We start from the raw sequence: 71,821 nt of genomic DNA, 5'->3' as shown, positions 1-71,821 counted from the left end.
GGGTGTGTCTCGGGGTTGGGGAAGTAGACCAGTGTGGGTTCACTATAATTTACACCAGGAATCTAGTTTCAGCCTTGGCCTCTATGAGCCGTAGAGATTTTGGCACATTACGAAGCCCTAACTCTATCAGCGTCAGGCACTGCACTGTACAGTGAGTCTCATGAGCCCTGTCTTGTGGGACCGCCATGATATACGTGATGTATGGAAAGCATCGGTCACTGAGCCTGATCTGTATTGAGATTTTAGAGAATGCAAATTATTACTGATTATCTCTGAACTCAGATGTTATCATCAATCCAGCCAGAATTTTTTCTTACATCTAAGTCATGCTATAAAATATGTCGTGTTTTAGAAAAAAGAAACCTCCTCATGAAACAAAATGCTGCTTAGAAATGAAACAAGTTAATATGGTAATATGCTACCTCCACCCCTGCTTTACTCTTCTTTTCACTTTTTCCTTTTAATAATTAGAGAGTACTGCACCTTCTTCTGCAATGATTGCTTCTCCTACAACTTATAATTGCATGGGTAGGGGCCAGATCTTCTCTGCCTAAACATCCCCAGTGCAAGCATGAAGTTTTCCAAAGAGCTGACGCTCAAGTAATGATTATACAAAATAAAAGCCATGAACCAAGAAGCCGGATTCACAATGATTTATATTCTCAAACATTCTTGAAAAACATAAGCAAATCCAGGTATATAGCTTTCAAATTACAAAAAAGACTAAATGAAGTAAGGCAAACATGAAGTGACCAATTTTAACAGTGGCCCACGTCTTCCTCATGCCTTGGTCTAGAGAGGGACACTTTGTGTACAAATCTTAGGAGTAACAGATAATGCCTCATACATATAGATAATAGATATAGTTAATAACATTTTAATAATTATGTAAGGTTCAGATAAGTACTAAGTACTAGACTTCAGAGGTTGAAGTCTTTTAAGGTGTGGAACAATTGAAATCAATATAGTATATGGTAAAATAAATTAAAAATTGGCCAATTTTATACTATCTATGTACCTATATATGTTATCTTTGTATCTATCATTCTATCAACCTATTTATATATCTATTTATCTACCTACCTATGTACTGCCTGTTGCTAACAACTGTTTTAGTGTGAAGATTTTTCACATCTCAAAAGATGACCTTATACTAAAGCTAAGTTATCTTGTATTGGATCTCAAAAATTTTTGAAGTATTTCCAATACATATATCAAATATAAGACTCTTATTAGCTACCTGATGAAAAGCAATAAATGAGCAATCCATGTTATCCTTAAACTAAGTAAATATTCTTACTAAAAGTTAACTACTAATTGAAAATGAAAAAAAAAAAAAAAACAACCCACAAAAACAAGACAAGATATTTCGCATATCAGAAAACTGCTTAACAGGCCTTTTCAACCCAAAAGTGAAGACTCCAGCTCGAGGTCACTCAGGGTGCGGGACGCAGCTAGATGCGGTACTGGAGCTCCCACTGGCCTCGGAAGGAGGGCCAGCCATGGATGTGGATGCAGCTTGGGCTCTGGTATGAGCTCTCTCTTGCTCCTCTTGCAAAGCCTCTTCATATAGGAGTGGAAAGTCAGTGATGATAGAATCATTGAACTTGGCCAAAAACTCCAGGACTTTCATCTTGGTGATCTCAGCTTCTGCTCTTGGCCCCCAGAAGAACTCATAACATGGAGGATCACTGTAGGGCACTTGAAGGTACAGTAGATATTCTTCCTGCACCAAATCTTGCATGATAAGCTTCCTGGGCTCCCCAAAGACGAAGTGATACTCTCCCTCATAGACGCCCATAACATTCAGGAATTCCCAGATCTCTGCCTCAGAGGCGCAGTTGCCATTCAAGAAGATCAAACCCAGCAGAGGCATCAGAATACCTTTTATAGGAAATCTCCAGAACTTGTTAAGACTGCCAGCGCCTGGAGGTTCAACAAGGGTGTAGAAGTTACCGTTGGGCTTGTCTTCTTTCAATTCTAGGCCATAGATCAGATCCATATGCCTAATGGCTCTCTTGAGGATCTCAGGAAAGTCCTTCTTGTACCATTTGCGGACTACCTTCAGCATCTCTGCCTTTCTAATGGGCTTCTTCAGTTGATACTGACCTAGCACGTACTCCACCAGCAGAGTTGCCTTCTCGGTTAGAAGATCTGGGGCAGAGCTCTCAGTGGATGTTGAGGCCCGGGGGGCATTTTTACTTTTAAGAACACGGCCTTTGGCTTTTCCTAATCTTTTGAATGAAGCACCTGCAGTGGCACCAGTGGTGTCTGGAGCACTTGGAGACACCTGCAGAGAGACAGCACCAGTGGAGCTCAAGGAGGCTTCCCCCAAAACAGAAGAGGAAGAGCAAGCAGCCTCTTCTTCCTCTCCTGCAGCGGCCTCAACACTGTCAGGTACTTGGGCCTCAGCTTTGTTCTGGCGGCGTTTCTCACGAGCACGGAGCTTACTCTTCTGACCACGAGGCATGATGACTGTTGTTCAGGACAGCAGACAGAGCTGTGGGTGAACAGACAGGGTATTTGGCCACCTGGTAGATGGAGAATGAGATGATATTAGCACCTTCAACAGGTAGATTCCACATTGGCTTTACTGAAGGCAGGCTCTGTCTACAGGGTATCTTGAGGACATTACCCTAGAAACCCACTAGCCCCCTCTTTTCCTGGACATTCTGTCCCCTAAGAACCACGTAGAGGAAACACATGACCTTAAGAGTGAGCTGTGCTCCATCCTACTATCTCTATCCAAACTTACTCAGATGACAGCAGGTGATGTACTGTGGGTCCCTTTGTTCTGGCATGTGGGATACTTTCGGTTCATCCGCAGTATTATCCTGTCAACTCTGGGCATACTTGGGCACCCTCATTTCTTTTTTTCTGATGTTGACACCTTAATGCTCCCTGGGATTCTGGAGATAGACGTGGACGGGAGCCTCAGTCCACTTCTTTATCAGGTGAAATCCTGTGCTTAGAGCAGTGGTTGGGAACCTGTGGCTCTTTTGATGGCTGCATCTGGCTCACAGACAAATCATTAATAAAAAAATAATGTTAAAAATATAAAACATTCTCATGTATTAGAATCCATTCAGTTCCTACTGCTCATGTTCATGGTTGCTGGTGGCTGCAGCCAATCACAGCTGTCCTCCGGGACAACACCAAATTTTGTTGGATAATGCGTAATGTACAGGGGTCGTTGTATGGCTCTCACGGAATTACATTTTAAAATATGTGGCATTCATGGCTCTCTCTGCCAAAAAGGTTCCCAACCCCTGGCTTAGAGGTTAGTGGGGTCCTTTGTGTCGTGAATTTGTTTGGATCCTCAGTTTTTAGTCACACCTTAGATTCTTATAAGGCCACTTCCCTTTGACTGGGGCTGGACCCTCAGGCTAATTGTTAGTCAAATAAGTTTGTAAATATGATATATGTTTGCTCCTTATAGTTTGCATTGCGTGTGGGAAACAGGCTGTAAGCTTGCAAGGTCCTTATAGCCTAAGGCTTAGTTTTAAGACTAAGCCTTTCCCACCCTTTTAATACTAAAATCTTTTCAATGTCCTTCTAATACTAAGATCTTCTCAAAACTCTGTTTTTCCCACATCCTTGACTGTTGCTTGATGTGGGGTGGTGCACTCTTATGAGGAATCCCATTTATGCCTCAGATAAGTGGCTTTGTATCAGAGACTTCCTTATTTGTATATTCTCTTAAAGGTTTTAATGTATACACTATAAGATAAGGCAGACTGGGTGCTCTTTCTCTCTAAGATCCTGCCATTAGTATTGCAGAAGAGAGGCAGCCAAGATGGTGGAGTGCTGAGAGAAGCTAGTTTGTGCAGAGTTAATGCAGAGGGAAGAAGTTGGGGAACAGAGGTGTATGAAGCTGGTGTGGTCTTTGATTCCAGGAATACACGGATGAGTCAGTGGCTTTGGGAGCCCTGAATGGAAAGGAAAGTGTTTTCCCACTGTGTGTATTTTTCGAGCAGTGTGTGAGCTAGGTTAAAGGTAATGGCCCACCAGTTCTTGGCTCTGCTGTTTCGTTACCGTCGATCCGAATCAAATGTGAACCTGCACAGGCCAGGCAGCTGTGGTGGTGGCTGTGGCTACCGGCTTTACACTAATGATTTTACCTCTCTTAGTTCTGATATAAAGTGAGGGGGGCAAAAAGAAACAAGTATAGTGACTGAAAATGATCTGACTTGGATATTGGAACAAAACTCATTTAACAGTTCAAATACAATAGAGATGTTAAACTGAAACCTATGAATTCTTAAGGATGAATACCACCCCATTAAATTTAATTCCTAACTAAGAAAAAGAACTGTGGTGGGGTGCTCAACCTGACAGGTCCTCCCTGAGATTTCTCAAGTGATGGTATATGGTTGAAATGGATGATTTAATCCCTCATTTATTCAAGGTTGGTTGGTTCTTTTGAGTATGCCTTCAGGTTTGTAAATTGGGCTGATAAGAGAGTAATCCTTTCCAGTAAAAGCCAAGCTCCCTGAAAACCAATAAGAGGAAATGAATTTGACCTTATCTGACCAAACATGGTCTCCAAGAGTGAAGCCTGTTGTAAGCATGTTTAGGTCCTAAGGTAGTTGGTTTCACAAAGCAAGTGAATTCAGGATATAATTAGACTCACGCTGATGTCATGATTTCTCCCTGTGTTCATCTAGGATTGCTCCTTTCAGTCTTCGGTTTTCACTTCGGTGTTATGCCTCAGGGAGATGTGTTAAATACTCCTGCCTTACATCAGTGTTTGAGGAAGATAGGCAGGATTCGTTATGGCCCCACTGGTAATGTGTGGCCAATACACACAGTCCTCAAGGGACTCTTTGAAACCTGGCATAAACATGAGATCCTCTTTCTGCTGAGTTGAGTTTGCCCCTTCGACATGATGTGTCACATCCCTAAGACAGCCTGAGAAGTACTGAGTACGACTCTTTATTATTATTATTACATGAGAGGAAGAGAGATAGTGAGACTAACTGCTGCATTCGCCCTTACCAGGATCCTCCCGGCAAACTTGTATGTGCTATTTTTAGCACCTGAGACTGACAGCTGCAACCCAGCTATCCTCAGTGCCTGGTACACTGCAACCAATCAAACCATTGACTGCGGAGAGGAGGGGGGAGAGAAGGTGGAGGGGGGAAGCAGATGGTCGCGTTTACTGCGTGCCCTAACTGGGAGTCGAACCTGCGACATTCATAAGCCCTGCGATGCTCTATCCACTGAGCCGCGGCCAGAGCTGAGTACAAATCTTCATGGCGATATGCCCAAGTCTGCAAGGTGTGCAAACAGGGCTGGGACTTTACATGGCCCCCTGCACTCTGGGAGGGGTCCTCCCTCCTCTCACAGTGTCACAACCCAAATCCTGCTGTGGACTGTGTCCCTTTTTGTGAATTGGGCTTCCTCCACTAAACCAAGGCCCTTAACTCTCTAAGACCACCGCAGAGGAAATGAGGGGTCACTTCAACCTGACTCCTGAGCCCCGTGCCACATCTGCTGAGCTTGCGAGTGGTCGGTGGCTGTAGCCCTCAACTCCGTAGTTACCTCGAGAGCGGATGTTCCTTCGCTTTTTTTTGTTTCCCTTGCCCGGCGCCTCCTGCAGCCGACTGCAGTAGTGGCTCCCATGTGCCCCCTTCTATGGATGAAGGTCTGCTCTTAGTACCCAGGGCCCTCGTCCTCAACCCACTTCAGACCTGGATGTCCACCTACAAACCCGGACCTACCGCCATATTGCCAGGCCTGCCCGCTAACACATTCCAGGCCGAATTCAGTGTGGCCGCCCCAGTGTGGCTGGGGCCTCTGAGAGCCAGGGGCCTGGGAAAAAGTGGGGGCGCACCTTCGTCATGTGTGGGTGTGGTTTCTGCAGATATCTCAGGCGGAGGCTTACCTAGACTCCAAGCACGTCCTGCTAATCCGTAGCACCCGGCAACCAGACAGCCGTCAAATGCAAGTTCGTGGAAAAAGATCCTGGGCTCTTAACGGAAGTCAGTGGGTCCTTTCCTGCGGGGCTGTCCAAGGTGCCTGAGGGCTGAGAACCTGGTACCAAGTTTTAAAGGACTGTAATGGCTGGAGGCAGGGGTCCTTTCCCACAGGTCTGTCCAGGGTACCTGAGGGCTGAAATTCCAGGGCGCACACTGCTTGTAGTCGATGGATCTTTTCAGGCAGGGCTGTCCAGGGTGCTTAGTGCGGCCCTCCAAAGGACCCCAATGGCTGAATTTAGGGGTCCTTTCTGATAGGGCAGTCCAGGGTGCCTGATGGCTGAGAGCAGAGGATGGGCTCTGTGGCACCAGTTGTGTTAGGATTCGGTGGTTCCTCTCTGGCTGCTCTCTCTAGCGTGCCTGAGAGCTGAGAGTTGAGGTCTGGGGACAGTGTTCGAGGAACCCCATTTGTTGGGATTCTTTAAGTCCTTTCCGGCAGGGCTGTCCATAGTGCCTGAGGGCTGAGAGCAGGGCGGGGCTCTGAGGGACCCCGTTTGTTAAGAGTCAATGGGCCCAAGGTCCTCATTTAGGGTTGTCATTCTTGTGTCTTCAGAGGCTGGACGCATCCCTCCAGTTCCCCGAGTTGTCCAGCTGCAATCAACGTACTCACATAGCCGAGTGCCATTGGGCAGTCAGGACGCGCTGCTAGGGATGCATGCTATGTGTCTTACAGGCCTGCCCAGAAGGCCAGTTGTAAAGCTATTATCTCCTGGCACCATCATTAGCTGCCTGGCCCGTGCAGGTTCGCATTTGATTCGGACAGGCGGTAATGAAACAACGGAACCAAGAACTGATGGGCCATTAGCTTTAATCCTAGCTCACACCCAGCGGGCAAGAAATACACACAATGGGAAAACACTTCCTTTCCATTCAGGGCTCCCAAAGCCACTGACTTATCCGAGTTTCCTAGAATCAAAGGTTTCTAGCTCACCAGCCTTATTCACCTCTGGTCCCCATCTCCTTCTCTCTGCACAAAATGGCTTGTCCTTCAGCACGCCACCATCTTGGCTGCTTCGCCTCTCCTCCATGTGGCCTTTCTCTGCTCTCCTCCAGCATGGGCTCCTCTGCCTAATTTTATATTGTAGAAATCAAAACACTTTTTTTTTTTGTATTTTTCTGAAGCTGGAAACGGGGAGGCAGTCAGACAGACTCCCGCATGCACCCAACTGGGATCCACCTGGCACGCCACCAGGGGGCGATGCTCCACACATCCGGGGCGTCGCTCTGTCGCAACTAGAGCCACTCTAGCGCCTGGGGCAGAGGCCAAGGAGCCATCCCCAGTGCCCGGGCCATCTTTTGCTCCAATGGAGCCTCAGCTGCCAGAGGGGAAGAGAGAGACAGAGAGGAAGGAGAGGGGGAGGGGTGGAGAAGCAGATGGGCGCTTCTCCTATGTGCCCTGGCCAGGAATCAAACCCGGGACTCCTGCACCCCAGGTCGATGCTCTACCACTGAGCCAACCGGCCAGGGCCGAAATCAAAACATTTAATTTAATATACAAACAAGGAAGTCTCTGATACAAAGTTACTTATCTGAGGCATAATAGGATTCCTCATAAGAGTGCACTACCCCACATCAGTGGTCCCCAGCCCCTGGGCCGTGGACCGGTACCGGTCCGTGGGCCATTTGGTACCGGCCCGCAGAGAAAGAATAAATAACTTACATTATTTCCGTTTTATTTATATTTAAGTCTGAACGATGTTTTATTTTTTTTAAATGACCAGATTAGGCCCTGGCTGGTTGACTTAGCGGTAGAGCGTCGGCCTGGCGTGCGGGGGACCCGGGTTCGATTCCCGGCCAGGGCACACAGGAGAAGCACCCATTTGCTTCTCCACACCCCCCTCCTTCCTCTCTGTCTCTCTCTTCCCCTCCCGCAGCCAGGGCTCCATTGGAGCAGAGATGGCCCGGGCGCTGGGGATGGCTCCTTGGCCTCTGCCCCAGGCGCTAGAGTGGCTCTGGTCTCGGCAGAGCGGCGCCCCGGAGGGGCAGAGCATCGCCCCCTGGTGGGCAGAGTGTCGCCCCTGGTGGGCGTGCCGGGTGAATCCCGGTCGGGCACATGCGGGAGTCTGTCTGACTGTCTCTCCCCGTTTCCAGCTTCAGAAAAATACAAAAAAAAAAAAAAATGACCAGATTTCCTCTGCTACATTCGTCTAAGACTCCCTCTTGCCGCTTGTCTCAGTCACATGATACATTTATCCATCCCACCCGAAAGGCCCGTCTGTGAAAATATTTTCTGACATTAAACCGGTCTGTGGCCCAAAACAGTTTGGGGACCACTGCCCTACATCATGCAACAGTCAAAGGTGTGGGGAAAAGCTTAGTCTTAAAACTAAGCCTTAGGTTATAATGACCCTGCCTGCTTACAGCCTGTCCTCCACACCCAATGCAAACTATAAGCGAGCAAACATTTATATATTTACAAACTTATTTGACCAACACCGGGATTCTGTGAGGCCCCCACTCTTTGTGAGAGTTGGGTTCAATCTTATGGTGCAAGGCCCTTTCCTCCCCGAACCACACAGGTGGAATACATGGACTCCAAAGTGGCAGCTATTCTGGGTCTCCCAGAGCTAAGAAGAGAACTAGACTCTATGTGGCACCCTCTGTTGTATGGGGGGGGGGGTTCCTCATAACACTCAGGATCTTCATGTGGGTGATCCTTTGTTAAAGACCCAGTCCCTCTCTCTGCAAAGGGAGACCACTCACATTACCCAGAAGCCCTCTCCTCACTAAGATTTCCCAGGCTCAAACCAACCTGACAACTCTGCCTGAGGCTTTCCAGGGATGATAGCAGAAGAAATTTTTTTTTTTTATGCTGTGGGCACTACCCTTAGTCCTCAGCAGGGTCCTGTCATTGACAGATGCCCAATCCAGTAACTCCACTGTTGGGCAGATAAAATGTATTATGCTCACTTTGTTAAAAATGGCGCTGCCCACGTGAGGCCGTTGCCCAGGTGATATTAATGTGTGTCTCTGTGGGCAGGTAGAATCCTTGTAGCCTGGGGCTTGGTTTTGGGATTAAGCCTTTCCCACCCGTTTTGATGTGGGGCGGTACAATCCAATCATGCCTCAGAGAAGTGTCTTTGTATTAGAGACTTCCCTATTTTGTATATTGGATTAAAGGTTTGGAATCTACACTATAAAGTGGGGGCAGAATGAGAGCTTGGTTCCTGAGATTATCATTAGAGCAGAGAGCAGAAAGAGGCCATGTGGCCAGGAGAAGCAGCCAAGATGGCGGAGTACTGAGTGAGATGCCAGTATGTGCAGAGTTTGTATCTGGGATAAGGAAGGAGATGGGGAACTGAGGAGAATAAGTCTGGTGAGTTAGAAACCTTTGATTCTAGGAAACTCAGATAAGTCAGTGGCTTTGTGAGCACTGAATGTGAGTGGGTTTTGGAGCCCAGTGTGTGTTTTTACTTGCCCGCCGGGTGCAAGCTAGGATTAAAGATGATGGCCCACCAGTGTTTGGCTCCGTTGTTTCTTTACCAACTGTCCAAATTCAATGCGAACCTGCATGGGCCGGGCAGCTGTGATAGTTTCCCTGGCCGTGGCTCCTGGCTTTACATCCACTCTCTGCTTTCCTCACATTGCTCACCTTATGTAAAGGTCCCGCTTTCCTAAGTATTCCAAGTTGGATGTCAAGGTGATTCTCATATGGCCATGGTCCTTCAAGGCCTCTGAGAACAGACAACACAGATGAGACTGTAAAGCCAGTTGCCGCGGCCAGCATCACAGCAGCCTGGCCCATGCAGGTTTGCATTAGATTTGGATAGTCGGTAAAGAAACAATGGAGCCAAGAACTGCTGGGCCATCATCTTTAATCCTAGCTTGCACCCGGCGGGCAAGTCAAAACACACACTGGGATCCAGAACCCACTCATTCAGTGCTCACAAAGGTACTGACTTATCCAAGTTTCCTAGAATCAAAGGTTTCTAGCTCACCAGACTTATTCACCTCTGTTCCCCATCTCCTTCCTTCTTACTGGCACAAGCTCTCCACCATCTGGCTTCTCACTCAGCACTCCACCATCTTGGCTGCTTCTCCTGGCCTCCTCCACATGGTCTTTCTCTGCTCTCCTCTCTGCACTCTCCTCTAATGCTAATCTCAGGAACCCAGAGAGCAAGCTCCAGTTCTGCCTCACTTTATAGTGCAGAAATCAAAACCTTTAATCCAATATACAAAATAGCGAAGTCTCTGATACAAAGTCCACCCCACATCAAAAAGGGTGGGAAAGGCTTAGTCCTAAAACCAAGCCCCAGGCTACAAGAATCCTGCCTGCCCACAGCCTTCTCCCAACACACATTAATATCACCTGGGTGATGGGCTTCCAGGTGGGCAGCACCATCTTTAACAAAGTGAGCATAATATGTTTTATCTGCCCAACAATTTACCCCTATGCTCACTTTACTACCCACAATCCACATCACCGGCATCCTTGTGCAAGGAAATTAGTCACATTACACAAATTATAACAATATGACAAATCATACAGTTTCAACAATTACAAAGATACACTTCACCAGTCTCTGAGCACTTTGCCAAAAGTGCAAAATGTCCTCGGCCTTCTTTCTGGCCATGGGAAAAGCTTCCTGGGACAGGGGAAGGGCCTCCAACAAGCCACCCCCACCCCCATCAGGGTATTTTACATTGTCCAAAATCCATAATCCGTAAGTCCATCCAACAAAGGAACCAGTGCCCACTCTGGTTGTAGTCCAGGAAATCAGTCCACGCACATGGGGCGTCAGCCACTGTTGGGCAGATAAAATATATTATGCTCACTTTGTTAAAGATGACGCTACCCACATGGAAACCTGTCGCCCAGGTGATATTAATGTGTGTTGGGGGCGGGCTGTGGGCAGGCAGGATCCTTGTAGCCTGGGGCTTGGTTTTAGGACTAAGCCTTTCCCACCCTATTTGATGTGGGGTGGTGCAATCCTATCATGCCTCAGATAAGTGACTTTGTATTAGAGACTTCCCTATTTTGTATATTGGATTAAAGGTTTTGATTTCTACACTATAAAATGGGGGCAGAACGGGAGCTTGCTCTCTGGGTTCCTGAGATTAGTGTTAGAGGAGAGAGCAGAGAGCGGAGAAAGGCCACGTGGAGGAGGCCAGGAGAAGCAGCCAAGATGGCAGGGTGCTGAAGGAAAAGCCAGTTTGTGCAGAGTTTGTGCAGGGAGAAGAAAGGAGATGGGGAACAGAGGTGAATAAGACTGGTGAGCTAGAAACCTTTGATTCGAGGAAACTCGGATAAGTCAGTAGCTTTGTGAGCACTGAATGAGTGGGTTCTGGATCCCAGTGTGTGTTTTGACTTGCCCGCCGGGTGCAAGCTAGGATTAAAGGTGATGGCCCACCAGTGTTTGGCTATGTTGTTTCTTTACCGACTGTCCGAATCCAATGCGAACCTGTACGGGCCAGGTGGCTGTGATGGTGGCTCCAGCCACTGGCCTTAAGCCACCCCCCTCATTCCTGCAGTCCTGGCAGGTCTTACACTGTCCCAAAGAGGAGCATGTGGCAATGGTAGTCAGCATTTCCGTCTCTGCTCTGGAGAGCATGATGGCACTCACCCCTATGTCCAAAATTGCAGACCTACCAGGGCCGTAGGAGGTGCTCCTTCCAGCTGGGCTCTCACCTTCTGGAGACTGTGGATCGCAACTGAAGCCCAATTCTCCTCATCCTCCAAAGAGGAACTGAAAACACCAGCTCCCGTTGCTGGTCTCAAGCCCTGGGCTGCTGCAGCCTTCTGCTCCGCAGACCTTGCAGTTCTGGACCCGGCCTCAACCTCAGCCTCAGCCTCAGCCCTGGCCTCCTGCCGCTGCTGGCTCTCCACAACATTCAGGGCATGCTGCAACTCATGAACCTGTGATTCCTTCTCTCTGCTCCATTTCCAGGCGAATCCTGCAAACCTGGTCGGCCTTGTCCTCCTGTGCTTCCTCCAGCTCCAGGGTCAGCATCTCTTTCTCCCACATTTCCTCCAGCTCCTTCTACTTCTTAGTTTGCAGGTCCCAGGCAGCCTCTTCCACAGAGCTCTTAGTTCCCTCACACATGGATGTAAAAGTCAGCCAGCCTACGGCCCCCGAAAAGACAGCCATAGGGAATTATAACAGCAGCCAGTCCTCTATTCTGCCACTCAAAGGTGGTAGTGGCTCCATACTCACCTGTATTGAATCCTGCCACAGACTGTGCCAAATGTAAAGCCAGGAGCCGCTATCATGGCCATTCACATGCAGGTGCACATTGGATTTGGACAGTCGGAAAAGAAACAATGGAGCCAAAAACTGGGGGGCCATCATCTTTAATCCTAGCTTGCACCCGGCGGGCAAGTCAAAACACACACTGGGATCCAGAACCCACTCATTCAGTGCTCACAAAGCTACTGACTTATCCGAGTTTCCTAGAATCAAAGGTTTCTAGCTCACCAGACTTATTCACCTCTATTCCCCATCTCCTTCCTTCTCCCTGCACAAACTCTGCACAAACTGGCTTCTCACTCAGCACTTCACCATCTTGGCTGCTTCTCCTGGCCTCCTCCACATGGTCTTTCTCTGCTCTCATCTCTGCTCTCTCTTCTAATGCTAATCTCAGGAACCAAGAGAGCAAGCTCTGGGTCTGCCCCACTTTATAGTGCAGAAATCAAAACTTTTAATCCAATACACAAAATAGGGAAGTCTCTGATACAAAGTGCACTTCACATCAAAAAGAGTGGGAAAGGCTTAGTCCTAAAACCAAGCCCCAGGCTACAAGGATCCTGCCTGCCCACAACCTGCCCCCAACACACATTAATATCACCTGGGCGACGGGCTTCCAGGGGGGCAGCGCCATCTTTAACAAAGTGAGCATAATATATTTTCTCTGCTCAACAGTGACTCTCTAGGACTTTTCCGTTCTTACTAGGTCCTAGAACAATTCTTTACAGTCTTCACCACATTTTTAGAGCCTCGGACTCCTTTTACTGAACTGGGGTCACCCTCCTTAGGTTTTGTTTGACTCCTATATTTTGGGCTGATTGTTTCCTCAGCCCTCATCCACAAGTCATCACCTTGACTGTAGTCCCTTGATTAAAGGCTTCCTGGGAAATGACACCTTTCTGCAAATGCCTGAGCAGACTTTCCTTATTGCAATTCTTGCAGAGAATGGGTCCTCATTCCAGGAGCAATATAAGATTAGAAAACTGCAGCAGAAATCAGGGATCCTAGGACATGTGCTGTGCTGTCAGAGAGAAAAAAAGCAGATATATTTTTTCTCTTTACCAGCCAGACTTAGGGAAGTTCTAGAGGATTCACTCTCTGAATAGAAAGATAGAGATGTTCATGATCCTGGACCAATCTTTTTGGGGTATCAGATTTTGCATATATATATGATTATATTGCCACGAAGCATGATCTCTCCTTTACTCATATAGCTTATTCATTTTGGTATTCTTATTGGTCTGGTATGGTAATCTAATCCAGTCTTTATGTCACAAGGTTCTTTTTGTTAGTAGGAATACATTTTGGAGTGGTAGTCAAACATGAATTAGCTGACTCAGGTCAGCTGAAGGGAGTATATCAGATTAAGTTCTGGATAAGTCCAGACTAGGAGGTGTGGTCCCAGACCTGTCATGTATTAGCTGTGTGAACTCAGGTACATTAGCATACTCTGTGAGCCTCAGGTCTGCATTTGTGAAGGAGTTTACTTAAGCCCTGTCTTGTAGGGTTGGTGGATTTTGGTTAATGTATGTAAAGCGTCTGGCACAGTGCCTGGAATGCTTAGAGATTTTGCTCAATTCCTGTTATATTAATGAGTATGATTTTTTTGAGCTGAGAAAGTAGCACTCACTTTAAAGGATTTGTTAAAAATGTAGAGATATCAGAGAATATGAACATCCAATCAGTCCGAAATGCTGTTTACAAAGAACTCTAAGTATTTTCTACCCATTAAATCATATTTTGAGTGGGGAGGTGTTTTTCTAACTGTATAAAACTTTAATATTCTAGAATTTGGTTGAAAGACTAACTTTTCTTCCCACCTAGTTGCCCTTTCGTACAAAGCCGTTTCTTCTTCTCCCATCTTCATTAATAACACAATCACCTAAAGTCTATACCTGTCTCAGTGTTTGCTGGATAACAACAACAAAAGCAAAAAAAAATTAATTTAAATACTATTTTAATACAACGGACTTTGACTCCTTAATCCATAGCAAAGAGTGTCAGCCCAATAGCTCCTGAGTTTTCAATCACAGATAATCACCTTTATTTGTCAGAAACTCCATGAAATTGACTTGGATTTCCCATCTTTGCATTGTGGTCACTTGCCCTGGGACACGTGTACTTGAATTTTTCAAACCTTCCCCAGGTGGACATGATATCTGGTTTATTTCTGATGCCTACGTAACTGATAAGGGTAGTTTTCCATTCCGGTCTGTCTCATCTCTGAGACCAATCATCAGAGGTTCTGACCTGTGCCCATCATTATCTTAGCTTCAACTAACCACCATGCTGGGAAATTAAAATCATCTCCAACCACACGGCTTCCACTTTCCTGAGTCTGCCTGCCTGGTCTGATGGATTCTACACTAGGTTCGTGACCTGGAACTTCCTGCACCACTCTGATCCATCCATTTTATTGGTCCTTTACATCATATGGAGTATCTCCTGACCTATTTTATATGAAAGCTGCTCTCAGACCTTAAAATACTATAGGTAACGTATGTAGTGTCTATTTTTCTTAGCACCTCCAAACTAGCCAAGAGCCTTCCAAAGAATAGATGCTAAATTGATATTTGGTCATGTGAAAATTGAGTGTTTAATATGTTCAACTAATTATTATTTAATGTCTCCTACATACTTGAATAAGCTAAGCAAAATGAGGTAATATACTGTAATTCTACAAAGAAAGTGAAAGGGATAAAACAATCCAAGAATTGACTACATTGCTTTTTTAAAAATTTAGATAATTAAATTTAACAGGTTGACATTGGTCAACCAGAGTACATAGATTTAGAGAAAACATCTCCACATGGTTTGGACAGTCAATTATGCTGTATACTCATCACCCAAAATCAAATCAGCCTCTGTCACCTTATATTTTGTTTCTCTTAAGCCCCTTCCCTTCCCTTCTCCACCTCTCCCTTCCCCCTGGTAACCACTGCACCCCTGCGTCTGTCCATGAGTCTCAACTTTGTGCTCCACCTATGTACGGAATCATACAGTTCTTTGCTTTCTCTGATTTACTTATTTCAGTCAGTACAATGTTATCAAGGTCCATCCATGTTGTCGTACATGATACTATGTCATCATTTCTTACGGCTGAGTAGTATTCCATTGTATCTATGTACCGCATCTTCTTTATATCAATACAATCCTCTATTGAAGGGCATTTTGGCTGTTTCCATGTCTTGGCCACTGTGAACAATGCTGCGAAGAACATGGGGGTGCTTATGAATTTTATGAACCCATGTTTTCAAGTTTTGTGGGTATATACCCAGTGTAGAGGCTATACGGGATAGCTACCTAAGGAGCCCTAAAAAATCTATGCATACGTGTGCTCGACTATTACACCTAAGCAAGACTACAGTTCATAAGGTGTTAAAGAAACGTCTCTGGCTCCATTGGAGCAGGGATGGCCCGGGCGCTGGGGATGGCTCTGTGGCCTCTGCCTCAGGTGCTGGGGTGGCTCTGGATACAGCAGAGTGGCACACCAGAGGGGCGGGGCATCGCCCCCTGGTGGGCGTGCCGGGTGGATCCTGGTCGGGTGCATGCGGGAGTCTGTCTGACTGCCTCCCTGTTTCCAGCTTCGGAAAAATGAAAAAGAGAAAGAAAGAAAGGAAAGAAAGAAAGAAAGAAAGAAAGAAAGAAAGAAAGAAAGAAAGAAAGAAAGAAAGAAAGAAAGAAAGAGAGGGAGGGAGGGAGGGAGGGAGGGAGGGAGGGAGGGAGGAAAGAAAGAGAAAGAAAGAAAGAAAGAAAGAAAGAAAGAAAGAAAGAAAGAAAGAAAGAAAGAAAGAAAGAAAGAAAGATAGAAAGAAAGAAAGGTCTTTGTTTACGGGGTACAAATTGCGGCAACAAATGGAGCCCAATGAAACTGCACTGAATTGGTATGAAACTGGGAGAGTTTTCCTTTTATTTGGTGCAGATTTCACATTTCTACCCTCTTTTGTTGCTTTCCTGTGATCTGTCAAAAGTGCACCATGATTTTATGGACACACTGTATTGATGAGCATTTATGTATTTTCATATTACTGCAGGTATGTCTTCAGGGTAAGTCTTTTTATTTTTTATTTTTGTATTTTTCTGAAGATGGAAATGGGGAGGCAGTCAGACAGATTTCGCAGCCTCAGCAATATCAACACATGGCCAAACTTGCTCCATTTATATCCACCCTCAGCCCCCAGATTATTTTGCGGCAAACATCTATAACAATATTTGTCTCATTATGAACCCTTACAGCATAAAGCTGTTAATCATGAACATAACCACAATACCCCAGGGCCCCTGGTAAGCAGAATTCCAAGATGGCCTTCCAGATTCCTGACTCCTAGTGCACACACATCTTCTTCCAGTTAATTAATTAATCAAATCTAGGTGCTTCTGTGAGGATTTTGCAGACATAATTGAGTTCCCAGGGCAATTGTTCTTAAAACAGAAACAGGCCCTGGCCGGTTGGCTCAGCGGTAGAGCGTCGGCCTGGCATGTGGGGAACCCGGGTTCGATTCCCGGCCAGGGCACACAGGAGAAGCGCCCATTTGCTTCTCCATCCCTCCCCTCCTTCCTCTCTGTCTCTCTCTTCCCCTCCCGCAGCCGAGGCTCCATTGGAGCAAAGATGGCCCGGGTGCTGGGGATGGCTCCTTGGCCTCTGCCCCAGGTGCTAGAGTGGCTCTGATCGCGCAGAGTGACGCCCCGGAGGGGCAGAGCATTGCCCCCTGGTGGGCAGAGCATCGCCCCTGGTGGGCGTGCCGGGTGGATCCCGGTCCGGCGCATGCGGCAGTCTGTCTGACTTTCTCTTCCCGTTTCCAGCTTCAGAAAAATACAAAAAACAAAAACAAAAACAAAAAAAAAAACAAAGAAAAAAAAACAGAAACATATCCTCCATGGGCCATACCTAATCAGGTGAGTTCTTAAATAGGACAGGACCTTCCCTGGAGAGAAAAATTCAGAGTGAGTGGGGCGGGGCTGGGGGTTCTACACTGCTGGCTTTGAGGATGGAAGGAGCTGCATAACATGGCAAGGGCCTAAGGTCACCTGAGGATGACCCCTAGCCCTCAGTTAGCAAGGAAATGGGCACCTGAGTCCTTCAGTTTCCAGTGACTGAATTTTCCCCCCAAACTGCGTGGTATCTGAAGGAGCTCCTGAGCTCCACATGAGAATGTGGACACCTGACACACTGATTGCAGCTCTGTGAGATCTTCTCAGGCAGGGGTCCCCAAACTTTTTACACAGGGGGCCAGTTCACTGTTCTTCAGACCATTGGAGGGCTGCCACATACAGTGCTCCTCTCACTGACCACCAATGAAAGAGGTGCCCCTTCTGGAAGTGCGGCGGGGGCCGGATAAATGGCCTCAGGGTGGACACATGCGGCCCGTGGGCCGTAGTTTGGGGACGCCTGATAGGGAAACCAGCTCCTCGGTGCCGGGGCTTCTGACCTCCAGAACTGTGAGACACTGTTTGTAGTTTTATGCTGTTAAATTTTCAGCAATTTGTTATAGAGTAAACTAATATACACACTGAGATGTTTTTAGATACAGACTCCTTTATTTTCCCTTTCTTGTAATTTGATCTTTTAATATCTGCTGTCTTGGCTACTTTCACATATCTAATTCAGTATTCACTATTAATGTTTATTTTGTACATTACATTTCCATGGCTTTTTAAATTTATAACTGATAGTTTCTACCTTTAGGCCACCCTCACCCATTTTGCCCACTTTCCACCTCCGCCTCTGGCAACCACCTATCTCTTCTTTGTATCTATGAGTTCATTTGTGTGTGTGTTTAAAGATTCCACATATAAGGGATACCTTACAGTACTTGTATTTCTCTGTTGAAAACTTGATGTTGAAAGAACACCACTTTAAAATTATCGCTTATTTCACTTAGCATAGTGCACTCAAGTTCTGCATGTGCTGTAATGGCACGATTTTTTTTTCTTTTTTATTGCTAAATGATATAACATTTTTGGTGGGTGTATTAAGCTTCGTTCATCCATTCATTGACCAATGAACACTTAGGTTTTTCCATGTCTTGGCTAATGTAAATCCTTTTGCAATGAACATGGGGGTACAGTTATCACTTCATGTTAGTGGTTTCATTTCCTTTAGAAAATACCCGGTAGTGGAATTGCTGGATAATATGGTAGTTTTATTTTTAATTGTTTGAAGAATGTCTATATTGCCTTTCATAACGGCTTTAACAATTTAAATTCCTATAAACTCACCGATTCTTGAATACTCTAAGGATATCCAGATGTATAACTTTAATTTTTTAACTTATTGTGTTGACATGGTTTTAAGGATCCCACTCAATATAACACCCTCTACCCACCACATCATGCCCCCTATGCCCCATGTAAAGTCTCTTTTTACCCCCATTTTCTCCTCACTCATTTGCCTCCCACACCTGACCTCTACCCACCTCTTATCTCTGGCTATTTCCCTGTTATAGATATATACCTTTTTTTTAAAAAAACTAATTCATTTTAGAGCAGCATAGGGGGTGAGGAAGTGAGAGAGAAAGAGAGAGAAAGAGAAAGAGAAGGGCAGGGGGGAAGAGCAGGTAGTATCAACTCCCATATGTGCCCTGACCAGGCAAGCCCAGGGTTTTTAAACAGCAGTCTCAGCATTCCAGATCGATGCTTTATCCACTGCGCCAACACAGGTCAGGCAGTATGTAACTTTTAAGTTTAGGAAAAGAAAGATTGAATGGAGTAAGGCAAACCCATCATTGACCAGCTTTTACTTTTCTCTTCCTATCTAATTTCTGATTCCATCTATTTTAGTGTGGGTTTTTTGTTTTCCTTTTCACATTACCAAGGCTATCCCTATTCTAGTGCAATGCAGTCATGTTCAGGATCACAATAATGATTTAAGAATTTTCCACATATTTTTTTTCTTTTTAAAAAATATTTTTCTTAGGTTTTATTTATTCATTTTTAGAGAGGAGAGAGAGAGAGAGAAGGGTAGGGAGAGGAGCAGGAAGAATCAACTCCCATATGTGCCTTGACCAGGCAAGCTCAGGGTTTTGAACCAGCGACCTCAGCATTCCAGGTTGATGCTTTATTCATCGTGCCACCACAGGTCAGGACCCATGTGCATTAAAAAAAAAAAATCTTACTCCTGCACCTGATACACTACAATAAGTGTGTGATCCATGTCATTCAAACACTTATATTCTGAATCTAAATATAAAGTTTCTGTTGAAAGAACATCACTTGAAAATTACTTCAAAAAATTACCTCAACAAGATAATCGTGCACATCAGGAATACTGGTCAACAGGCATTTTGAACCATAATGTGAAGAATCCACCTCTGACCTCACTCAGGATGAGAGTAGTAACTGGATGTGGCCTTGAAAGATGTTCCAGCCCTGTGTGCAGATAGGACTTGGGCTCCCATCTTCCAAAGCATCTTTATAATGTCTTACGCAGGCAGTGTGGACAAAAGCTGCCAGACTATCATCTCAGTGGTTTCACCATAAGCTTTTGGACCCCGCAGGAACTCATGGCATGGAGGATCACTGTTGGTCACCTGCTGGTACTACAGCTATTATTCCTGCATTAAATCTTGGGTGGTAAGCTTCGCTTCCAGGGATCCCCAAAGATAAAGTGCCTCCTCTCACTATTGATGCCTAAAACATTCTGGAATTCCCACATATCTTTTTCAGTGTCATAGTTATTGTTCAAGAAGATCACACCCAGAATGGTCAACAGAAGCTTATTCCTGTGAATTCGCCAGCCATTGCTCAGACAGCCATGGCTGGTGATGTCCAATTTGCTGACAAGGGTATAGGAGTGACGATTGAGCTTGGCTTCTTTCAATTCTAAGCCAAAGATTAGCTCCATGAGCTCAGTGACTCTCTTGAGGGGCTCAGGGAAGTGCTTTGTTCTACAACCTTCAGCGTGTATGGCTTCAAATGGATTTCTTCATTTGATATCTCTGCAGCAGGAACTGCATCAATATCTCCACCTTCCTGAGTAGAGGATCTTTCAGTGGAGCAACTGGTGCTTAGTCATCTTTGCTTTTGACACCTTTTCAGACTTGGTGCATGAAATACGTGAAGAAATAATGATGGTGGATAGGGATCTATGAGGCTCTGAGGAATGCCAGGAAAACAGAATCCAAGGGAGCACCCCAAAAGCAGGATTTGAAGAGAAGGGAACTCTTTCTTGAGGAAGTAGCCCGAACATCCGTGAGAACCTGTAACTCACTCTGGCCCTGGAGAGATTGCCTAAGGGCTCTTAGCTTCCTCTTCTGAGCCTGAGGAATGATGACTGTGGTCGGACACAGCAGGCAAGAGTGTGGGTGATGCACCTGGAGTAAGGAGCATGAGATGATATGAATAAGAGATTCCACTTTGTCTTGAACGAAGACTACTATAGCAGGTTTTCTTGACAGCACTGCTGTAGGATCCCACAAGGGTCTCCAATCTAATCCATTGGTATGTATTAAATATGTGCAGCTTTTTGTATGTCAGTCATACTTTAATAAATTTTTTTTGTTTTACAAAGTAAAACAACTCAACATTCTTACTGTACTATCTAGCAATATTGTTCTTAGTATTTATTTACCTAGATAAGTTAAAAATGTACATCCACCAAAAAAAAGAAAAATCCCTGCACAAGATAATACTGAAAGTAAACTGTAATTGAAAAAAAACAAATAAAAATTTAAAACCTTGCACATAGATGTTTATAATAGCTTTAGTCATATTTGCCAAAACTTATAATAAACCAGGATGTTCTTCAGCAAGTTAACAGGTAACTAAACGGCAGTATATCCAGGAAATGGATATTATAGAGCACTGAAAATTTTAATCCATGAAAGACATTGAGGAGGCTTAAATGCATATTACTATGTGAAACAAGTCAATCTGAAAAGGCTACATTCTGCATGGTTCCAACTATATGACATTCTAGAAAAGCCAACACTATACAAAAAATGAAAAAGATCAGTAGTTTCCTGGGATTAGGATATAAGGAGGGATGGATAGATGGGGCACAGATCATTTTTAGGGCAGTAAAAATATGCTATATGAAACTGTAGTGTGGCTATAAGTCATTATACATTTAACAAAACCCACAAAATGTACAAGATTGAGTCTTACGTAACTATGGGCTTTGCATGCTAACAATGTGTAAATGTAAATTCATAGATTTTAGCAAGTGTACTTTTGGTGCAGGATGATGCTAGAGAGAGAGGCTGTGAGTACTCTGGGAAAGAAGGTGCATGAGCTTTCTATTCAGTTTGCTATAAAGCTAAAATGGCTCTATAAAGTCTCACATCCAACCTTAAGGATTTAAGTCTTGAGCACAAGGCCAGGGCCAGATTATGTTTTCCCTTCTATTCCAGGGTGGGTCCCCTCAGTCCACACTGTTTCCTTCATTTGACTCTTGGCAAAGCCTAAGGCTATCCTCTTTCCTATCTGAGGAAAATTCCTGAGAGAAAGGCTTACACCTCCCTGAGAACTAATAGGAGGTGAGGGTGGTTTTAGTTGGCCACACAAGCCATGCTTTCCATGAGTGACAGCTATGGAAGGCAGGTTGAGGCCTCATGATGGTGATCTGCTGAGGGTTCTAACTCAGTATCCTAAATGTGACTCATAAGATTCCTCCCTCTGCTGACCTGGGATCTCCCCACTCTGATCACTCTGTTCACTTCTCTGTTACTCGTGAGAAGGATATGAGGCCATCTTTGCCTGATATTAATGCTGAAATCTCTCATGACTATAGGGAGACTTTTGTGAGGTTTCCACTGATATGAGTTTGGCGGTCTCTGAACTCATCAGGGTACTCACTTTCCTCCTGAAACATCTTGGAACCCTACCTTCTACTCACCTGAGTTGACATATCTCAGATGAAATTTTTTACCTTCCTGACCCATTAATTGGAAATTAGGTTCAGGCATATCCTGTCAAGGATTTTGGGGGACTCTGAGTGCTGATGGCCAGTCAAGTGTTTATGTATGGGCCACATTATTCTCTGTGGGTGCTTCTCTCATTCTTCATTCAGGTTCCTCACCTTCCCACGTGTCAGAGACTGGGACAACTCCCTCTACTGACCTGGGCTTACCCTCCTAGGGTGGACTCCCAAGTCCCTGAGAACCCTGAAGAATAAGTGAGGGCATGCTCAGGATGACAACCGTGCCTGGCATGTTGCTCTCCTCAGTCTTCTTATAAGCTGATCGTCCTTTATTGTTCCCATCTCTCGATTAAAACCTTTCCGGTGAATACCACGTCTCTGCAAACTCTAGGCCAGTTTCACTACTGCAAACTTTTCAGAGAATGGCTCCCTGCCCCCGGAATGAGGTGAGATAAGGACACTGTAACACAAGGCAGAGATGCCAGGACAGGTGTCCTGCCAGTGAAAAAAAGAATACTTTAGTGTATTCCTTCCTTTTTGACCTAGATTCATCTTCTTATGGAACTTTTGTTTGAATAGATTTAACTTTATCTGAAAGGCACTGTCCAGAATCATTTTGCAAGCCCCTGATCTTTTGATGTGCACTGACTGTGGATATGTGGATGATCATACTGTCGTCAAGTGTTATCCCTTTTTCTTGTTTATTCACTTGTCTCAACTATTTCAAAACACTTAATACTCTGGGTATGTATTCCAATCAAGTGTTTTGGGCACAGTCTTTTATATCACCTGAGGTATATTTGAAAGGTGAATTCAGGAACACAAAATTGGCCCCAGTATGGGAGGAGGGGGAAAGTGTGGACTTCACACTAATTCAGGCCAGGGGTCTAGTTCTGACCCTTACACTTAACAGCCATGTGAAGTTCGGCACATTACCAACACCAGGAGCCTCAGTCTTTTCATCTGTGCAGTGGGTTTGATAAGCTTGGTCTTGGGGGCTAGAGAAATGTAGGTAATGCATGCGAAGTGCCTGACCATTGCTTGGCCTGTACCGAGAATTGAAAGGATGCCAATTCTTACAATAATTAATTTGTTCCCTGGAGTTTCAACCGAATATACTGAGATTTAATTTTTAATCCAGGACATGTCAGAGAATATCTAGGACAAAGAAAACCCTATCTGGCAAAATGCCGCTTAATAAGGAGAATTAAATAATACCCCCCCACCCATTAGAATATGTCTTTCAATCTCAGTGTGAGGTAGACATTCACAGTAGATGCAACAGAAAACTCCTAAAATATATTTCAAGGATCAAAGCCTTACCTCCCTCTCAGCTGCTCTTCTTTCTAGACTTCTCCTAGTTTCATTTATTTAACCACCATCAACAATTTAGACCTTGTCTAGAGCAGGGTTTGCAATCGCCATTCTGCAGACCTGTCTGTCAGAAATTTCATGCCGGTCTGCGAAAGAGTTAACCACCCTGATGATGTATGAAGATTGTAGACCTAATGATCTTAGTTGAATTCACTTATGCTCAGGGAGATTTCTGCCTGAGCAGTCTCTGAAATAATTCTCCTATTTTCCCTGGGCCTCAAATGTAAAAATGTTGAAAACCACTGGCCTAGAGTTTTCCAAATCACATGCAAGGTAACTTGATTTGAATGTGCCCCCCCCCTCTTTTTGTCAAGAAACAGACTCTGGCTCCCTGAGCTGAAGGCAAAGAGTGCCAGTCCAGCGAATTCAGGGCATCCCACCTCAAGGGACTATCATGTGCATTTCTCAAAGATTCCCTGGAAACGATGTGAATAAAATATCTAATTTGCACACTGTGCTCCTCTGCATTGTGGCAAGAACACAGGACACATTCCAGCCCTGCGCCAGGTGATTTCTGTCCAGTTTACTCGGAATTGCAAAGTAATTGTTAAGTGCAGTTTCCCATTCCAGGCTTAGTCTTTCAATAACGTGGCCCACCATCTCTCTGAGGGTCTGGCCTCTGGTCACGATTTTCACAGTGTCATCTAGTCCACCATGCAGCTAAATGAAATTCCCTCCAGTCTTGGGAGGGAATTCCCTCCATTTCTTGGAAAATTCAACTTTCCCAAGATGCAACACTGCCATGCGTCAGGGAGCTTATACTTGACTGCTCTCCTCTGGACCCAGCTTTCTCTGTTCTTATCCTGTCCTTTCATTTGGTTTTTTGGCCTTTGAGTGTATCTTACCATTTTCCCAATATGATAGCTTCTCCTCGACTCTATAATTTTCATAGTCCGTGGCTAGATCTCCTTTTTCTTAGCTCTCCCAGTATTAGCATGAAGCCTTCTAAGACCAGATGTGCAATTACTGTTTGGGGAATAAGTGAGCCTGTGAGCTTGGGTCTAATTTATTATGGTTTAATGCTACATTCTTGAATTAACCAAGTGCATACTGTTATTTATAACTTTATAAAACACAGAGTGAAAGGTATTGGGAAGCCCAATATTACTGTTTTTTTCCTGTTTACTGATTCCATACATTTTACTACTCTATTTCTTCACATTTTCAAGGAAATGCATATTTCAATGCTACGTTATCTTGCACAGGATTATTAAATAAGATGGATACTCTCTCAATTTGTCTTACACAACAACTAAACTCTTACTCTTAAAACTGATAAACACAAGTGTGACCAATATAATGAGCTTAGATTATAATGCTAGATAAACCTTCTTTTAGAAGTAACACAATTGAAAAACAGGACAAAATCAAAATACAGATGAATTTCCAAACTGTCCACACGGAATAGGAGCACTAAGGTGTCATACACTATGTTCCCTCAGTCACACTCAGCTCTGCAATACTTGGAACATTGCTCTCTTCAACCACAAAATGAAGACTCTGCCTCAAATCCACCTGGTGTAGGAGGAGCTGCTGGACATGGCCCTGAATCATTCCCTGGCATGGCAGTGGTGTCAACCTTAGTGGAATTGTGGCTTGGGCTCTCTCTTCCTCAACTCGCAAAACCTCTTCATACCAGAAAGGGAAGGCACTGGGGATGGTATAATTCATCTTGGCCCAAAACTCCAGGACTTTCATCTTGCTGGTTGCAGCGTGGGTTCTTGGAACCCACAGGAATTTGTAGCATGGAATATCACTGTCAGGCACTGGGCAGTACTCCAGGTACTTAAGCTTCACAGCATCTTGGGTGATGAGCACCTTTGGCTCCCCAAATACAAAGTGCCTCTTTCCAGCATATTCACTCATCTTATTCAGGAATTCTCAGATGTCTTCCTCAGTGCCACAGCTACCTTTATGAAGATCATGCTCAGGATATTCTTCAGGGGACCAGTCTTGGAAGTCCCCACCAGCCTGCACCCTGCCTTTGTTGGAGAGATCCACTTTTCTGACTAGGGTAGAGGAATGTTTTATAGCATTAATCCTCTTTAAATGAACACCAAATACCACCTTCATGCAGAAAGATGCTCTTCTGAGGATCTCTAAGAAGTAATTTTTGTACTTCTTATTGACAAGCTTCAGTACATCTGGTTTCCTAATAGGCTTTTTTATTTTGTACATCTGCATCAGGCAGTACACTGACACACTGGTCATCTCAGTTAGAGGTTCTCAGTCAGACTGCACAATGGGAGGTGGGGCCTCAGAAGAACTTTGCTTGTTCTCCTTCCAACTTTGCAGTTGGCTCCTTCAGATAATCTTGTGTGAGATACAGCTGCACACTTAGTAATGGTGGACAGGGCTCTTTGAGGCCACTTGGGAGGGCTACGTGACCTTCCACCACAATTTCTCTGTGTCACAGCTTCAAAAGGAGGAGGTGACATGGAGGGCAATGGTTTCTTCTTGGCACCCCGCAGACCCTGGGTCACACCTTGGGCCTGGTGGTGTTTCATGCGGATGCAGAGCTTACTTTTTTGACCCTGAGGCATGGCTGTCAAGGACAGTAGGCGGGAATGTGGGTAGGACAACAGGTGATCTAGCCACGAGGAGTGAAAAGATACAAGGGTGCAAACACTTTCATCAGGGGTATACTACCTTCCCTTTAATAAGGCCACTTTGGCAGCTTTTCTTGAGGGCAGTGCTCCAAGAACCCACAAGACTCCTGTTCTCATCAGTCTGTCCTCCGAGAACTATGTGGGAATCATTAAAGTGAATCTTAGGTTGCAGCCCAGCAGCCTTGTCTACTGCTGGCTAAGGCTGACAGCAGCAGTAGGCGGGTTTAGTCTTTGTAGAGGAACCCCTTCTGCTATGGAATATGGGGATCCACTCAGTTCCCATTCAGGACTATCACATCAACTTTCAGCAGGGCCTGGTCCCCCTGCTCTGAGCTTCTCTAAATTCACAAATTAAACCCAGGTCCTCATCTCCTTGGAGGCAGTTTAAGAGGAACTAAAGGAGCACCTCAGCCCATCACCCTAGCCAGGGCACGCCATTGCTGACAGCTCCATGAGACTCACTGTCCTGGGCTTGTTGGGGTCCTCACTCCTCCTTCAGGGTTTTCACCTACATTCTAGGTAAGGCCTGGGATACCTGGCTCTGCAGATCTGATGTCCCTATATTCAGAAAGGCTCTCACCAACACAACACCATAAAAATGAAAGAGGGCTCACATACAGGTGTGACTTCTATGCCTGGTCTCCTCAGAATTCCAAGCAAGGAGCGGGTTCATTATTGTCTCCTATTTGGGGGGTGGGTGAGTGCTACCATCAGTTTTCTTCATTCAAGATTGCCCCCTGGGTTTCCTCTCTTTGTAGAATTGAGGCTGCTCAGTGAGTCCAACAACCTTACGTGTCTGGGACTCTCCAGATAGAAATGCTGAGGTTGGCTCTAACTAAGAGGTATTCTGGTGGTCTCTAAGTCCCGACTTAGGGCCCACATGTGATATCTATCAGAGCCAGAGAATATTCCCTCTACTGAAATGAGTCCACCAGCCTCCAAACAAAGTCTTCACCTCCTTGAGCTCCTAGAGAGAAGTCAAGGACTGTCAAGTGACTATCTCACCCTGGAGATCACCTGAAGTGAGAGTGGGGGTGCTGCTTTGTGTTGCCATCTTAATGGAAAAGAAGCCCGCATTAGCACCCAGGGCCCTCCCGTTGCTTCTAGTTAGGCACTAGATTTCTTTGATCTGAAGAAACAGGGCTATTATCTTAGACCAGTGGTTCTTAAAGTGTGTGCCAGGGTGCACTGGTGCATCCTAGATTTCCAGGTGCGCCCTGTGGTCTTCCAGAGACATATGTGCCTGTTGGGGACCAAAAACCAACAAGGTTTTTGGAGTTTAGATTTTGGGGGGAAAGAGGTGTGGGGAATTGCTGTAAGCTGACAGTCTGCCCAACTCCCCACCTCACTTGCTTGATTAGGTTGCAAAAGGCTGTTAAGCTGTGGTGCTGGATTACACTATCCCCCATGTTCCCCGGAAAGACTGGAGGCAAGTTTCTTCTATCCTTTGTTTGGTGTAAAGTTAAGATAATATGTATGGCGGGGGTTTTCTGCACTTGGTAAAATTCTTGAGTTGCCTTGGAAACATGATCAAAGATCTCACTGATTTGCTAATGGCCCACTTTGCCCTATAAATAAGGCAAGATGCAGTTTTTGGGCGTGCTTTGTTCTTGCCAGCATTAATTACAGGGCCCTCCTGACCCCATATTTTCTTAATTCTGCATATTTTCTTAATTATGCACCATTCCCACTTGGGACCTGCAATTACTAGCTGCACTGGTTCACGGCATGTGCCCAGACATAAAAATAAATATAGTTACTCTATTATATCATTTCATTATGTAAATACTGCTCTTTTTGTTAACACATCATTATTATATTTATTATTAACACATCATTATATTATTTTTAGATAAATACACCCAAATAAAATGAATAAATTTTTCAAAAAAAATTGATATTGAAGAATCTGATTCTGGAAGTGAGCAAAAGTTAAGAGTAAATAAAATAGGACTTCAAGGCTGACAGGCAAAATTTAATTTATAGCATTTTCCATCACTTAACACTGAACAATACGATTGGATTAGAAACCCATTCATGGAAGCTTTGAGTGATTTTGGTTTAACATTAACAGAAGAAGAAGAACTGGCAGCTATATCCACTGATTGTGGATTGATGACTAAACATAAGAAATTGTCTCTTGAAGCCCTTTGGATTTCTATAAAAGAAGAATCTGTGGAAGTATCCAAAAAAGCACTGAACATTTTACCACAATTTTCAACATCCTATTTATGCGAATTAGGATTTTCTACCCTCAACACAATGAAGAGTAAAAAGAGAGGAATTCTTCAATGTATTGACAAGGAAATGAGAGTTTGCCTTTCAAATATATGCCCAAACATTGATGAAATCGCTAGGACACATGAGGCTCATGTTTCTCATAAACACAAGAATGAAAAAATTTAACACATTTGCGCCAGGACCTGCCGAATTTACTAAATCTTACTAAGAATGTATCTATATATATATATATAGAGAGAGAGAGATAACTTTTTTGCCATTTTTAATTTTTTAACCCCTTTTTTATGAATTCTAAAAAGCATAACTCAAAAAAATGTAACCTAAAAATGTTTTTTTTTTAATGTCAGAATAAATTTAATTTTGATGTATTTATTTTGTTTAATTACTATAAAAGCACACTTGGACTTTATATATTTTTCTTTAACATTTGACTTAATTATTATAACATATTTCTCAGAAATTTGTATATAGTGTGCCTACAATTATTTGTAGGATTTTAAATGTGCCCCAACTTCAAAAAGTTTGAGAACCACTGTCTTAGACCGAGAATTTCATCCCTGATACTATTCAGGCAAAACTTAGCTAGAGAGCTCTCAAAGACATTTTCTTGCTGGTCACAGGAGCCGGACTTTGAAGGGGCAACTTTGTTATGGGAGCAGGCATGGATTCAGCAGTCCACACTCGGATCCTCAACTCCGACATCAGACCAGAGCTGGGACTCCACCCTCGACTGAAAAAAATTAGTGTATGAGTTGAAGGCCTTGCTGTGGAAGAGAAAAGCTGGGTGGGTCACATCTGGCTAGGATGCCAGAGTCTCTAATGGCTGACAGCAGGGGTGGGGCTCTGTGGGACCTTCATACTTTAGAAGTTGGTCGTCCCTAGGTCACCATCAAGGTCCTCACTTTGGTATCTGTTAAAGCCAGGGAACCCTCTATTCACTCAGGTCTGCCAGACTCCAAACAAAGCCCTCACATTCCTGAGAATACAGTGAGGTAGTCAGGGCACATGGCTTGTGAAGTTTGCCCTTGATATTACAAGTCTGTCAAAAGGGGCGGGACTCTGTGAGCCTCTCTCTCCAGAACTGGGACCCAATCAGTTAGACAAGGTCCTTCAGTCCCTGAGATAACTAGGCAGAAGTGGAGAGTCTTCGCAGCCTTTTAGCTCCCCCAAGGGCTTCTCATGATAAAGAATAGTGGCAGGGGTCTGTAGAGCCCCTTCATTGGTGGGACTAGTGATCCCCTCTCTCCTCATTCAGGGACCTCACATTACTCCTGACCAGTCCTGGGACTCCACCCTTTCTGGCCTGAGTTCACTCTACTTGCTTCAATGGCCCTTCCTTCCTGAGACCTCCCCCATGGAACTAAGAGTGAGCCATAGGCCGGGGACATTGGGGTCCTGAGAGTGTAACAGCAGGGCCGAGTGTCTATGGGGCAGCACTGTTCTGAATTCAGTGGTTCCCACGTTCTTCATTCTGCGTCCTCAACTCGATACCTGTCCCACCTAGGAACCACCTTCTCCTGACTGAAGCTACTCTCCTTAGGCCAACACTTTCCCCTCACTGAGAACTGTGAGTACAAGAGAGGGTGCACAGATGGACTCATACTGCCCTGCCTGGGCATTCAAGATCTGAGATCAGGTTTGGGCAGTTTTCTGAACAACTCCCTGGATGTGAAGGTGGTTGTCTCCTCAGTCCTCACTCATAGGGGCCCTCATTTTGTCTCCTGTCTCTTAGATGAACAGATTCCTGGGAAACCACATTCCTGTGAATTCTCGCCCAGTGTTCCTAATGCAAACTTTCCAGGTTCATGTCCGAGACAATGTGAGATGGGAAAATTGCGAAATTAGGCAGGAGGCACTCCATAGGGGTGGGCTGTCAGAAAAATGAGGCTGATTTGTCCTTCACTTCAACAGTCAGACTTAACGTTTTGGCTTTTGTTTCAATTGATTTAGGTCTTAATAGGAAGGAGCTATCTGGGAGGTCTTTGTGATCCCTGATTTGGAAGTTATTTGACACTGCTTGTGGAGATGATCATATTGTCACCGAATACTATCTATTTCCACCCTTTTTTCATAACCTTCGTTTTCCTGTGGTGTTCTTAGTTGCTTTGGCTATGTATTCCAACCCAATTTATTGGGCACAAGGTCCTTATTTGCCTTTTCTGAGATACATGTTTGAGTATTGAGGCTCACAAAGTCTGCTTTAGGTGGAGAGGACGGAACAATGAGGGCTGTAGAAGAATTTAGACCAGAAACCTTGTTTCAGCCCTGTCACTTAATAGTCCTGTGAACTTGGGCATGTTTACCAAACTCCAAGACAGAAAATTGCAATCAACCTAAATGCTGTTTAGCAGGGCAATTAGGTAATATATCCACATCAGAGGTATAATTGGAAATCTATGAGAGTGTCTGTCTCACTTGGATACAACTCAAAGCTATTGGTTTGTCAATGACATATTTTCCCCCATGTAAAACACCATTATTTCTTATTTAGCCACCAGTGCAAATCTAGACACTGACTAGCATTTATTTGCCAAAATACAGGCAGGATAAGATAGTGGAGAGCATTTTCTTCTATTTTTGGCATTTTAAATTTTTTTCCTTTATTCAATTAAATATATTGTGGTATAGGTTTCAGGTATGCAACTCAGCACAACATCTTCATGACTCTCCATTAACCCTCTTATTCATGGTTAGATGGACCCTGTCATCTACACTCAGGCTCCCAAATGTGATTCCTGAGATGGCCTGGGGCTGCCCTCCTTCTTGACCTGAGGCCTCTGTCCTCATAGTAAGTCTTACACCGCCTGGTGACATAAGAGGAGAGATAAGGTTGGCCTTATCTGCCCACACCTGTCCATGGAGGCAGAGGAATGAAAGCTCTGGCAGCAGGTTCCGACCCAATGTACGATGGTCCCACCCAGGACCCAACTCAGCTCCTCGATTTGAATTCCAGGCAGGCCTAGTGTTTTTCCCTTCATTGACTTGTGATCACCACCCACAGACCCAGCCCTCACTTTCATGTAACTCTTTAATGGGAATTGATGGGTCCTTCTGGGTGACATCACTGCCTGGGAGCTCCTAGAGCTGGCTGGGGAAGATCCTGTACAGCATGGATGACACAGGGTGTGTGTCCACACACTTCTCTTCACTGTCCTCCTCCTGATACCTGCATAATCTGAAGATATCCTCTGTCTTGTTTCCAGGCTCATCCTTTCCCTACTAAGTCCCCCAATAACCTGAGATGCACTAGGAAGAAGTGACGTGTGCCTCATGTGGTCACAGCAGCCCATGGTCTCTCCAAGGTCCTAAAATGGGGTTGTGCAGCCCCACTCTTACGGGATGAGCTGTCCTTTTAGTCTTCAGAATCCTTACCTTGGTTTCTGGCACAATCTGGAAAATTCACTTCTGTTGACCTGTGACTGCTGACTTGGATGACATTCCTCACCTCCATGAGATCTCTGGGAGAAAGTAGGACCCATCATGCCACCATGAGTAGTGCCATAGTCACAGGTCTGACAAGGACAGGGCTCTCAGTGGCCTCCTTCTTTCTGGGAAAGATCCATTCATGTTACTCCATGTTATCATGTTGAATGCTATTAGAAATTGGGTATCTCCCTCTGCTCTATGGGGTTTCTCCCATTCACTGCAGGATTAAGTCTCTTAGACCACCCCTTTTCATGAAATGTAGGTAACCAGTGTCTGGAAGCTGCACCTTTGACCTCTGTCCAACTACAGAGCAGAACATTCTAAAGATATGCCTCTTGTGGAGCACTTTGTTGCCTCATTCCTCATTCAGGGTTTTAGCCATGTCCCTGTCATGCCTGGGATTCTGCTCTGCTGAAGATCCAGTCTGTAAATCAACACTCACTTCTCTCTGAGACCCAGCAAGCAAATCTAAGGGGGACTTGAATCCGCCTGCTTTGCCTGTGTCTCCCAGGGATAACAGCAGAGGGGGGTTTTGCTATATCTCTGTCAACCCTGAGTTAACTGGTTTTCTTAGAAGTTCTTTTTTTTTCAATTAAGTGAGAGGCAGGGAGTCAGTAAGATAGACTCCTGAATATGCTCTGACAAGTATCTATTCGGCAAGCCCCCTTCTGGGGCCGCTGCTCCGTTATTTGGCAACTGAGGTATTTTAGCGCCTGACATCAGGCCATAGAGCCAACCTCAACGCCCACGGCCAACTTGCTCAAACCATTTGAGCAATGACTGCAGGAAGGGAGAGAGAGAGAAGGGAGAAAAAGGGAGGGATTTAGAAGCAGATGGTCATTTTCCTTGAGTGTCCTTACTGGGAATTGAACCCAGGACATCCACATGCTGGTCCAACACTACCACTGAGACAACAGGCCAGGGTCTTATGCAAGTTATTTACTTGGAATTTGCACCCTTCCAGGGACTCCAATCTGTGATCTGAGACTGCAGCCTACAGACAAATTCTACACACTCCAGGGCCCTGAATTGAACTGTAGTGTTAGCCTCAAACAGATAACATTTTTGAACATCACTGACAACTGGGATAGAACTTTATGGGATCCTACTGTTCAGCCTGGGTCCTGCCATCATCCTCAATAAGGTTTATCACTGACATTTTTTTTTTTACAGAAACAGAGAGGGAGTCTGAGAGAGGGATAGCTAGGGACAGACAGACCGGATCAGAGAGAGATGAGAAGCATCAATCATCAGTTTCTCGTTGCAGCACTTTAGTTGTTCATTGATTGCCTTCTCATGTGTGCCTTGACCGTGGGGCTACGGCAGACCAAGTAACCCTTTGCTCATGCCAGCAACCTTGGGTCCAAGCTGGAGAGCTTTGCTCAAACCAGATGAGTCTGCGCTCAAGCAAGCGACCTCAGGGTCTCGAATGTTGGTCATCCGCATCCCAGTCTGATGCTCTATCCACTGTGCCACTACCTGGTCAGGCTCAGACATTTCTGTGAGAACCTGGCACTCCTTCCTCTACTGACCTGGGCGCCTTGCCATTAGACTAAGGCTTAGTCCCCTGAGAAGCCTGAAGAATGAGAGTATTTTCAGCCTGGAAGCTGTTTCTGAGACCCTCATGTCTGAGAGCAGATAGAGAAGGTATCCCTGTGACCACCTACATCATGGGGTGTTAGTCTCCTCTGCTCCATATATGACAGCTTCATCTTGCTTCCTATATTTTGGATTAAAAGCTTTCTGATAAATACAACATCTCTGAAAAATCTGAAGCAGCAGCCACAGCACACTTGCAGAGTGGATCCCTGTCCAGGAGTAAACTGTAGCACAAAGAAGGAGTCTATGAACAGGTGGAGGGATGTCTGGGGAAGAAAAATACTTTTATCTACTCCTCTTAGTCATCCAGATGAGAATTCTCATCTAACTTCTGTTCTGATAGACTTACTTTCTATAGGGAAAAGGCTGTCCTGGATCATTTTGAGAGCCCCTGATCTTTGAGATTATCGAACACTGGAAATGAAGATGATCATACTGTCACAGACACTGTCTCTTTCTTTTGCTTATTTATACTTCTCAATTGTAATGCCATTCTTCCTGTTATGGCTGTTTTCCAATCCAGTAGTTTGGGAACAGGGCCATTCCTTTTACCACTTCAGACATATTTTCATGTACTGAGAAGAAAATTAAAATAAGAAGCACAAGGTGTGTCTTGGGGTGGGGGAAGTAGACCAGTGTGGGTTTACCATAATTTACACCAGGAATCCAGTTCCAGCCATGGATTTTGGCACATTAGGAAGCTCCAACTCTACGAGCCTCAGGCTCTGCCCTGTACAGTGACCCTGATGAACTCTGTTTGTGTTCAGTGGGACATATGTGATGTATGGAAAACATTTTTCACTGAGCCTGACTTATACTAAGACCTTGCAGGCGTCCCCAAACTACGGCCCGCGGGCCACAATGTGGCCCCCTGAGGCCATTTATCCAGCCGTTACTGCACTTCTGGAAGGGGCACCTCTTTCATTGGTGGTCAGTTAGAGGACCACTGTATTTGGCAGCCATCCAATGGTCTGAGGGCCAGTGAACTGGCCCCCTGTGTAAAAAGTTTGGAGACCCCTGCCTTAGAGAATGCCCATTATAACTGTGATTGTCTCTGAACTCAGATGTTATTATCAATCCAGCAAGAATTTTTTCTTACTTCTGTGTCATGTCAGAAAATATGTCGTGTTTTAAGAAAGGAAAACCTTGTCATGAAACAAAATTCTGCTTATAAATGAAACAAGGTAATATGGCAATATGCTACCTCCACCCCCTCTTTACTCTCCTTTTTACTTTTTCCTTAATAATTAGAGAGTACTGCACCTTATTTAGCAATGATAGCTTCTCCTACAATCTATAATTGCATGGGTAGGGGCTGGGTCTTCTTTGTCTAAACATCCCCAGTGCAAGCATGAATTTATTCAAAGTGCTGATACTCAATTAATGGTTGTCAAAAATAAAAGCCATGAACGAACAGGTTGGATTCACTATGATTTATATTCTCAAACGTTCTTGAAAAACATAAACAAATCCAGGTATATAGCTTTCAAATTTACAAAAGAATAAATGTAGTAAGGCAAACAAATGACCAATTTTTTTCAATGCACCACATCTTGATCCATTTGTCTACAGATGGACACTTAGTTTGTCTCCATATCTTGGTGTGACAAATACTACTAGGTACATATAGGTAATAAGTTATTAACATTGCAACAGCTATACAAGGTTCAGATGAGGACAAGACTTAAAGGGGTGAGCACTTTTAACTTATGCAAATTCCTAATCACTATGTTAAGCAGTCAAAATGAATATATCATATGGCAGCAGTATTTAAAATAAATAACAAACTAGCCAATTTTATTCTATGTATCTATGTGTATGTCTATAGTCCTAAAAGTACCTATTTATGTATCTATCTATGTATCTATCTAACATCTATCTATGTATCTATCTATCATCTATCTATCTATCTATCTATCTATCTATCTATCTATCTATCTATCTATCTATCTACTTACCTATCTACTGCCTATTGCTACCAACTATTTTAGTGCAAAGTTCTTTCACATCTCAAAAGATATTCTTATCCTAAAACCATGTTATCTAGTACTGGATCACAAAAGTGATTGAAGGATTTCAATTTATATGTCAGAGATAATACTCTTAACCTGGTAAATGGCAATAAAAGTGAAATCTGTATCATTCTTAAATCTGTAACTTGAATCTAAGTAAACATGCAAAAAGTACACTACTTGAAAGTACCAAACAAACAGAAAAACAATCCAACAAGACACTCAGTACATTAGAAAACTGCTTAACAGGCTTTTTCAACCGAAAGTGAAGACTCCAGCTCGAGGTCACTCAGGGTGCGGGACGCAGCTAGATGTGGTACTGGAGCTCCCACTGTCCTCGGAAGGAGGGCCAGCAGTGGATGTGGATGCAGCTTGGGCTCTGCTTTGAGCTCTTTCTTGCTCCTGTTTCAAAGCCTTTGCATATAAAAGTGGGAAGTCAGTAACTTCGGCATCATTGAGCTTGGCCAAAAACTCCAGTACTTTCATCATGGTGGTCTCAGCTTCGGCTCTTGGACCCCACAGGAACTCATAACCTGGAGGATCACTGTAGGGCACCTGCCGGTACACCAGATATTCTTCCTGCACCAAATCTTCGGTGATAAGCTTTCTGGGCTCCCCAAAGATAAAGTGTTTCTTTCCATCATAGACGCCCATGAGATTCAGGAATTCCCAGATATTCTTTTCAGGGGCGCAGTTGCCATTCAAGAAGATCACACCCAGTAGAGGCATCAGAATTCCTTTTATAGGAAATCTCCAGCACTTGTTAAGACTGCTAGTACCTGGAGTTTCGGTAAGGCTGTAGACGTTACCGTTGGGCTTGACTTCTTTCAATTCTAGGCCATAGGCCACATCCAATTGCTCAGTGACCCTCCTGAGGATCTCAGGAAAGTCCTTCTTGTACCATTTGTGGACTATCTTCATCATTTCTGCCTTTCTAATGGGCTCCTTCAGTTTATACTGAGAAAGCAGGTACTTCATCACCATACTTGCCTTCTGGGTTAGAAGATCCCGGCCAGAGTTCTCAGTGGAAGTTGAGGCCTGGGGGGCATTTTTACTTTTGTGAACACGGCCTTTGGCTTTTCCTGATCTTTTGTGTGAAGCACCTGCAGTGGCACCAGTGGTGTCTGGAGCACGTGGAGACACCTGGAGAGAGACAGCACCAGTGGAGCTCGAGGAGGCTTCCCCGGAAACAGAAGAGGAGGAGCAAGCAGCCTCTTCTTCCTCTTCTGCAGCGGCCTGAACACTCTCAGTATTTCGGGGCTCTTTGTTTTGGTGGCGTTTCTCACGAGCACGGAGCTTACTCTTCTGACCACGAGGCATGGTGGCTGTTGTTCAGGACAGCAGACAGAGCTGTGGGTGAACAGACAGATTATTTGGGCTCCTGATAGATGGAGAATGAGATGATATGAGTACCTTCAGCAGGTAGATTGCACAGTGTTTTTACTGAAGGCAGCCTCTAGTCTACAGGCTATCTTGAGGTCATTACCCTAGAAACCCACTAGGCTCCTCTTTTCCTGGACATTCTGTATCCTGAGAACCACGTAGAGGAAACACACGACCTTAAGAGTGAGCTGTGCTGCATGCTACCATCCCTATCTAAACTTACTGAGATGACAGCAGGTGATGTACTGTGGGTCCCTTTGTTCTGGCATGTGGGATAATGTCGGTTCATCAAGAGTATTATCCTGTGAACTCTGGGCTTAGCATGGGCACCCTCACTTCTTCTACTCTGATGTTGACACCTTAATGCTCCCTGGGACTCAGGAGATAGAAGTGGAGGGGAGCCTCAGTCCACTTATTTTTTTATTTTTTATTTTTTTTTGTATTTTTCTGAAGCTGGAAACGGGGAGGCAGTCAGACAGACTCCCGCATGCACCCGACTGGGATCCGTCCGGCACGCCCACCAGGGGGCGATGCTCTGCCCTGACCAGAGCCACTCTAGCGCCTGGGGCAGAGGCTAAGGAGCCATCCCCAGCACCCCGGCCATCTTTTGCTCCAATGGAGCCTCGGCTGTGGGAGGGGAAGAGAGACACAGAGAGGAAGGAGAGGGGGAGGGATGGAGAAGCAGATGGACGCTTCTCCTGTGTGCCCTGGCTAGGTATCAAACCCGGGATTTCTGCACGCCAGGCTGATGCTCTACCATTGAGCCAACTGGCCAGGGCCTTAGTCCACTTCTTTATCAGGGGAAACCTAGTGTTCACAGCTTAGAGGGGTTCTTTGTGTCCTGAGTGTGTCTGGATCATCAGTTGCAGTCACGTGCCTCACCTTGGCTTCTTTTAAGACCACTCCCCTTTGGCCGAGTGGTGGCCATACCCTCAGTCTAATATTACTTCTTATAGATCTGATATGAAGTAAGGTGGGTAAAGAGAAACAAACATACAGTGACGGAAAATGATCTGACTTTGGGTGATGGGCACACAACACAATCAATAGTTGAAATACTATTGAGATGTTTACCTGAAACGTATACATTCCTATGGAAGAATATCACCACATTAAATTTAATTTCTAACTAAAAAAAATTAGTGACGTGGGATGTTCAACCTGACATCTCCTCCCTGAGATTTCTCCAGTGAGGGTACATGGTTGAAATGGATGCTTTAATGTCTCTTTTATTCAGGCTTGGTTGATTCTTTGAGTATTCACTCAGGTTCCTCAATTGGGATCAGAGAAATAAATCCTTTCCAGTAAGAGCCAAGCTCCCTGAGACCCAGTAGGAGGAACTGAAGTTGACCTTATCTGAGCAAACTTGGTCTCCTAAGAGTGAGGCCTCCTGCAAGCATGTTTAGGTCCTAAGGTACTTGGTTTGACATAGCATCTGAATTCAAAGTATAATTGGACTCACGGTAATGACATGATTTCTCCTTTCAGTCTATGGTGTTCACTTCAGTGTTATGCCTCAGGAAGACCTGATAGGCACCGCTGCCCGACATCAATTCTTGAGGAAGATAGGCAGGATTCATTGTGGCCCCACTGATAATGTGTGGCCAATTCACAAAACCCTCAAGGGTCTCTGTGAAACCTGGCACAAGTGGGAAATCTTCTTTCTGCTGACCTGAGGCTGCCCCTTTTGACCTTATTTGTCACCTCTCTGAGATGGCCTGAGAAGAACTGAGTACAACATTCCTCAAACTTATTATTATTATTACTATTATTTTTTTGAGTAAGAGGAGGAGAGACAGTGAGGCATACTCTGCATCTCACCAGGATCCATCGGGCAAACCCTTCGGCACTACTTTTAGTACCTGAGACTGACAGCTGCAATCCAGCTATCCTCAGTGCCTGGGTACACTGCAACCAATCAAACTACTGGCTGCGGAGAGGAGGGTAGAGAGAAGGTGGAGGGGGGAAGCAGATGGTCGCGTTTACTCCGTGCCCTAACTGGGAGTTGAACCTGTCACCTTCATAAGCCCTGTGACGCTCTATCCACTGAGCCGCGGCCAGAGCTGAGTACAACTCTTTATGGAGATATGCCTAAGTCTGCGAGGCCTGCGAACAGGGCTGGGACTTTATGTGCCCCCTGAACTCTGGGAGGGGTCCTCCCTTCTCTCACAGTATCACAACCCAAATCCTGCTGTGGACTATGTTCCTTTTTGTGAATTGGGCTTCCTCCACTAAACCAAGGCCCTTAACTCTCTGAGACCACCGCAGAGGGAATGAGGGGTCACCTCAGCCTGAGTGCTGTGCCCTGGACACATCTGCTGAGCTTGCCAGTGATTGGCTGTAGCCCTCAACTCCGTAGTTACCTAGAGTGCGGCTGTTCTTTCGCTTTTTTATTTCCTTCGCCCGGCACCTCCTGCAGCCCACTGCAGGGTGGCTCCCATGTGCCCCCTTCTATGGAGGAAGGTCTGCTCTTAGTACCCAGGGCCCCCGTCCTCAACCCACTTCAGACCTGGATATCCACCTTCAAACCCGGGGCTACCGCCATATTGCTAGGCCTGCTCGTTAATACCTTCCAGGCCGAATTCAGTGTGGCCGCCCTGCTGGGGCCTCTGAGAGCCAGGGGCCTGGGAAAAAGTGGGGGCACACCTTCGTCATGTCTGGGTGTGGTTTCTGCAGATATCACGGGGGGCGGTCCTTACCTAGACTCTAAGCAAGTCCTGTGAATAAGAGGCACTCAGCAATGGGAGAAGCGTCGAACGCACATGCGTGAAAAGGGTTCCTGGGCTCTTAGCGGAAGTCAGTGGGTCCTTTCCGGAAAGGCTGTCTAAGGCGCCTGAGAGCTGAGAAACTGGCACCAAGTATTAAAGGTCTGCAATGGCTGGAGGCAGGGGTCCTTTCCCACAGGGTTTTCCAGGATCCCTGAGGTCTGAAAGCCAAGGGCTTGGCTCTGGGAATCCCACTGCTTGGAGTCCATGGTTCTTTTCAGGCAGGGCTGTCCAGGGTGCCTACTGCAGGCCTCCGCAAAACCCCAATGGCTGAATTTAGGGGTCCTTTCTGACCAGGCAGTCCGGGGTGCCTGAGAGCTCAGTGTACGCTGGGCTCCGTGGGACCCCATGGGTTAGGAGTCCGTGGTTCCTCTGTGGCTGGGCTGTCTAGAGTGCCTGAGAGCTGAGGGCCGGGGGTAGTGTTCAAGAGACTGACTCCATTTTTTGGGATACTTTGAGTCTATAGTGTTTTTCCATAGTGGCTGCACCATTTACATACCCATTAACATGATAAGAATTATCTTTTCCAAATATCTGCACTTAATCAGCTTAATGCTTAACATGGGAATACTCTTAAATTTTCAAGTGCACAATGCACTATTGTTAAGTAGGTGCTCAGTGATTTTTTTTTTTTTTTTGTATTTTTCTAAAGCTGGAAACAGGGAGAGACAGTCAGACAGACTCCCGCATGCGCCCGACCGGGATCCAACCGGCATGCCATGCCCAGCAGGGGCGACGCTCTGCTCTGCCCACCAGGGGGCGATGGGATGCTCTGCCTCTCCAGGGCGTCGCTCTGCTGGGACCAGAGCCACTCTAGCGCCTGGGGCAGAGGCCAAGGAGCCATCCCCAGCGCCCAGGCCATCTTTGCTCCAATGGAGCCTCCGCTGCGGGAGGGGAAGAGAGAGACAGAGAGGAAGGAGGGGGGGTGGAGAAGCAAATGGGTGCTTCTCCTATGTGCCCTGGCCGGGAATCGAACCCAGGTGCCCCGCACGCCAGGCCGACGCTCTACTGCTGAGCCAACCAGCCAGAGGCCACTCAGTGATTTTTGACAGAACTCTAGAACTCATTCATCTTGCATAACTGAAATTATACTGGTTGAACAGCATCTTCTCATTTCTTGCTTTGCCCACACCCTGGTTACCAGCATTCTACTCTGTGTTTCTATGTGTTTGACAATTCTAGATAGCTCATATAGGAAGAATTATGCAGTATTTACCTTCCGTTGTCTGACTTACTTTACTAAGAACCATGTCTCCCAGGTTCATTAATGTCCCATATCACAGGATCTTTTCCATTTTTAAAGCTAATTAATATTCCACTGTATACATAGAGCACATTTCTTTGGCTATTGCGAATAATTGTACAATGAGCATAGGTGTGCAGATATGTTTTTGAGATATTGATGTCATTTCCTTTGGATATATACTCAGGAATGAGATTGTTGAAACATGTAGTAAGTAGCAGTGTAGTAATCTTTTAAACTATTTTCAAACTGTTTTCTCAAATGGCTGTACTAATTTATAGTCCTACCAACAGTGTGCAAAGTTTCCTTTTTTTTCAATACCCTCACCAACACTTGTTTGTATTTGTTTTTTTGATGTTAGCTATTCTAATAGGGGTGAATTGATATTTGATAGTGGCTTTGATTTGTATTTTCTTGATAATTAGTGGTGTTGATCACATTTTCATATACTGTACCTACCATCAGTGGTGAGATTCAAATAATTTAACAGCTGGTTCTCTGCCCTAATGACCGTTTTTTTAAAGATTTTATTTATTCATTTTGAAGACGAGAGAGAGAGAGAGAGAGAGAGAGAGAGAGAGAGAGAGAGAAGGAGGAGCAGGAAGCATCAACTCCCATATATGCCTTGACCAAGCAAGCCCAGGGTTTCGAACCAGCGACCTCAGCGTTCCAGGTCAATGCTTTATCTACTGTGCCACCACAGGTCAGGCCTAATGACCATTTTAAGTATAAAAAAGATAGATTGAAAGGTAGTTTATTACTTTTTTTTTTTTTGTATTTTTCTGAAGCTGGAAACGGGGAGAGACAATCAGACAGACTCCCGCATGAGCCCGACCGGGATCCACCCGGCACGCCCACCAGGGGGTGACACTCTGCCCACCAGGGGGCGATGCTCTGCCCCTCTGGGGCGTCGCTCTGTTGCGACCAGAGCCACTCCAGCGCCTGGGGCAGAGGCCAAGGAGCCATCCCCAGCGCCCGGGCCATCTTTGCTCCAATGGAGCCTCGCTGTGGGAGGGGAAGAGAGATACAGAAAGGAAGGAGAGGGGGAGGGGTGGAGAAGCAGATGGGAGCCTCTCCTGTGTGCCCTGGCCGGGAATCGAACCCGGGACTTCTACACGCCAGGCTGACGCTCTACCACTGAGCCAAACGGCCAGGGCCAGTTTATTACTTCTTGCATTTAATACTGAAATAAGAACAATAAAAGAGGTACACAAAACTAGATTATGTTATGAGTTTTAAAATATTGATAAACATATTAAATAATACCTGACAAAAAAATGATAAAACTGTTTTGAAGATATTTTCGATGGCAGCTTGTCACCCTCTGGTTCTTTTGCACTTTTTCTCTTTATGTTGTAGGTTTGTTTTCTGAAGTGACAAACTCGAGGGAATTAAAATGTAGAATTTCATCAAAGGTAAAATGAGATTTATGAAATGAATAAATAGATATTACAAGCATAGTTCTGTCAAAATTTTTTCGCCTATGGACAAATAAACATTACTACAGGTGCTTAGAATACACTGCTGAGTAGATGAAAAAAGTAAGGAATGTAAATTTGCGATTTCCACATTGGGCAACTGCCCAAGCACCCACTTTAGAGAGAACTTTAATTACAAGTGCCATTTGAATAACCGGTTCACCCAACTCAATAAAAAGTAAATGAAAGCTGGCTGAACCCACCACTGGCTATTGCCTATTTGTAGGTCCTCTTTGGAAAAATATTCAGGGTTTTTGCTTATTTTTAAGTTAAGTGAGTAAATTTTTAATTAATTAGCTCTTGAGATAAGTTCCTTATGTAATTAATTTGGCTATTAACCCCTTATGTGATACATGGTTTGCAAATATTTCTTACAATCTATTAATTGCATTTTCATTTTGTTAATTGTTTCCAGTGCTGTACAGAATTTTTTTTTTTTTTTGTGGCAGAGACAGAGAGATTCAGAGAGAGGGACTGATAGGGACAGACAGACAGGAAGTAACAGAGATGAGAAACATCAATTCTTTGTTGCGGCTCCTTAGTTGTTCATTGATTGAGTTCTCATATGTGCCTTGACTGGGGGGCTACAGCAGACCGCGTGACCCCTTGCTCGAGCCAGCGACCTTGGACTCAAGCTGGTTAGCCTTACTCAAACCAGATGAGCCTGCACTCAAGCTGGCGACTTTGGGGTCTCAAATCTGGGTCCTCCACATCCCAGTCTGATGCTCTATCCACTGTGCCACCACCTGGTCAGGCTGTACAGAAACTTTTAATTTAAATGTAATCACTGTAAATCTTTTTGTTTGTCTTTTCAGGTTTTTCTTGACATATTAAAGAAATTATTACCAGACCAATGTGAAAGAGCTTTTTCCCTATGCTTTCTTCTTGGAATTTTGTGGTTTTAGACTCATTTTAAAGCCATTATTCCTTTTTTCATTAATATTTGATTAGGATATAAGCATCAAATTTAATTCTGAGATATATGGATATTCCATTTTCCCAACACTATTTATTGAATAGACTATCATTTTTATATTTTGTATTCATTGTGCTCTGGTGAAAGATTACCTGAGTTTATGTATATCGATATCTATCTATCTATCTATCTATCTATCTATCTATCTATGTATCTATCTATCTAGATAGATATAGAGATAGATATAGATATATGCCCATGGGCTTCTTTCTGGGCTCTATTCTGTTCCATTGGTCTATGTATCTATTTTATGCTACTATAACACTGTTTTGATTAATATAACATTGTATTAGAACTTTGTTCCTCTTCCTCAAAACTACATTGGCATTTGGGGTGTTTTGTAGTTGTGCATGAATTTTCTTTCTTATTTCTGTGAAAGATGCATTGAAAATATGATAGGTATTGCACTGTATCTATAGATCACATTAGGTAAAGTGGATGTTTTAACAATATTATCTCCTCCAATCCATGAATATGTGATATCTTTTCTTTTATTGGTGTCTTCTCTAATTTTTTCTATCACTGTATTATGCTTATCAGCATACAGATTTTTCAACTCCCTGGTTGAATTTATTGCCATGTATTGTATTCTTTTTGACACCATTTTAAGTAGAATGGTTTTCTTAATTTATTTTAGTTGTTTTTCATATATAGAAACATGGCTAATTTTCAAATATAATTGGAATCCTGCAACCTTAGCAAATATATTCATTAGTTCTATCAGTTTGGGGGGATTCCTGGGGCATTTGCCCCACTCTCTATAGCCCCACATCTAGAGCAGACGCACCATCTCTCTCTGCTGGCCTGTGTCAGCCTGAGGGGTGTACTGATGCCAGGAAAGTCGAACTGATCTTCTTCTCCACTTCAGATGCAGCTGATCTTAGAATTTTTATACTTGCCTGTGGTACTGCCACTTCTTAATGAGATTATGGGTCTCACATAAAGGTACTTTGTTCCTTATATCATTGTTAAATCTGTGTTTCGATGGGGTAGACAAGTGCTAGGAATTCCTATTGCACCATCTTGCTGATGCACTCAGCTAAGACCTTTTTAAATATTTGGATTTCAACAATCTCTCACGATGTTCATTCACATTTGCAGGAAAATCTTTGTTCATCTGCCCCATTATCTTCTTCTAAAACATGAAAAGAGAGGCAAGGATCTTCAATTTGATGTAGAAAATGCCAAATCTTTTATACTTTTAACAAAAAAAGCAATAAATGTATGATACGTGTTATTCATACACACAGATACTAAGCTCAAATGTACCTTTTGCAAAAAGAACACTTAAAAAATAGAGGAGCATTCCTTTTGAATGCCAAATGCACTTGACTGGGCCTTCAGATATCCTCAGCGAGCCTGGGGCATCCTTTCCAAACACCTCCAGCTCACAACAGGCTGGGTGTGTGGAAGGGGTCCGTGGAGGGTTCATTCCTCCAAATGGTCTTGGGTGATGCTGGGCCACAGTTGCTTGTCTCCCCCCGTAAGCTCCCATCCCACCCCCAGCATCTGCAGTCTTCTCACGGTAGGGAAAGGGGATGCCTAGGCCTACAACACAGAGAGTTGTCGTCAAAGCACAAACTGTTTTTGCTCAAAATGGGGCAGGGGGCAGTGTGCCCAAGTCTTCCAGGAGCAGCTAGACAGTGGAAGGGAGAGAAGCTTCCTCTTGTCAGCGAGTGCTGGGACGTCCCTTGGAACCAGACTGGCCATGTTCATCTGGCCAGGGAGCTGGTGGATAAAATAGTGAAGTCCAGGCAGCTGAGGCTAGAGGGGAGTACAGGATGGTTAGGAGGGCCAGCTGGTCTAGCTGGGTGCTCCCTCTGATCTAGCCATGGGTCAGCAATCCCACCCCACTGCTTCCTGGTAGGGGAGAACTAGGGGCCTGACGACATCCTTCTCAGTGAGGGTGGAACGCATTTGGCGGTATCCTCTCCGTGAAGCCTCAGTGTCGCACACCACCACTGTGCTGAGGGCACACTTCCACAAGCTCATGCATTTGCTCATGGCCAGAGCCTGTATGGAGCCACTGAAGTGGGCAGAGGCAGAGAAGTGGGGCAGGACACAGGAGAGCTCAGTGTCCGTCGGGCACAATGACGATGTGCCGCCACCCTGGCCTGGGCGCTGGCACACACCCAAGTACTCCTGCTGCTGGTTTTCCTCCTCCTGGCTCACCAAGTGACCGGTCGGGAAACCTCACTGGAAAAGGCTGTCAAGGGGGAGACTGAAGATGCCCTACCGAGACTGGCATCAGTTTCCCTACTCCAAGTCGTGTAGAGAATGGGTGCCTGTCCTGGGACTGATGTGATGTGGGAAATCCACAGCACAAATCAGGAGCACAGGCGGTGGGCTGAAAGGGAAATAAAACATCTTAATCTACTCTTTGTCTTCCCCAGACTCAAGTTCCCTTGTAAATTCTGTTCTAACAGACTTCCTCTACATAAAGAAGTGACTGAAGCTAGATAGATTTTTGGAGTCCCTGATATTTGATGTGATCTGAAATCACATGTGTACCTGATCTTATTGTCAGCAAAGGTTCTCTCTTTTGCTCCTCTTATGCATACCTCACATTCATTCTGGCATTATTTTCATCTGGCTATGTATTTCAGTCCAGTAGCTGAGCCACAGAAAGCCCTTCTTCTTTTGCTTGAGAAGCATTCTACAATAATGAGAAAAATATGAATTAATTTTGGCCTCAGGCTTGGAGGAGTGGACGAGTGTGGGGTTCGATCCCTGTCACCCACCAGCCATGTGTGCTTTGGGAACTTATTAACCTGTATGCGTGAAACTCAACTGCAAAGTAAACTTGATAAGTCTTGTCTTGGACTGGTGGAATGTGTGTAGTAAAAGGTAAAAATATGCTGGCATTTATCATTTCCTTCCCTTCCAATTCCTACGTGCCACAGTCTCAAGTGAAATATTTTACCTCCCTTAGATCTGATATAAAGAGAGTGAGGGAACTTCACTGGATAACCATGCCTGAGCTTTCTAAGGCTCAGGTGTCAAAGGCTGGGGCATGACTCTCCATTAACCCTCCTGTTCATGCTTAGATGGACCCCGTCGTCTATCCTCAGGCTCCCAAATGTGATTCCTGAAAGCCTGGTGCTGCCCTCCTTCTTGAACTGAGACCTCTATCCTCATAGTAAGGCCTATACTGCCCAGTGACCTAAGGAGGAGGTAAGGTTGACCTTATCTGCCCACACCTGTCCATGGAGGCACAGGAATGAAAGCTCTGGCAGCTGTTTCAGGCCCAATGAAGGACGGTGCCACTCAAGGACCCAATTCAGCTCCTCAATTTGAATGACAGGCAGGCCTAGTATTCTTTTCTCTGTTGACTTGTGAACACCACCCACAGACCCAACCTTTACTTTCATGTTACTCTTTAGTGGGAACTGATGGGTCCCTCTGGGTGACATCACTGCCTGGGGAAGATCCTGTATGGCACGGATGACACAGGGTGTGTGTCCACACAGTGCTCCTCACTGTCCTCCTCCTGACTCCTGCATAACCTGAAGATATCCTCTGTCTTGTTTCGAGGCTTATCCTTTCCCTACTAAGCCCCCAATATCCTGAGATGCCCTAGGAAGAAGGGACATGTGCCTCATGTGGTCACAGCAGCCCATGGTCTCTCCAAGCTCCCAACATGGGATTGTGCTGCCCCACTCTTACGAGATGAGCTGTCCTTTCAGTCTTCAGCATCCTTACCTTGGTTTCTGGCACAAGGTGGAGATTTCACTACTGCTGACCTGTGACTGCTGACTTGGATGACATTCCTCACCTCCATGAGATCCCTGGGAGAAAGTAGGACTCACCATGCCACCATGAGTAGGTGCCATAGTCACAGGTCTGACAAGAAGGACAGGGCTCTCATTGGCCTCCTTTCTGGGAAAGATTTATTCATGTTACTCCATGTTATCATGTTGAATCCTATTAGAAATTGGGTATCACCCTCTGCTCTATGGGGTTTCTCCCATTCACTGCAGGATTAAGTCTCAGACCACCCCTTTTCATAAAATGAGAGGTAACCATTGTCTGGAAGCTGTGCCTTTGACCTCTGTCCAACTACAGAGCAGAACATTCTAAAGATGTACCTGTTGTGGAACAATTGGTTGCCTCATTCCTCAGACAGGATGTTAGGCATCCCTGTCATGCCTGGGGTTCCACTCTCTGCTGAAATTCTAGTGTGTAGCTAATGCTCACTTCTCTTTGAGACCCTGCATGCAGGGGGACTTGAGCCCACCTGCTTTTGCCTGTGTCTGCCAGGGATAACATTGGAGCTGGGATTAATTGTATCCCTGTCAACAATGAGTTAATTTTTTTGTACAAGTCTTTTTTTATTTCATTTTTTTATTATTTAGAAGCAGGGAGGCAGAGAGACAGACTTCCACATGCACCCGACTGGGATCTTATTGGGAGGCCCTCTACCAGGCCATGCTGTGCCAGTCTGGGGCTGTTTTTGCGTTGCTCACCAACTGAACTATTTTAGTACCTGAAGTGGGACCATGCAGCAATCCTCAATGCCCAAGGCCACCTTGCTCAAACCATTTCAGCCATGGCTATGGGATGGTACCCAGAGAAAGAGAGATGGAGAAGAGGGACACAGAGAGATAGAGAAGGAGATGGGGAGATGGGTCACTTCTCCAGTGTTCCCTGACCAAGAATCGAACTTGGGACAACCACATGCTGAGCTGACTCTACTTCTAAGCCAAACAGACAGGGCCCCATGAACGTTCTATACTTGGAAATGATCATACCGTCACAGAACAGTACTGTCTCTTTCTTTTGCTTATTTTTACTTCTCAATTATAATGGCATTCTTCCTGTTATGGCTGTTTTCCATTCCAGTAGTTTAGGAACAGGGCCATTCCTTTTACCACTTCAGACATACTTTGATGTACTGACAAGAAAATTAAAATAAAAAGCACAAGGTTTGTCTCAGGTTGGAGGAGTTGGCCAGTGTGGGTTCACTATAATTTACACCAGGAATCTAGTTTCAGCAATGGCCTCTATGAACCCTAGGGATTTTGGCACACTACCAAGCCCTAACTCTATCAGCCTCAGGCACTGCCCTGTACAGTGAGTCTCATGAGCCCTGTCTTGTGGGACCACCATGATATACGTGATGTATGGAAAGCATCGGTCACTGAGCCTGATCTGTATTGAGACTTTAGGGAATGCAAGTTATTACTGTGATTATTTCTGAACTCAGATGTTATCACCAATTCAGTGAGAATTTTTTCTTACTTCTGTGTCATGTCAGAAAATATGTAGTTTTATAGAAAAGAAAACCTCCTCATGAAACAAAATTCTTCTTAGAAATGAAACAAGGTAATATGGTAATATGCTACCTCCACCCCCTCTTGACTCTCCTTTTCACTGTTTTCTTAATAATTAGAGAGTACTGCACCTTCTTCTGCAATGATAGCTTCTCCTACAACCTACAGTTCTATGGGTAGGGGCTAGGTCTTCTTTTCCTAAACGTCCTCAATGCAAGCATGAATTTTTCCAGAGCTGACACTCAATTAATGATTGTACAAAATAAAAGCCATGAATGATTGGATTCACTATGACTTATATTCTCAAACATTCTTGGAAATCATAAACAAATCCAGAAATATAGCTTTTAAATTAAAAAAAAACAAAAGACTAAATGTAGTAAAGCAAACAAATGACCAATTTTGTCAGTGCACCACATCTTGATCCATTTGTCTACAGATGGACTCTTAGTGTGTTTCCATATCTCGGCTGTGACAGATACTGCTGGGTACATATAGGTAATATAGCCAATAACAGTGCAGTAACTATGTTAAGGTATCAGAAGACTTATGGGGGGTGAATACTTTAAGTTATGTAAATGTCTAATCACTAAATTGAACACCTGAAAGCAATATACTGTATGTCAACAGTAACTGATAAAATAGTGGCCTATTTTACTCTAACTCTCTATGCATCTATGTATCTATTATCTATTTACCTACCTACCTACCTACCTACTTACTTAATGCCTACTGCTACCAACTACCTATCTACGTACCTACCTACCTACCTACTTACCTACCTTAATATCTACTGCCTACTGCTACCATCTATTTTAGTATAAAGTTTGTTCACATCTCAAAAAAATATTCTTATCCTAAAGACATGTTATCTTGTACTGAATCACAAGAATGATTGAAAGAGTTCCAATTTTTATTTCAAAAACAATACTCTTAACCTGATAAATGGCAATAAAAGTGAGATCTTTATTATTCTTAAACCTGTATCTTGAATCTAAGTAAACATTCTAAAAGTATACTACTTTCAAATGCAAAACAAACACAATAACAAGCCACCCAAGATATTTTGCATATTAAGACACTGCTTAACAGGCCTTTCCAACCACAAAGTGAAGACTCCAGCTGAGGTCACTCAGGGTGAGGGTTACAGCAAGCTGCAGCACGGGAGCTCCTACTGACCTTGGAAGGAGGGCCAGCTGTGGGTGTGGATGCAGCTTGGTCTCTGGTGTAGGCTCTGGTTTGGCGTCTCTCTTGCTGTTCTTTCAAAGCCTCTTCGTATTGGGGTTGAATGGTAGAGGGTTCGGTATTATTGATCTTGGCCAGAAACTCCAGGACTTTCATCTTGTTGGTTTCAGCTTTGGCTCTTGGCCCCCACTGGAACTCACGGCGTGGAGGAAAACTGTTGCGCACCAACCGGAACACCAGGTATTTTTCCTTCACCAAAATTTTGGTTATAATCTTCCTGGGCTCCCCAAATAGAAAATGACTCTGTCCATCATAGATGCCCAAAGTATTCAGGAATGCCCAAATATGCTCCTCAGAAGCACGGTTGCCATTCAAGAAGATCACACTCAGGAGAGGCATCAGCATTCCTTTTCTAGGAAAATCCCAGCCGCTGCTAAGACTGCCACTGCTAATGTCACCTGGTATTTCCACAAGGGTATAGAAGTTACTGTTGGACTTGTCTTCTTTCAATTCTAGGCCAAAGAAAAGATCTATTCCCTCAGAGGCTCTCCTGAGGATCTCAGGGAAGTCCTTCTCATACCATTTGTGGACTATCTTCAGCATTTCTGCCTTTCTAACGGGCTGCTCCATTTTATACTGATTAAGCAGGTACTCTACCAATATATTCGCCTTTTTCCTTAGAAGAATATCTTGGCCAGAGCTCTTAGTGGAAGTTGAGGCCTGGGAGGCATTTTTATTTTTGTGAACACGGCCTTTGGCTTTTCCTGATCTTTTGCATGAAACCCCTGCAGTGGCACCAGTGGTGTCTGGAGCACTTGGAGACACCTGCAGAGAGACAGCACCAGTGGAGCTGGAGGAGGCTTCCCCGAAAACAGAAGAGGAAGAGCAAGCAGCCTCTTCTTCCTCTCTTGCAGCAGCCTGAACACTCTCAGGACCTTGGGCCTCAGCTTTGTTCTGGCGGCGTTTCTTACAAGCACGAAGCTTATTCTTCTGACCACGAGGCATGACGGCTGTTGTTCAAGACAGGAGACAGAGCTGTGGGTGAAAGAACAGTGATTGAGTACCTGGGGAATAGAGAATGAGATGTAGTGAGCACTCCAATAGGTAGATTCTACCTTGGCTTTATTGAAGGCAGCCTCTGTAGGCTTCCTTGAGGATGTTACTGTAGGAACCCACAAGGCTCTTGTTCAGGTCAGTATGTCCCCTTTGAACCCCATAGAGGAATCAGAGCACCTTCAGAGTGAGTCATGCTGTATCCTACCCGCTTGCATCGACTTTATTCAGATGACAGCAAGTGATGTCAGTGTAGCCCCCTTTGTTCTGGCACATGGAGATCTCTTGGTTCATCTTCAGTATTATCATGTCAACTCTGGGCAGAGCCTGGGCACCCTCACACTGCTACCCTGATGTTGACAAGTGAATGTTCTCTGGGAGCCAGGAGAAAAAACTGGAGGGGAAACAGTCCACTTCCTTAACAGATGAAACCCAGTGCTTAGATCTTAGTGGGATCCCTTGTGTCTGAATTCGTTTAGATCAGGGGTTGGGAACCTATGGATCGCAAGCCAGATGTGGCTCTTTTGATGGCTGCATCTGCCTTGCAGGCAAATCTTTAATAAAAAAAAAAAATAACGTTAAAAACATAAAACATTCTCATGTATTACAATCCATTCATTTTCTACCGCTCATGTTCATGGTTGCAGGTGGCTGGAGTCAATCACAGCTGTCCTCCGGGACAACAGCAAATTTTTATTGGATAATGCGTAACGTACACGGGTTGTTGTATGGCTCTCATGGAATTACATTTTAAAATATGTGGCGTTCATGGCTCTGTCAGCCAAACAGGTTCCCGACCCCTGATTTAGATCCTCAATTATCAGTCAAACTCATCATCATGGCTCCTTGTAAGGGTTGGCAACATTCCTCTTTGGATGCTAGTGATTGGACCTTCAGACTGGGGATCTCAATTCCCTTATCCCTGATACAAAGAAATGCCGTGGGATGCTCAACCTGACAGACCTTTCCTGAGGTTTCTCATGTGACAGTACAGGGTTGGAATGGATGCTTTCATGCTTCAGGGTTGGTTGGCTGAGTTTTTTTCTCAGGTTCCTCAACTGGGCTTCTGGGAGGGAAATCTTCACGGTAAGAGCCAACCTCCCTGAGACTCAGTAAGAGAAAATCAAGTTGACCTTACCTGACCAAATGTGGTCTCCCAAGAGTGAGGCCTACTGCAAGCAGATTGAGATCCTAAGGTAGGTGGTTCCATATAGGATCCAAATTGAAAGTATAATTTCACTAATGGCAGGGTCATGATTTCTCCCTCTGTTGACCTTGAACTGTTCTCACACTAGGGCCTTCCCTTCCTTGTTACTTCTCAGTGAGTTTTGATAGGTCCTACTGTCAGATATTTAACCTTGAGGTCTCCCAGCATTGAAATAGTATGGATTCATTCTGGCCTCACTGGTAGGGTGTGGCACATCCACACAGTCCTCAAGGGGCTCTCTGAAACCTAGCATGAACAAAAATTACTCCATCTGCTGACATGAGGTTGCCCCTTTTGACCTGATGTTTCACCTCCCTGAGACGGCCTTGGAAGATCTGAGTACAGCTCTTCATGGTGTTATGCCCAAGTCTGCGAGGGGTGCAAACAGGGCTGGGACTTTACATGGCCCCGTGCACTCTGGGAGGGGTCCTCCCTCCTCTCACAGTGTCACAACCCAAATCCTGCTGTGGGCTGTGTCCCTCTTTGTGAATTGGGCTTCCTCCACCAAACTAACGCCTTTAACTCTCTGAGACCACCACAGAGGAAATGAGAGGTCACCTCAGCCTGACTCCTGAGTCCCGGGCCACATCTGCTGAGCTTGCGAGTGGTCGGTGGCTGTAGCCCTCAACTCCGTAGTTACCTGGAGAGCAGATATTCCTTCGCTATTTTGTTTCCTTCGCCCGGTGCCTCCTGCAACCGACTACAGGGGTAGTTCCCATGTGCCCCCTTCTATGGATGAAGGTCTGCTCTTAGTACCCAGGGCCCCCGTCCTCAACCCACTTCAGACCTGGATGTCCACTTACAAAACCAGGCCTACCACCATATTGCCAGGCCTGCTCGCTAATACATTCCAGGCCAAAGTCAGTGTGGCCGCCCTGCTGGGGCCTCTGAGAACCAGGGGCCTGGGAAAAAGCACCTTCATTATGTCAGGGTGTGGTTTCTGCAGATACCACTTGGGGGGGGGGCTTACCTGGACTCGAAGCCAGTCCTGCAAATTCCCGCACCCAGACAACCTGATATGGTTGAATGCACGTGTGCACATGAACAAAGAGCTTGGTTCCAAGCGGAAATTGGTGGGTCTTTTCCGGTATGGTTGTCCAAGGCGCCTGAGGGCTGATAGCCCAGGACGGCATCCCAGGGACCCCATTCGTTGGAATTATTTGGGTCCTTTCTGACAGGGCTGTCCAGGTTGCCTGAGGGTTTAGAGCTGAGCGTGGGCCTCTGAAGGACCCCAATGGCTGGATTTTGGGGATCCTTTCTAACAGGGCTATCCAGGGTGACTGAGGGCTGAGAGCTGAAAGCTGGAGCAATGTTCCAGAAATTCCATTTGTTGGGATTCTTTGGGTCCTTTCCGGCAGGGCTGTTCATGGTGCCTGGGGGCTGGGAGTGGGGCGGGGCTCTATGGGACCTCATTTGTTAAGAATCAGTGCGCTCAAGGTCCTCACTCAGGGTCCTCTCACTTGTGTGTTCAGAGCCTGGACGCATCCCTCTAGTCCCCCGAGTTGTCCAGCTGCAGTCAATGTCCTCACATAGCTGAGTACCAATGGGGCAGTCAGGACGCACTGCTAGTGCACTCCATGGGCCTTACAGGCCTGCCCAGAGGGCCGGGACTCTGTGAGGCCCCCGCTCTTTGTGAGAGAGCCCCTCATTTAGCACTGAGTATCCTCGCTTTGCTCACTTTTGTACAAGACCTCTCTCTTTGCAGACGTGGGTTCAATCCTATGGCGCAAGGCCCTTCCCTCCCTGAACCACCGAGGAGGAATTCGTGCACTCCGCAGTGGCTGCTCTTCTGGGTCTCCCAGGGATAGGAAAAGAACTGGACTCTATGTGGCCCCCTCTGCTATTTGAGGGGTTCCCTCATAACACTCAGGGTCTTCACGTGGGTGATCCTTGTTAGAGACCCAGTCCCTCTCTCTGCAAAAGGGAGACCACCCACATTACCCCGAAGCCCTCTCTTCCCTGAGACTTCCCAGGCTCAAACCAGCCTGATATCTCTGCCAGCAGCTTCCCAGGGATGACAGCAGAGGAAATATTATTTTTTATGCTGTGAGCACTACCCTTAGTCCTCATCAGGGTCCTGCCTTTGACAGATGCCCAGTCCAGTAACTCCAGTCTCTGCTTTCCTCACACTGCTCATCTTACGTAATGGTCCCACTTTCCTGAGAATTCCAAGTTGGACGTCAAGGTGATCCTCACATGGCCATGGTCCTTCAAGGCCTCTGGAACAGACAACAGGGATGAGACTCTCCAGGACTTTTCCGTTCTTACTAGGTCCTAGGACAATTTCCTACTTAAGGTCTACACCACATTTTTAGAGCCTCAGACTCTTTTTACTGAACTGGGGTCACCCTCCTTAGGTTTTGTTAGACTCCTATATTTTGGGCTGATTGTTTCCTCAGCCCTCATCCACAAGTCATCACCTTGACTGTAGTCGCTTGATTAAAGGCTTCCTGGGAAATGACACCTTTCTTCAAATACCTGAGCAGACTTTCCTTATTGCAATTCTTGCAGAGAATGGGTCCTCCTTCCAGTAGCGATATAAGATTAGAAAACTGCAGCAGAAATCAGGGATCCCAGGGCATGTACTATGCTATCAGAGAAAAAAAGAGTGGATACACTTTTTTCTATTTACCAGCAAGACTTAGGGAAGTTTTTTTTAAATTTATTTATTAAATTTAATGCAGTGACATTGATAAATCAGGGTACATATGTTGAGAGAAAATATCTCTAGATTATTTTGACATTTGATTGTGCTGTATACCCCTCCCCCAAAGTTAAATTGTCTTCTGTCACCTTCTATCTGGTTTTCTTGTGCCCCTCCCCTCCCCCAACCCCTCTCTCCTTCTTGGCCCCTCCCCTCTCCCCCCACCCTCCACCCCTGTTGCCATCACATTCTTGTTCATGTCTCTGAGTCTCATTTTTATGTCCCTTCTATGTATGGATTCATATAGTTCTTAGTTTTTTTCTGATTTACTTATTTCACTCCGTATAATGTTATCAAGGTCCATCCATGTTATTGTAAATGATCTGATGTCATCATTTCTAATGGCTGAGTAGTATTCCATAGTATATATGTACCAAAGCTTTTTAATCCACTCGTCCTCTGACGGACACTTGGGCTGTTTCCAGATCTTTGCTATTGTGAACAATGCTGCCACAAACATGGGGGTGCATTTCTCCTTTTGGAGCCGTTCTATGGTGTCCTTGGGGTATATTCCTAAAAGTGGGATAGCTGGGTCAAAAGGCAGTTCGATTTTCAGTTTTTTGAGGAATCTCCATACTGTTTTCCACAGTGGCTGCACCAGTCTGCAATCCCACCAGCAGTGCAGGAGGGTTCCCTTTTCTCCACATCCTCGCCAGCACTTATTCTGTGTTGTTTTGTTGATGAGCGCCATTCTGACTAGTGAGGTGATATCTCATTGTGGCTTTAATTTGCATTTCTCTAATGATTAGTGATGTTGAGCATTTTTTCATATGCCTATTGGCCATCTGTATGTCCTCTTTGGAGAAGTGTCTATTCATCTCTTTTGCCCATTTTTGGATTGGATTGTTTGTCTTCCTGGTGTTGAGATTTACAAGTTCTTGATAAGTTTTGGTTATTAACCCCTTATCAGATGTATTGTCAAATATGTTCTCCCATTGTGTAGTTTGTCTTTTTATTCTGTTCTTGTTGTCTTTAGCTGTGCAAAAGCTTTTTAGTTTGATATAGTCCCATTTGTTTATCCTGTCTTTTATTTCACTTCCCCGTGGAGATAAATTGGCAGACATATTGCTGCCAGAGATGTCCGAGAGCTTACTGCCTATGTTTTCTTCTAAGATGCTTATGGTTTCACAGCCTACATTTAAGTCTTTTATCCATTTTGAGTTTATTTTTGTGAGTGGTGTAAGCTGGTGGTCTAGTTTCATTTTTTTGCAGGTTGCTGTCCAATTTTCCCAACACCATTTGTTGAAGAGGCTGTCTTTACTCCATTGTATTTCCTTACCTCCTTTGTCAAATATCAGTTGTCCATAGAACTGTGGGTTTATTTTTGGGTTCTCTGTTCTGTGCCATTGATCTATATGCCTGATCTTATGCCAGTACCAGGCTGTTTTGAGTACAATGGCCTTGTAGTATAACTTGATATCAGGAAGTGTGATACCTTCCACTTTATTCTTCTTTTTTAAGATTGCTGAGGCTATTCGTGTTCTTTTTTGGTTCCATATAAATTTTTGGAATATGTGGTCTATATCTTTGAAGTATGTCATTGGTATTTTAATTGGTATTGCATTGAATTTATAGATTGCTTTGGGTAATATAGACATTTTAATGATGTTTATTCTTCCTAACCATGAGCATGGTATATGCTTCCACTTGTTTGTATCTTTCTTGATTTCTTTTATCAATGCTTTGTAATTTTCAGAGTACAAGTCTTTAGTCTCCTTGGTTAAGTTTACTCCTAGGTACTTTATTTTTTTGCTTGTAATTGTGAAGGGGAACAGACTTAAGGACGTTTTAAAGAATTCATTCCCTGATTTGAAGGATAGAGAGAAATGTTTGTGATCCTGGACATATCTTTTGAGAGTATCTGATTTTGCATATGCATATGACTATATTTTCACTAAGCATGTTGTCTCCTTTATTGATATGCCTTATTTCTCTTGGTATTCTTATTGGTCTGGTATGGTAATCTAATCCAGGTTTTTTGGTCACAGGGTTCTTTCTGTTGAAATATAGAAAAGAAAGGCTCTTAGGATAAGTAACTTTCAGCAGAATGTACTTTCTCCAAAATAAAGAGACTTTCAGCAGAACTTACTTTTTTCTAAAAGACTCTCTACCCCTGACCTTAAGTCTAGTTTCCCAGGCTATAGCCTTGGGATAGTTCTGCAAGGTTGCAGATGTTCCCAGAATGTTTCTCCCTGAATTAATCCTGTGCAGGCATCCCCAAACTAAGGCCCGCGGGCCGCATGCGGCCCCCTAAGGCCATTTATGTGGCCCCCTGCTGCACTTCTGGAAGGGGCACCTCTTTCATTGGTGGTCAGTGAGAGGAGAACTGTATGTGGTGGCCCTCCAACGGTCTGTGGGACAGTGAACTGGCCCCCTGTGTAAAAAGTTTGGGGACCCCTGCGTAGAGTAATATTGTAAGAGAGCTTGTTTCACTGCTTTGTTTTACTGCAATACTTCCCCTCCTCCCTATTCTCCAGTCAGTGTGTAAGTTTGTCTTTAAAAGCGGACTTCAAACTGTGTTCAGGGCCGCATGATTTGACTGACTTAGCTCTCCCTGCAGTCGCTGGCTTCAAAATAAAGACACCTTAATTTGGCTACTTAATTGTATGGCAAACATCTGTTTGTCACTGTTCTTATACAACAGTATCACTTGAGATACATTTTTGAGTAGTAGACAAACATGAATTATCTGACTCTTGGTCAGCTGGAGAGAGTGCATTGGAGTAAGCTCTGGATGAATTGGATGAGGACATGAAGTCCAAGCCCTGTCACGTATTAACTGTGTGAACTCAGGTACATTAGCAAACTCTGTGAGCCTCAGGCCTGCATTTGTGAAGGGGGTTTGTTAAGCCGTGTCTTGTAGGGCTGGTGGATTGTGGTTAATGTATGTAAAGCACCTGGAACAGTGCCTGGAATGCTTTGAGATTTTGCTCAATTCCTGTTATATTGATGAGTATGATTATTTTGACTTGAGAAAGTAGGACTGACCTTAAAGGATTTGTTAAAAATTTAGCAGATATCAGAGAATATGTGTCACTCCAGGATGTGGAACATCCAATCAGTCTAAAATGCTATTTACAAATGAACTCCCCATTAAATCATCCTTTGAGTGTGGAGGTTTGTTTCTAACTGTGTACAATTTAAATCTTCTAGAATTTGGTTGAAAGACTAACTCTTCTTCCCACCTAGATGCCCTTTCATACAAAGCTGTTACTTCTCCCATCTTTATTAATAACACAATCACCTAAGGTCTACACCTCTCTTAGGGTTTGCTGGATTACAACAAAAACAACAACAAAAATTAAATACCATTTTAATAGAATGGGCTTTGACCCTTTAATCCACAGCAAAGGGTGTCAGCCCAATAGCTGCTGAGTTTTCAATCACAGATAATCACCTTTATTTGTCAGAAACTCCATGAAATTGACTTGGATTTCCCATCTTTGCATTGTGGTCACTTGCCCTGGGACACGTGTACTTGAATTTTTCAAACCTTCCCCAGGTGGACATGATATCTGGTTTATTTCTGATGCCTATGTAACTGGTAAGGGTAGTTTTCCATTCCGGTCTGTCTCATCTCTGAGACCAATTATCAGAGGTTCTGGCCTGTGCCCACCATTATCTTAGCTTCAACTAACCACCATGCTGGGAAATTAAAATCATCTCCAACCACACGGCTTCCACTTTCCTGAGTCTGCCTGCCTGGTCTGATGGTATCTACACTAGGTTCGTGACCTGGAACTTCCTGCACCACTCTGATCCATCCATTTTATTGGTCCTTTACATCATATGGAGTATCTCCTGACATATTTTATAAGAAAGCTGCTCTCAGACTTTAAAATACTATGGGTAACTCATGTAGTGTCTATTTTTCTTAACGTCTCTGAACTATCCAAGAGCCTTCCAAAGCATAGATGCTAAATTAATATTTGGACATGTGGAAAGTAAGTGTGTAAGAAGTCAAATTTATTATGATTTAATATCTCCTACATTCCTGAATAAGCTAATCAAAACCAGGTAATATATGCCAATTACACAAAGAAACTGAAAGCTATAAAACAATCCAAGAGTTGACTACATTATTTTTCACATCTCACCATCACCTAGACTTTACTATGGGGCAATTTCGTTTTGCACAGAAATCCGTATTCTAATATCATGCTATCTTGTTCTGAATAACAAGAAATAATACAAGGATTTTCAATTTGTTTAACAGTACTAAAATTCCCCTTTAAAACCCTGATAAACAACAAATGTGTGATTCACGTCGCTTATAAACTTAAGTACTGGAGATGAATAAATCTCTATATTAAAAGGGACAATATTTAAAATAGAAACAAGAAAGGTAACCCTCAGTTTACCCGTATTGTAGAGGAAAACAAAGATGGTATATGCTGTGTTCCCGGGAGCCCCCCTTGGATCCTCACTGGTTAGAAGATTGGCTGCTTTCTTTAACCACAAAGTGAAAACTGCCTCAGACCTCACTAGGCATGGGAAGAGCTTCGGGGCAATCCCTGGACAGCAAAGTGGTCACATGGCAGCAGGAGGGGAACCTTAACTCAAGGTCTGACTCAGGCTCTCTCTTTCTTATCTCTCACAGCCTCTTCATGATGAAATAGGATTTCCCTGGGCATTATGCCATGGACCTTAGCCAGAAATCCACACATTATATGTAGATTTTGGAAAGGACCCTGTATGAATGTACAAAGATCGTGCTCATTCTTTCTCGTAGCTGCATAGTACAGTGTGATATACCATGTCTTTTTTTTTATCAATATATTGATGAGCATTTATGTATTTTCATATCACTGTGGTGTGTCTTCAGGGTAAGTCTTAAGAAGTGGAATTAATGGGTCACATGTAAATACTTATTTAGTTTTTTCACAGATTGTTAAATTCTGTAAGGTAACATTTAGAAAACGTTTACATCCATTTTCTTAAGTAATATTGGAATTAAACAATATTCTTAAATAATAGAATAATAAATTCATTTATTTTGAGCTACATTTACCTGGTCTAAATAATATTATATATTTTTATATATATATAAAAAGATACTTTTGAAAAGTTTACTTGATTTTACATGGTCTGGAACAATGTCCCTGATGAAATTTATACATTTGACATACTACAGAGAATAAGGTAATTATCGCCCCAGGCACTGATTTCGCAGCCTCAGCAATATCAACACATGGCCAAACTTGCTCCATCTATATCCACTCTCAGCCCCCAGATTATTTTGTGGCAAACATCTATAACAATATTTGTCTCATTATGAACCCTTACCCGTAAAGTTGTTAATCATGAACATAACCACAATACCCCAGGGCCCCTGGTAAGCAGAATTCCAAGATGGCCTTCCAGATTCCTGACTCCTGGTGCACACACATCTTCTTCCAGTTAATTAATTAATCAAATCTAGGTGCTTCTGTGAGGATTTTGCAGACATAATTGAGTTCCCAGGGCAATTGTTCTTAAAACAGAAACATATCCTCCATGGGCCATACCTAATCAGGTGAGTTCTTAAATAGGACAGGACCTTCCCTGGAGAGAGAAATTCAGAGTGAGTGGGGCGGGGCTGGGGGTTCTACACTGCTGGCTTTGAGGATGGAAGGAGCTGCATAACATGGCAAGGGCCTAAGGTCACCTGAGGATGACCCCTAGCCCTCAGCTAGCAAGGAAATGGGCACCTGAGTCCTTCAGTTTCCAGTGACTGAATTTTCCCCCCAAACTGCATGTTATCTGAAGGAGCTCCTGAGCTCCACATGAGAATGTGGACACCTGACACACTGATTGCAGCTCTGTGAGATCTTCAACCTAGGGAAACCAGCTCCTTGGTGCCGGGCTTCTGACCTCCAGAACTGTGAGATACTGTTTGTAGTTTGAAGCTGTTAAATTTTCAGCAATTTGTTATAAACTAATATACACACTGAAATGTTTTTAGCTACATATTCCCTTTTTTCCCTTTCTTATAATGTTATAATTAGACCTTTTAACATCTACTCTTTTGGCTACTTTCACATGTATAATACAGTACTAGTGTTACCAATCAAGTGGTTTAGGGTGCCTACTTCATTTTAAAAACTTGTGAAATGGGTGCTTGTTTTAAAAAACTGGTTTATCTGGGTGCAACCTCCTGGGAGAAAGGTGCACTCCTATCTCAAAGACCATCTTATCTTCCTCCTCAAACCTGTGGTTCTTATAGGGATAGGGAGGGGAGAGTTTCTTCTTCTTATCCGATTATCTTGCAGGTTTTTAGTGTGTTCAAGCCCTATCCATTTATCTTTTGAGCCTTTGGGGTGCTCAGTGTACAGAGCTACTCCAGTGTCGTGTTTGCCAATGGGGAAGAATTCCTGGTGTTCCCTGACTGCCTGTGGTAACATTATTAACTATTAGTGTTCACTGCGTACATTACATCCCCAGTGCTTCTTTATTTTATAACTGAAAGTCTGTACTTTTTGCCACCCTCACCCATTTCACCTATCTTCTACTACCCACCTCTGGCAACCACCAATCTGTTCTCTGCATCTATGAGTTCAATTGTTGTTGTTTTTTTTAAAAACAATTCCACATATAAGTATTACAATACTATACAGTATTTGTCTGTTGAAAACTTTCTGTTGAAAGAAACCACTTGGTAATTACCATATTTCACTTAGTATAATGCCCTCAAGTTCTGCATGTGCTGTAGCAAATGGCAGAATTTTTTTATGACTACATGATATATTCATTTGTTTGTGGATGTGTATCCCATTTCCTTTATGCATTCATTCATCAAGAGGCACCTTCATGTCTTGGCTAATGTACATAATATTGCAGTGAACACGGTGGTACAGTTATCCCTTCATGTTAGTGATATCATTTTCTTTAAATACCCAGTAGTGGAATTGCTGGATGATATGGAAGTATTATTTAAAAAATTTTTTTTAAGTGAAAACAGAGGAGATAGACTCCCACATGTTACTGACTGGGATCCACTGGCAACACCCATCAGGGGCTGATGATTGAATCAACCTGCCAATCCTCAGTGCCTGAGGCTGGTGTTAGGACCAACTGAGCTATCCTCAGCACCTAGGGCCAATACTCAAAAAAATTGAGCCACTGGCTGTGAGAGGGGAAGAGAGAAAGGTGGAGAGGGTGGGAAAGAGAAACAGATGGGCACTTTTAATGTGTGCCCTGACTGGTGATTGATCCCAGGATGTCTGCATGGCAGACCAATGCTCCATTTACTGAGTCAACCTGCCAAGGCCTATTTTAAAATTTTTGAGGAATCTCTATATTGTCTTCCATAGTGGCTATAGCAACTTACACTCATTATTGAGGAATCTAAATACATCCAAGTATATAAGTTTTAAACTTAGAAAAGAAAGACTGAATGGAGTAAGGCAAACCCATAATTGAACTTTTACTTTTTTTCTCCATCTCTAAGTACCGATCCCATCTATTTTAGTATAGATTTTTTTTCACATTACCAGGGATATCCACATTCTAATGTCATGCAGTCATGTTAAGGTTCACAAAAATGATTTAAGGATTTTCAGTGTGTATTTAAAAACAAAACTCTTAACTTCTGCACCTAATACATAGTAAGTGTGTGATGTATGAAAATTACCTCAAGAAATAAGTGAACAAGATAATCATGCTCATCAGGAATACTGGTCAACAAGCATTTTGAACCATAATGTGAAGAATCCACCTCAGAACCCACAATGGGTGGGACAAGCAACTGGATATAGCCCTGGGTCACCCATTGACCTCCTGTGGGACTAAATTCTTCTTAGCAATGAAAACCAAGTAATAGGCTATCTCCACCCTCTATTTTCACTTGTCTTCAGTTGTTCCTTATGAAATACAAAGAATCTCGCCTGCTTTTGTAACGAGAGTTTCTTTGTAATTGCATGGGCAGAAGCAGGGTCTTCTTTGCCTAAAATCCCCAGTGCAAGAGTAAAGACTTCTAAAGCTGATACTTAATCAACAACTGAGTAAAATAAAAGCCATAACCCGAAAGGTTCAATTCAGTATGAATTATATTCTCAACAATTCTTGAAAATAAAAAGCAAATCCATGTATATATCTTTTATATTTACAAAACAAAAGATGAAATACAGTAAGGTAAACAAGACGTGACCAGTTTTATATATGCACATCTTTATTCATTTTTCTACAAACGGACACTTAGCTTCCTTCCATTTCTTGACTGTAACAAATAATACTGGGTACAGGATAAGCAATATAATCAATAACATTGTAGTAAGTATGTATGGATAAGATGCATACAACACTTATGGGGGTAAACACTTTTAAGTTATATAACTGTCTAATCATTATGTTGTACAGCTGTAACCAACATAATTCTGTATGGCAACTGAAGTTGGAAAAACATTTTTGAATGTACAGTACTTTTACTGTATCTATGTATCTTTTTATTTCACTATTTATCTATGTACCTATCACTCTTAACTATTTAGTGTAAGATTCTTCTACATCTTGAAACATATTTCTTTCCTAAAGTCATGTTATCTTCTACACAATGACAAAAGTGAATGAAGAATTTACAATATGATATTCCAAAACAAAACTCTTACTCCTGATGTAATGAACAGCAATACATTTGCGATCCATATCATTCATAAACTTATATTCTGAATCTAAATGAACATTCTGTCTAAAAGTACACCACTTGAAAATGAAAAACAAACACAACGATAAGCCAAGAAGCCATTTTGCAAATTAAGAAATTGCTTAATAGGCCTTTCCAACCAAAAAGTGGACTCCAGCTCAATGTCACTTAGGGTGAAGAGACTGGCTGGATGTGTCCCTGGCGTCCCCACTGGCCTTGGAAGGAGTGCTAACAGTGGCTACAGCTTGGGCTCTAACTTGGGCTCTCTGTTCCTCCTCTCTCATAATCTTTGAATATAGGTATGGGAAGTCAGTTGGGACAGTACCAACTACCTGGGTCACAAACTCTAAGACTTTCACCTTGCTGATCTCATTATGGGCTCTTCGACCCCACAGAAACTCATAGCGTGGAGGATCACTGCAAGGCACCTGCTGGTACACCACGTATTTTTCCCGAACCAAATCTTGAGTAATAAGCTCCCTAATTTCCTGCAAAGACAAGTTACTCTTTTTGTTAAAAAAGCCCGAAATATTCAGAAAATCCCAGACCTTCTCCTCAGGGGCATGGTACCCATTGAGGAACATCGCACCCAGGAGAGGCATCAGAATCTCTTCGATAGGAATTTTCCAGTTGCTGCTCACACTGCCATCACTGATGTCATCTGGATTGTAGACAAGGGTATAAGAGTTACCGTTGGGCTTGTCTTCTTTCAACTCTAGGCCATAGATCAGATCCATGTGCTCAGAGGCTCTCTTGAGAATCTCAGGGAAGTCCTTCTTGTACCATTTGTGGACTATCTTCAGCATTTCTGCCTTTTTAATAGGCTGCTTCATTTTATACTGACATAGCAGGTACTCCACCACCAAATCCACCTTTTTTTTTAGAATATCTTGGCCAGAGCTCTTAGTGGAAGCTGAGGCCTGGGAGGCAATTTTACTTTTGTGAACACGGCCTTTGGCTTTTCCTGATCTTTTGCATAAAACACCTGCAGTGGCACCAGTGGTGTCTGGGGCACATGGAGACACCTGGAGAGAGACAGCACCAGTGGGGCTCGAGGAAGCTTCCCCCAAAACAGAAGAGGAGGAGCAAGCAGCCTCTTCTTCCTCTCCTGCAGTTGCCTGAGCACTCTCAGGACTTTGGGGTTCAGTTTTGTTCTGGCGGCGTTTCTCACGGGCACGGAGCTTACTCTTCTGACCACGTGGCATGACGGCTGTTGTTCAGGACAACAGACAGAGCTGTGGGTGAATGACAGTGACTGGGGTACCTGGTGGATAGAGAATGAAATGTAATGAGCACTTTCAACAAGTAGATTCTACCTTGGCTTTATTGAAGGCAGCCTCTGTAGGCTTCCTTGAGGATGTCACTGTAGGAACCCATAAGGTTCTTGTTCATGTCAGTATGTCCCCTAAGTATCTCACAGCGAGACCACAGAACCTTCAGAGTAAGTCTTAACCGGCATGCTACTAGCCCTGTCTGAGTTTACTCAGATGACAACAGGTGATGTAGTGTGACCCTCTATTTTTCTGGCAAGTGGGGTCCTGTCAGTTCATCTTCAGTATTATTCTGTTAATTCTGGGAAAAACCTCATGCCTTCACACTGCTATTTTCATGTTGACATCTCAACGCTCCCTGGGAACTGGGAGACAGAACTAGAGAGAGACTCAGTCCACCCCCTTATACAGGGACACCCACGCTGAGTGAGGTCTTTTGTGTCCTGAGTTCATTCAGATCTTCAGTGGGCAGTCAACCTCATCACTTCAGTTCTTTGTAAGGCTTGGCACCATTTCCCTTTGAATGAGTGGTAACTGGACCTTCAGACTAAAAATCACAATTCCTTTATCTCTGATATAAGGAAGTGGTGTGTTGGGATGCTCTACCTGACAGATCCTCCCTGACATGTCTTGGGTTGAGATAGACGCTTTAAAGCCTCTTTTATTCAAAATTGGTTGGTTCTTTGGGTTTTACCTTAGGTTCCTCAATTGCACTACTGGGAGAGAAATCCTCACAGTAAGAGTCAACTTCCCTGAGACCCAATAAGAGGAAATGAAGTTGACCTTATCTGACTAAACGTGGTCTCCCAAGAGTGGGGCTTGCTGCAAGGAGGTTGAGGTCCTAAGGTAGGTGGTTCCACAAAAAATTCAAATTCAAGGTATAATCTGACTCATGTTAGTGTTATGATTTCTCCTTCTGTTGAGCTGGGACTTTTCTTCTCATATTAGGGCCCTCACTTTCTTGTTACCTGAATGAGGTCTGACAGGTACTCTTGCTTGACATCTGTTCTTGAGGTCTGCCTGCACTGAAATGGGAAGGATTCATTGTGGCCCCACTGGTAGGTTGTGGTACATCCACAGACCTCAAGGGGCTCTCTGAAACCTGGCACAAACAAAAAATCTTCCTTCTGCTGACCTGAGGTTGCCCACCCCCCTTTTTTTTGTATTTTTCTGAAGTTGGAAACGGGGAGGCAGTCACACTCCTACATGCGCCTGACCGGGATCCACCTGGCATGCCCACCAGGGGGCGATGCTCTAGCGCCTGAGGTAGAGGCCACAGAGCCATCCTCAGCGCTCGGGCCATCTTTGCTCCAATGGAGCCTTGGCTGCGGGAGGGGAAGAGAGAGACAGAGAGGAAGGAGAGGGGGAGGGGTGGAGAAGCAGATGGGCGCCTCTCCTGTGTGCCCTGGCCGGAAATCAAACCCGGGACTCTTGCATGCCAGGCCAACGCTCTACCACTGAGCTAACTGGCCAGGGCTCTGAGGTTGCCCCTTTTGACCTGATGTGTCACCTCCCTGAGATGGCCTGGGCAGACCTGAGTACAACATTTTACAGCAATAATGCCCAAGTCTGCGAGGCGTGCAAACAGGGCTGGGACTTTACATGGCCCCCTGCACTCTGGGAGGGGTCCTCTGTCCTCTCACAGTGTCACAACCCAAATCGTGCTGTGGGCTGTGTCCCTTTGTGTGAATTGGGTTTCCTCCACTAAACAAAAACCTTTAACTCTCTGAGTCCATCGGCAGAGGAAATGAGGGGTCACCTCAGCCTGAGTGCTGAGCCCCGTGCCACATCTGCTGAGCTTGTGCGTGGTCAGTGGCTGTAGCCCTCAACTCCGTCGTTACCTCGATGGCAGAAGTTCCTTCGCTTTTTTGTTTCCTTCGCCAGGCGCCTCCTGCAGCTGACTGCAGGGGTGGCTCCCATGTGCCCCCTTCTAAGGATGAAGGTCTGCTTTTAGTACCCAGGGCCCTCGTCCTCAACCCACTTCAGACCTGGATGTCCACCTACAAACCCGGGGCTACCGCCATATTGCCAGGTCTGCTCGCTAACACCTTCCAGGCAGAATTCAGTGTGGCCGCCCTGCTGGGGCCTCTGAGAGCCAGGGGCCTGGGAAAAAGTGGGGGCGCACCTTCGTCATGTGTGCGGGTGGTTTCTGCAGATACACTCGGGGGCCTTACCTAGACCCTAGGCCAGTCCTAGGAATCCGCGGCTCTGGGACAACCGTCGAATGTGCGTGTGTGACCAAGGAAGGGCGTTGTTCCAAGAGGAAGTCGGTGGGTCCTTTCCAGCAGGGCTGTCCAAAGCGCCTGAGGGCCAAGAGCCGGGTGCTGGGCTTCAAAAGACCGCAATGACTGGTGTCAGGTGGGGAGTAGGTTGTGTCATGGGTGCCTGAGGGCTGAGACCCAGAGACACAACTCTGAAGGCCCTATTTGTTGAGGTCTGTGGGTCTTTTCTCACAGGGCTGTCCAGGGTGCCTGAGGGCTAAGAGCCAGGGCGGGGCTCTGTAGGGTCCTAATGCTTAAGAGTTGGTGGCTCTTTTCTGGCAGGGCTCTCCAGCATGCCTGAGATCCTGAGGCAGTGTTCAAGGGACCCCATTCGTTTGCATTCTTTGAGTCCTTTCCAGCAGGGCTGTCCATGGTGCCTGAGGGTTGAGAGCAGGGCGGGGCTCTGTGGGATCCCATTTGTCAAGAGTCAGTGGGCTCAAGATCCTCACTCAGGGTCCTCATTCTTGTGTGTTCAGAGCCTGGAGGCATTCCTGTAGTCCCTTGAGTTGTCCAGCTGCAATCAAAGTCCTCACTTACCCAATACCAGTGGGGCAGTCAGGACGCACTGCTAGCTCACTCCATGGGCCTTACAGGCCTGCCCAGAGGGCCGGGACTCTGTGAGGCCCCCGCTCTTTGTGAGAGAGACCCTCATTTAGAACTGAGTGTTCTCGCCTTGCTCACTTTTGTACAAGGCTCCTCTCTTTGCCGACGTGGGTTCAATCCTATGGCGCAAGGCCCTTCCCTCCCTGAACCACAGAGGAAGAATGCGTGGACTCTGCAGTGGCTGCTCTTCTGGGTCTCCCAGGGATAGGAACAGAACTGGACTCTATGTGGCCCCCTCTGCTATTTGAGGGGTTCCCTCATAACACTTAGGGTCTTCACATGGGTGATCCTTGTTAGAGACCCAGTCCCTGTCTCTGCAAAAGGGAGACCACCCACATTACCCTGAAGCCCTCTCCTTCCTGAGATTTCCCAGGCTCAAAAAAACCTGACATCTCTGCCATGGGCTTCCCAGGGAAGACAGCAGAGGAAATTTTCCTCTTTTTATTCTGTGGATTCTACCTTAGTCCTCATCAGGATCCTGCCTTTGACAGATACCCCAATCCAGTAACTCCACCCTCTGCTTTCCTCACACTGCTCATCTTCTGTCAAGGTCCCACTTTCCTGAGAATTCAAGTTGGTCGTCATTTAAGGCCTCTAAAATAGACAACAAGGATGTGACCATCTAGGACCTTTCTGTTCTGACTGGGTCCTTCAACTATTCCTTACTTATGGTCTTCACTATATTTTATGGCCTCGGACTTCTACTGAAATGAGGTCACCCTCCTTAGGTTTTTGTTTGACTCCTAAATTTTGGACTCTCATCCATAGGTGTCCTCACCTTGACTGCAGTCTCTTGATTAAAGGGTTCCTGGAAAATATCACCTTCCTGCAAATACCTGAGCAGGGTTTCCCTACTGCAAATCTTGGTGAAAAGGGATCTCTGTTCCAGAAGTGAGATAAGATTAGAAAACTGCAACAGAAATCAGGGACCCTAGAGCATGTGCTGTGTTGTCAGAGAAAAAGCAGATATAATTTTTGTCTTTACCTGCCAGACTTAAGGAAGTTCTAAAACAATCATTCTCTGAATAGAAAGATAGAGGGAGATTTTTATGATCCCTGACTGATCTTTCCAGGGTATTATATTTTGTATATGTATATGATTATATTGCCACTAAGCATTAGTAAACTCTGTGAGCCTCTAGTGTGTATTTGTGAAGGGGGTTTGTTAAGCCCTGTCTTGTAGGGCTAGTGGATTGTGGTTAATGTATGTAAAGCACCTGACATAGTGTCTGGAATTTATTGAGATTTTGCACAATGTCTGTTATGTTGATAATTATAATTATATGAGGTCTACCGGAAAGTTCTGTCCGTTTCACTCACAACACGTTTGGACACGTAAGCACATGTTTATTTGGCGCATGTGTGCCTCTATTTTTATCACTTAATGTATACATACTGGTGTAGCAAATTAACTAAAACAAAGTTGATTCACGTTAGTCTTACATGTGAAGCCATAGTGTACCCATGTCTACTGATAAAGTTCATTTTATGCCACTGTAATTTTTACGAATTTCAACAAGGAAGAAATGCTACAGAAGCATGTCTGTCGCATCCACCATATTCCCCGGACTTAGCACCCTCCGACTATCACTTGTTTTTGTCCTTACAAAATTTTTTGAAGGGCAAAAAATTCAAAAATGAAGAAGATATCAAACAAGCACTGGTTCAATTTTTCGCATCCAAAGATAAAACATTTTTCAAAAATGAGATATACAAATTGCCCTCACGCTGGCAAGAAATCATTAATAATAATGGCAATTATATTATTTAATAAATTTTATTGACGGTAAGAAAATTTTGTATTTTGTTTTATTCCAAAAGTGGACAGAACTTTCCTGTAGACCTTATATCAACCTCAGAAAATACCATTCACCTTAAAGAATTTAAAAAATATCTAGGAGATATCAGAGAATATATGGCATTCTAGTACATGAACACCCAATTATTCCAAAATGGTCTTTACAAAGAAACTGTAAGTATTGATAGATTTCCCTCCATTAAATCATATTTTTGCCTGACCGGGCAGTGGTGCAGTGGATAGAGCGTCAGACTAGGATGCGGAAGACCCAGGTTTGAGACCTCGAGATCACTAGCTTGAGCGAGGGCCCATCTGGTTTGAGCAAAAGCTCACCAGCTTGAGTCCAAGGTTGCTGGCTCGAGCAAGGGGTTACTCGATCTGCTGAAGGCCCGCGGTCAAGGCATGTATGAGAAGGCAATCAATGAACAATTAAGGTGTTTCAATGTGCAACAAAAAACTAATGATTGATGCTTCTCATCTCTCCATTCCTGTCTGTCTGTCCCTGTCTATCCCTCTCTCTGACTTTCTCTCTGTCTCTGTAAAAAAAAAAAAATCGTATTTTGAATGTGAGGGTGTTTTCACCACTGAATACAACTGAAATTTTAAAGAATTATGTTCGACCTTATTATTTAGGAGTTTATGGACCCTAGATCCTCACTTAGAGTCTTCACATAGTGTCTGTTACAGCTTGGGACTCTTCTTTTTATTAAATTGTGTCTGCCATGCTCTAAACAAAGCCCTCATGTTACTGAGTCTCAGGAGTGGACTTTTGATTATGCAACACATGTTTAGTCATTCCTCTTGCTCATAAGCCTGACACTAGGGAATGTTCCCTGTGAGTTATTCTGGGGGGGGGCAGTTTTATCTTCAGCATTCAGGCATCTAATCATAACTTCAATTAAGAGCATGACCAGATTTTCCTTCAGAAATGGGGCTGTCTCCTTCAAAGTGAGGGCCTTCCCTCCCTGAGGCCACATAGTTGTAATCAGTAATAACTCTTCTACAGCTTCCTAGAGCTAAGAATAGGATGGGGCTCTCTTTGACTCCCTCTGATAGTGGGGGTTACATCATAACACTTAGGGTCTTTACCATGACTCTTGTAAAGGCCTGGGCTTTCTCTATCTGCATATCTGGGACTGTGTGCATTAGTCCAAAGTCAATCTAGAAAGATTAAAGGGGTTCTCCCACATCACAACTCTATCTTGAACATCTCAGGGACAGCAGCATTGGAGAAATTTGTGGAGTTACTCTGTTTTGATGTGGATTGTTCGCTCATTCACAGTCCTCCCCTTGACACATGACCCTTCCTGGGAATCTACTCTCTGCTAACCTGAGGCTGCTCCCATGAAATCAAGGTACTCACCTTTTGGAGATTTCCAAATTGGAAATTATAATAAGCCACATCCAGCCAGGACTGTTCCAGACCTCCAAGGGTTGATGGCTTGAGTCATACTTTATGGAAACACACTGTTTGGTCTGGATCCTTTTATCATTTCACATTCAGGGTTCTTAACTTTATATTTATCTATGTGCTAACCTAAGGTTGTCCTTCTTAATTAATCCAAGGTTCTTAAGTTCCAGGAAGTCCTAAGGAGTAATTGTGGACATGCTCAGCCTGACAGCTCTGTCTGGAGCGCTCTAAGTCTGAGAGCAGTTAGAGGCATGTCTGTGTGTGTCCCCCAATATTCTGGGGTGTTTTGCCACCCTTCCCTCTAATATTTGGATTTCCTTTTTGCTCATACCTTTTGGGTTAAAGGCTTCATGGGAAATGCCACATCCCTGAAAACCTTAAACAGTTTCCCATCTGCAAACCTTGGTCCCTGCTCTAGAAGTGATGTGAGATGGAACAGTAGAAGCACAAGTCAGGAGTCCCAACACAGGTAAGGATTGTCAAGCAAAAATATGCTGATATTTTCCTTCTCTTCATCAGTCAGACTTAGATTCTCATGTAAAGTCTGTTCTGATAGATCTATAATCTACAGGGAAGGGGATATCTGGGATAATTTTATGAGATGCTGATCTTTTGAGGTTATCTGACATTGCGTATGTAGGTGATCATACTGTCACCGAGTATTAACTTTATTTTCAGGCCTTTCATTTATTCTGGTGTTCATATTGTTCTGGGAATGTAGTCCAGCCCAGTTGTATGACTATAGATTATTTCTTTTTATTGCCTGGAATATATATTTTTTTAATCAGAAAGAGGAAAATTGAATGAAGAAGCACAAGGTGGGTCTCAACCTGAGAGAATTGGAATAGTGAGAGCTCTAAACTAATCCAGGCCAGGGGTGAGTTTTAACCTTGTCCCTTAACAGCTTCATGGATTTGGGCACATTCTACACTTTGTGAGCATTGCTCTCTGCATCTTTGAAGCGGGTTTGATCAGCTGGAAGAATGTGGCTAATTAATATATATTAAGTATCTGGCATTGTGCCTGACCTGTATTGAGACTTCATTATAGCATTTATTACTACACTTAATTTGAACCCCAATGATGTCACCCATTCTACAGGAATTGTTTGTTTGTTTTAGTCCAGCAGAAATCAACAAGTATGTATCATTATAGAACATAGAAATTCTAATCAGCTAAAATGCTGATTAGCTAGGAAAACTAAATACTATTTCTCTATTATATAATAAGTCATTAATTTGTGTCAAAGATCAACTACTTCCCTCCCTTTCAGCAACATTTCATGTAAACAACCCTTGTTTTCATTA

At 44.4% G+C, this 71,821-nt stretch overlaps 3 protein-coding genes and 1 pseudogene across 3 annotated transcripts; all 4 read right to left on the bottom strand.

The window, feature by feature from the left end:
• Positions 1-1,432: 1,432 nt before the first annotated feature.
• On the bottom strand, positions 1,433-2,470 carry LOC136386239 (melanoma-associated antigen B4-like). The gene has a single exon (XM_066357737.1). It carries the CDS (start codon positions 2,468-2,470, stop codon positions 1,433-1,435), a length of 1,038 nt encoding a protein of 345 aa, XP_066213834.1.
• Positions 2,471-24,824: 22,354 nt separating this feature from the next.
• On the bottom strand, positions 24,825-25,939 carry LOC136386238 (melanoma-associated antigen B3-like; annotated as a pseudogene).
• A 9,629-nt stretch (positions 25,940-35,568) lies between these two features.
• Positions 35,569-36,603, bottom strand: LOC136386237 (melanoma-associated antigen B4-like). The gene has a single exon (XM_066357736.1). The coding sequence runs from the start codon at positions 36,601-36,603 to the stop codon at positions 35,569-35,571; it is 1,035 nt and encodes a 344-aa protein (XP_066213833.1).
• Positions 36,604-39,215: 2,612 nt separating this feature from the next.
• Positions 39,216-64,375, bottom strand: LOC136386236 (melanoma-associated antigen E1-like). The gene is made up of 6 exons (XM_066357735.1): positions 63,428-64,375; positions 54,325-54,436; positions 53,989-54,065; positions 52,664-52,748; positions 49,581-50,596; positions 39,216-39,290 (listed from the first exon to the last, which is right to left on the bottom strand). Exons 1-6 carry the CDS (start codon positions 64,373-64,375, stop codon positions 39,216-39,218), a joined length of 2,313 nt encoding a protein of 770 aa, XP_066213832.1.
• Between the last annotated feature and the right edge of the window lie 7,446 nt (positions 64,376-71,821).

The sequence above is a fragment of the Saccopteryx leptura genome, chromosome X, assembly GCF_036850995.1.
Source record: "Saccopteryx leptura isolate mSacLep1 chromosome X, mSacLep1_pri_phased_curated, whole genome shotgun sequence".
Classification (NCBI taxonomy): Eukaryota; Metazoa; Chordata; class Mammalia; order Chiroptera; family Emballonuridae; genus Saccopteryx; species Saccopteryx leptura.
Note: the sequence above shows the minus strand (reverse complement) of the source record. Positions and strands in the feature narration are given on the sequence as shown.

Excerpts from the sequence above, each read along its gene's own strand:
- LOC136386239 (XM_066357737.1), bottom strand. The coding sequence starts at position 2,470 with ATGCCTCGTGGTCAGAAGAGTAAGCTCCGTGCTCGTGAGAAACGCCGC.
- LOC136386237 (XM_066357736.1), bottom strand. The coding sequence starts at position 36,603 with ATGCCTCGTGGTCAGAAGAGTAAGCTCCGTGCTCGTGAGAAACGCCAC.
- LOC136386236 (XM_066357735.1), bottom strand. The coding sequence starts at position 64,375 with ATGCCACGTGGTCAGAAGAGTAAGCTCCGTGCCCGTGAGAAACGCCGC. Across the intron at positions 54,066-54,324 it reads AATAAGGAAAGTCTGCTCAG|AGGCCTTGAAGGACCATGGC; the intron begins GTATTTGAAGAA and ends TGTCTGTTCCAG. Across the intron at positions 39,291-49,580 it reads CAGCTGGCCCTCCTTCCAAG|GCCCCTGGCTCTCAGAGGCC; the intron begins GTCAGTAGGAGC and ends ACTTTTTCCCAG.